The following is a 72,089-nucleotide window of genomic DNA, read 5'->3' as shown; positions in this document are numbered from 1 at the left end:
CAGAGTTTTAAGTTCAGTTTATTAATTTCAGCAAGGAAACCCTCTCTTCTTCTTTTAGCAGTATACACTGTAAACCCCAAAAACTTTGGCAAAACTTAAAAAAAAATACAGGCAATCGGTTACATAAAAAAATGTAAGTTAAGAAATTCAAAGTTAAAGTAAGCAGAACTGGCAGATTTTTATTTTGTACTGTCCATTTTAATTGCTCTTAACTTGAAATATTTGCATAAGCTAGCTCATACATTTCACTTAAAATTAACATGTAATCTCAACGTAAATATTTTTTAGAAATGGAAACTTGCTAATTCAGTACATGCTAACTTGCTAATTGGTAACACGATGCTTTGAACGAGTAAGAAAATATAAAACATTTAACAGTATATCTGTTCTCAAACCGAGCTCATGCTCATGCATCACCCCCAAAAAAACGTACATAACAGAAACTCTTCTAAAAAAGCATAACATTAAACACTACTAATCTTCCACTTAACATTAATCTTGCACACAAAAAACCCCCAAAACATTAACACTTAATTTTAGCATTTACTCTCACATTCGAGTGTCATGGCAAAGCATGCTGGGAAATAGAAATACACAATTCGGTTAAATTTAAGTTTGTTTAAATGAGCAGAAACAAGTGAACAAAACTCAAAACAATGAAGCAATTCAGATAACTTAAAATGTGTAAGTTTTGTGAACTCAAAAGATAAAGTTCTACATACTCTTAAAAGTAAATTTTATTGAACTAATTTGTTTAATTTAGGTTTATAAAACCAATCAGTTATTTTGAGCATAAGGGTTTACAGTGCGGGTTCTTGAATTATATTGTAGGCTCTTCATATTCTTTAGCACAAGATGTTTAAGTGATAATGAAACGAAGGCCTATAGGGCAAGTTATTGTACCTACATAGCGTAAAGTTTGAACAAAAAAAAAAACTTTTTATGGACCTATTTGCTTTTTTAGGAGCCGATCATGAACACAAGGCTAATTTAGAGAAACTCTGCATTTAATTAGCACATGAAAGGCTAAGATCAGCACTTTTAGAGAAGTTTTACATATCTCCTTATCCAGGCCTGGCTTTTCATCTGAGATTCTGTTCTCTTTGTTTTATTTATTCATTAGCTGGAGCGGTTTTAAGGCCTGGCGTCTGGTCCTTAGGTTTTTGTACTGCTTAAAAGAAAGCTCTGTTTTTGAAGCAGCCTTTAGTACATTAGTACACACACGATCACACCACTCTCACATATAAACACAGCTCTGGTGTCTCATAGCAACCTGCTCTATTCGTAGAGAGATGTGTAAATGAGTTCCAGCAAACAGATACACACACTAGCAGCTGGCTAGACGACAGTTGACAACATGATTACACAGAAAGGAGGGAAGACACTGCCTAACCCCACAATTTGTCTTTTCTTTTCCCTTAATCTTTCTGTCTGTGGCTCTCATTCTATCCCTCTCTTTCACATTTGCACTTTTTATTTCGCTCTCTAGCTAACGGAACAGGCTCCAGTAGTCAGCTCTCTACGCCCATCTCTAAGCAGTCGCCCATCTCGACCCCGACTAGCCCCGGCAGCACTCGCAAACAGAAGGTAATGTTCTGTCAATTCCTGTATCTATAGGTTAACAACCTAAACTATCCTTTCGTATCTCTGTTACCATACTATTGTTCAAATATCTTTCAGTATGCATTATGTTAACTTGCTCAAAAAGTGAGCAAACATGTAATACTGTATTCCACAATGCAATGCATTCCACTTAAAGGGGTGGTGAAATGCCCTTTTCACAAGATGTAAAATAAATAAAAATAATAAAAATAATAAATAAAATAATGTGTGTGTGTGTGTGTGTGTGTGTGTGTGTGTGTGTGTGTGTGTGTGTGTGTGTGTGTGTGTGTGTGTGTGTGTGTGTGTGTGTGTGAAGTTTTAGCACAAAATACCCTACAGATATTTTTATATAGCATGTTAAAGTTGTCACTTTTTGAGGGTTTGCAAAAACGCACCGTTTTGTGCCTGGCCCTTTAAATGCAAATGAGCTGCTGCAGAGGGCGGGGTTTCAAGAGCTCCTGTGTGTTAGCAGCTGCGATTTTGCCTTTAATGTTAAAACGGAGTCAGACAAAGATGGAGAGACTCAAGAAGAAGTGACAACATGTAGAAGCAACAGGACGTCTCTGAATGGTTAGTTGATGAGTTTATGTTGCTGGTGGAGTTAACTATCTTCAATTAGCATATTCTGTCATGGTAATCTATAAATCGCTCGTATAGGAACTGTTGTGAGATGCACACAGAATGACTTTCTATTGCATGTGAAAAGATGGATGCTAAAGTTTGAGCTGACTCACAAATGTACTCTTATACAACAACTTTTCCTCTTCTCAACATGGACTGTGTTCCCGGGGGCGGGGCTTATGTACATTTTAGGGTTGGTGATGTCACTAACCCAGGAGGAATGTCGTGTAGTCCCTAGCAGCCGTTTGTTGTAGTCCTTTTCTTTAAAAGCAAATATCTTCCTTTGCTTTGAACTTTGAGCGTTGTAACTATGCAGATGTTGTTTATGCTCAAACAGCAACATTACACACTAGCTAAAGTTAGAAAAGTGAAATCATACTCAACCACCCCTTTAACTTCCAATTCAGTATCATGCAGAAAAGGTTTGTGGTGCTTTCATAATACTTTTTGAGCTATTTTGGACCGTAACAATCATAACACACAGCATCTGATTTGGATCTGTCCCATCTGACCAATATCCAATCTGACAAAAATGGTCCGTATTGGACAGTGTACAGTAGGCAGAAGTATGCATCCCAAACACAGCGATGAAAAGGTGTGGACAGAGTTATTTTTGCGGCTGAACTTTTTGTTCAAGTGAAGTTTCCCTTTCAGACGCAAAATGTATGGGAGGAGAGTATTTGGTAACACTTTATGTCGATAGTCCACTAGACATTCTACTAACTATAAGTAACTTTGCAATGTCAACTTATAATAACCCTAACCTGACAGTCTAATACTCTAGTTAGTTGGCAAGTACAGTAGTTGCAGGGTGAACGTCATCTCACCCAAGTACAACATTTTCCTGGATAAACATCTTTGTTGATCCTGGAACAACATTTCAATCAACCAATCAGATTTGAGATTAGATTCAAGTTTAGTTTATGTCCAGTTTAGGCTTACAACCAGGGTTAGATGCTTCTACATCAGTGTTATTCACATCATTCATATCATATCCCTCTGATTTTAGGGATAACTTATGGGTAGGGTTAGGTTTAGGGATAGGAATAGGACTAAAGTTTTGGACAGGAATGTAGTTCCAGGATCAACATAATATCTTGACCCAGGAACATGTCTTACGTGGCAAAATCACGGTGACCACAGTGGCAAATTAATGAGAGTTAGTTGATCTGTATTGAAAAGTTACTTATAGTTAGTAGAATGTCTAAAGTGGACTATTGGAATAAAGCGTAACACAGTATTTAAATAAATACTGAAACATGAGGATGTATTTACTGGTAATTTAAGGCACAAAAAAGAATGAACCCATTTTGCGATCGACGGGAACTGCAGAGAACGGTGAGAACGTGACGGAGGGGAGAGAATTTTCTCCACTCGTGTTCATTTATCTGGAATGCCAGAGGAAAATATTATGCAAATGTAACTTTGCCAACTTTTTCCTGCGCCTGTGATGTTATTACCCGTACCTGATTCTCATCGGCTCGGCTGGTTTGCGACCCTACGCTAATTTGTGTTCTTTAATTTGTGCATTATCTGGGCAATTGGGATTGCGGTCTCATGCTAATTTGCTCTGTTCAGTAAATCTGGCTTTTAGTTATGATATAAACACCATGACTTACCCTATACCCTCTTTTCACCTCTAGGATCTATACTTGCCTCTGTCTCTGGAAGATGAAGATTCACAGGGGGAGTCCATGTAGACCCTTTCCGCTCCGTTTGCCGATCAACACGCCAGTAACAGAGGCATCTCCGGTGCTGTCTGTCTTGGAAACACCAACATCACCGCCCTAGTTGCCAGGGTGAATGCACGCATCACCTTTGCTGCCCCTTGGCCGTCAGGCTTTAGACCTCGAGGCTTTGCAGCGATGGTCAGTGCACTATTTGCTGCTTGAGAATTTGTTGCATCCATTTTCTGTGTTTTGATAATAGATTTGTAGTGAGTGATGAAAATGTTAAGTATATGCGGGGCATATGCAGCAGTTTTCACTTGTATTATAACAACAAACACCCAAATTTGTACATGTGGTCTGCTGTGGGAATTCATTTTATATATATGAGAAATTTGAGAAACTGAAGTGTTAACACACAGCAGGTCGGTTTAGCTCTTTAAACATCCAACCATCATTTTTTAAACCAATAGTTTTGACTTTTTCATACTGACTTTTTTAAAAGCTTGGTCTTATGAATTTCAAGCAGCAAATAGTCATTTTTACAAGGGTGTAATAGTCTGACTTGAACAAGAAAAAAAAGACAAAAAAAAAGGTAAAAGAAAAAGAAAAAAAATGGTTGCACCATTAATAATTTTTATTAATCTTTTTGTAACCCTCTCTCTCTCTCTCTCTCTCTCTGTGCAATGGTTTAGTGTGTTTTAAGGCCCATGAAGTTGAAATAGAGCCCACAGAAAAGACTCTATTCATATCACTGTAAATAATGTGTACAGCCTACTCTAAGACACCAACTTCAATGTTTTTGCATTGTTGCGATGACTTTAAAACATAGATATAATGTTAAATGTCAATAGCTCTGAAGGTACTCATTGAAAATTGAGAGGTGGGCCAAAAGCCATAAAACAAGGTCTATTTGCTTTCAAAAAAAAATGATCACATTAAGTTTTAAAAAGGTAAAAGTTTAGGTAATGACAGCAGCAGATTTCTGTTGGCTTAAAGGTATAGAAAATTAAAACCAGTAGGACTTGTGAAAAGATTGTCCATTCAAGTTTTCTAAAGCGCCATGATTGCTCTGTGTGAGGAACAGACCATTGAAGTCTTTATTCACTGAAACTGCAGCTCTTCAATGTCATTCACAAGAAAATGCTGATGCAAGATTTCATGCCATTGTTTGTCATTTGTATCCAACAAGTTTGAAAACACTGAATATGCGGGGAAGGTTTTCAGTGAATAATGATTCTTTTGTAAGTCATATGAACCATTTTATGGTGCTTATTTGAAGCTCCAAATAGCCTTGTGGTATGAAAAAGAGAAGCATGAACATTCTTCCAAATTAATACTTTGTCCAAGATGAAATGTCATACAGGTTTAGAGCGACAAAAATGAGCATTTCCATTTTTGGATTACTATTCCTTTTGAAATTGAGTTTGAACGTGTCTTTTAAGGTACAGTGTCCTTTTTTTAGAAAGCCAAAGTTATGTTGAAAAGAGGGAAGCTGAAAAAAAAATACTTTCTCTGAAGATGAACAGAATATCACAAATGAACATTTACATATTAAACCAAATACTTACGATATGACGATGGAATTCAGTGTAAGATAGCAAATTGCATTAATTTCTCAATCACCACATCAAAGCGATCTCTGCAAGTGATATCTGTTGATCAACTCTTTGACAGACAAAAATAAATAAAAAAAATAGCACAACAAAACTGCACAAATCAGACAAACCCTTTGATGATTCTTTTTAAAATATATAATTTCCATTTATATTTATTTCCAAGTGTCTCAAGATGATTTTTCACCTTCCATGGTGCCTTTTATACATCATCCTCTATGAAAAAAAGCAACAAAAAAACACGATAAACACTCATCTGTCAGTTGTTTACTGTATCTTTATGAAATGTTTGATATGAAGTGGGGCTCAAACACTAACTATAACTACATCCTCTGTAATCTGTTACTGTAGTAGTTTATCAGGGTAATTCTTCAGACATGGTGCAGATGCGCTCTTTTCTCCTATAGTGCTGTAAACACAGTTGCTTGTGTACTGATATTTTTGGGCTTGGGGACAAAAAAAAACTCAGACTTCCTCTCTGACTATCATGTACTTCCTGCTGTATCATCGTGACTTGTTTTGGTGATGTCATTCTGTGTATTAAACTTCTCTCTTTACTATTAAAATGAGACGCTCTTCTGCTCCTGTTTTGACTGCAGTAATGCTCATGAATGTCTTTGTTGTTGTTTTGTTATTGGCTGTTAGTATTTTTTTTTTGTTCAGTGAATTCTAAGCACATGACCTACATTCATGGCCTCATTTTTTCGCTTGTCCTTGCCTAATTAAAGGGGTCATGAACTGAGAAAACCTTTTTTCCCTGATCTTTTGTCATTGGACTATAAATACATACTATAAGTTTCAGAACTGAAAATGTCCTTGTCAGTCCGTAAACAGCTCTTATTGAAACAAAGCTGCCAAAAGAGATGAACAATAGTACAAGACAGCTTGCACAGTCAGACACAGATATAACACATATTTCTTCAACATTGCCTCTTACTGAAGTGAAATGGACAGACTGAGAGACACTGGCTTTTTATGTTCAAGAATGTGAATATCTCAGTAGAGCATTCGACACAGGCTGTGCAAAAAGACTTTTAAGGAAAGACTAAGGGCTCTATATAACAATACAGTTCACTTGTATCAGCTATGAATAGAAAAAAACAATACGAACAACATGGCAGAAAACAGTTCTGCCTTCTAAATAAAGGAGCCATTTGCCAATTGGTCGTCTCACTGCAGCTGCCGTCAGAAGCTCCGGTTACCATAGAAACAGTCAGGTCCTGTCCACAGTGGCTGGACCAACTTACCCATATTTCCTGCTTTTCAACAAATGAAATTCAAGAACTGACTTTTCCCTTGTTGACTAATCATGTCAAGTCAAGTAAAGAATATTTGTATAGCGCTTTTCACAATACAGATTGTATCAAAGCAGCTTCACAGTATTAAATTAAAATAATAATAAAACGTCCATGTTTGGTAATGCTGATCAATAGTATTATACATTGATTAATTAAATTGAATATCCCCAACTGAGCAAGCCAAAGGCAACAGTGGCAAGGAAACGAAAAACTCCATCAGGTGACCTAATGGTGACCTAAAACTCCATCAGGTGACCTAATGGTGACCTAAAACTCCATCAGGTGACCTAATGGTGACCTAAAAAAAAAAAAAAAAAAAAAAATATGTGTATTACTTGTGTGTTAGCTTGCTAATCTAATTATACAATTCACGATAATCTGCTTTAATGTAAAAATCTTCAAACGGAAATAGCATCAAGATTCACGGAGAGTGAAACATTTTTTTATTTACTGAATAATTTTAAGGCAACATGAACTGAACACTTTTTAGAGTGCAACAATGGGTTCATTGCAAACTAGAATTCACACAGTGAAATTGTATGCATATTTGACGTCTCAAGGGGGAGCCCACAAAAAAAAGTTTTTGTCAGTTTGAGTCCATAAAACTGCATTTAAAATAAAAATATTAAGTGTGTCAGAATGACTAGGTGTTCAACAGGGAATGTTATTTCTGAATGTTCTGTGGATCTTCATTACATTTTCTCTTGGTTATGTGACCGTTAAAGGTAGGGTAGGCAATTGTGAACAATGTAAAGAGACTAGCAATAGCAAGCTAGCTTTGAAAACTTAAGATCCCACCCTCCCTTCATAAAGTCTCAAAAGCTACGCCTCCTTACCTAATGTCTTAAAGCACATAACATTACAATAATAATGAACATAAACAACTTACAGAGCTCTGACTTGTACAGTACCACCTGACCTGACTGCAGCAGGTTCATTTTGCAGTTGATTGTTGTTGACATAGAACGCCATCTCGTAATTACGGTTACAACATGGCATAAGCTTGTTGTTGTGGATCAGAAGTAACTGTAAAAGCGGCTGCTGTTTGTTTATGGCGCTCGGTGTCTGTCTGTCTACAACTCTGCATGGCCTCATGGAACGCGCTGGTGATGTGTGAGGTCTGCGTGTGAGGGGTGCGTGGATGGAAATACATGCTGACAGGCAGGACATCCTATGCATTCCACAGAAGATGGGTATATGTACATGTTTCAATATTTTGACCAGTTCTATTATTGATTGCTATCAGGATGTGAAGAGAGTTTTAACCAGTATAATGCAAAGTGTTGCCTACCCTACCTTTAAGGGAACGTTCCGTTTTACAAACATTATGGGAATGCTACTGTATGTTCTCTGAACATTCTGAAACTAACAAATGTCAGACGAACATCCAACTAAAATATATATATTTTTTAAAGTTCCATAAACAATGTAGATAATGTTTCTGTAAAGTTTTGACATTATTAAAGACCAGATAACTTTGAAAAAACGTTCTATTAATGTTACTGGGAGAACGTGTGTTCATAACTGTAAGAGAACCTTGCCAAAACGTTTGGGCATTTCTATGAATATTCAGTGTTAGCTGGATTCATTGGTCAAGAACTTTCAACAATAGGGTGGAAGGCATGGATGCCTCTTATTATGCAAGCTTCTGTGAAAAGGGAAGCATTATTTATTCGAATAGCTGTTCTAGCAGAATCTCTTCATGACATCTTTGTGTAGCTCATTTCATTTGATGAAAAAGAACATTTAAAGTACCTAGACTAACATAACACAGCATTTACAGTAACAGTGTTGTGTTGTGCTGACATCTAGTGGCACAGATGCAGCATGATGCAAATGTTTTTTTAGTTACCATATAGGGCAAACACTATATAAATACATACATTTCTATTTTTAGTGATAACTATTACCAGATTTTTAATTGGAAAAATGTTAATTGAATTTATTAAACATATAGGTAACTTAATAAAACATACATTTATGTAATCAGTATCTGTAAAATAAGTAAATCAGACCATTCAAACCAAATAAATGGTGGATGACCTCCTTGAGTGTGCTAATGTTTGATGAGGACTGTTGCTCAATATCTACAAAATCCCTACATTTTGGTATTGGATGAAATACTTGCAGGAGTTTCACCTTGGGAGAATGTCATTGTCATGTTGAACAATTGCCCAACAATGCAGATGTTTTGTCTCCAAATTTTGTATTAAATGTGTGAATTCATGACACCATTGCTAAAGCACATCTCCCTTACATCTTCAGTACTCATATCCCCATGTAAGAACTTTCACATCATTTTACTGTGGGGAACAGACACTTACTGTATGAGATTAAACAGTCACTCTTTTCATAGCTTTTGGCAGCTCTGAGACATTTGTTTGCCATTTTCTTGGTCTTTTCTTAGGATAAATCACTCATCACAAAATATTTTTTTCACAAATTATTCCCAGGACCTTGTCCACTGTTACATTACTTTTGCTACTATATGGTCACCCTTAAAACATGGATTTGGTCATCCTCTTGTACCATTGTCCTATATATTGCAAAGAAATCTCCTTAACCTGTCTAGTCTAGTCTCCTGACCAGTGTTGGGGAAAGTTACTTTAAAAAGTAATGCATCACAATACTACGTTACTCCCTAAATGAAGTAACTATATAAGTTAGCACTTGCATTTTGTTGTCCTATTGTTAGATTAACTGCTTCTATTGTTCTCATTTGTAAGTTGCTTTGGCTAAAAGCGACAACTAAGTACCACATATTTACATTTATTCATTTTAAATGAATAAATGTAAATATGTGGTACTTAGTTATTTTTTAATGGAAAGTAATGTGTTATGTTATTGCGTTGCTTTTTCTCATCTGGACTGGGCTTGCTTGTTTTATAATAACAAATGGTGATTGTAAAGGCCCTTTCACACCAAAATTGAAATGAATCAGCCTTAGTCTGAAGGAAATGCAAATTCACACCTGTACAGTAGAGGGCGCCGCTCAAACAAACCATTCTGGATTGCAAAAGAATAGGAATAGGATTAAAAGTAATCGGATTACAACTCGCGTACTTGTACCCCGATCCAGTATCAGTGATTACAATGGGCTCATTGTCTTTTGTCGCTCTTGTCCAGTGTAGACATGACACAGAGTAATAAGGCATCTTTGTATATATCAATGGTTGTAAGGTTAGCTATAGTAACAGGACCGGTTTGAGTATCTGTAAATTTGGAGCTGCTGGCGAATAACAACAAACTCTTGTTTATACATACTTCTGTACTTTATGTAATCTTTTTGTTCTTCCTTGTCTTTGTTTGTCATCTTCGCTTTATATTGCTTCACTTCAGCTATGATAATTAGACATCCACTCTTGCATTGTTTGTTTGTGCGTTTGAAGGCAGATCAATGAAAGGAGATCTGTTTGTTTGGGTTGATTTCAATTATCAACAGTTTCTCAGAAATCGCTTACTGCACCTTTAATATTGTTTAAAAGCATCCCAGGTACAGCTTGTGTTGTTGGTTCAGGAACATATTGTATGTGATATTGACAAAGGGAGACACATTTGAAGTTAAAATTTGTTACACTTTTTTTTTCAATTCTTGAAGGCCTTTGTTTTCTCACACATAATACATGTCATTTTATAGTTGATGGCTTTACTGTTCTTCTAAAATGTAGAATATATAGAAGAATGAGTATGCGTGTCCAGACTTTAAACTGTTTTTCTCAACTCCAGTCCATGTTTTAGATGTTGCCCACAAGGCTATGGTTATAACACATGGCTTGGCTTTAACAGTATGTAATGTACAAACTCAATAAAATTCCTTAGTAGTTCACCTAAAAAAAAATAAAAATAAAAAAAAAAGATCTTAAATAGAATAAAACATTTAGGTAAAACAAGAAAACGTAGCGTAGCTCAGAAAGTTAGGATTTAAATTCGAAAAGTTGCATTGTAACTTTTGAACCATTAGTATTTGGCTAAAAGGTCCAAGGGAACAGGGCTATTTTAGAGAATCACTGCAAGTTACAACTCTGTTTCAAGTTAAATGACTGGCAGACATTAATATATGAAGTATAACAGAGCAACAGCCGAATGATAGGCTACACTGGAACTGTAGAAGGTATTGTGCTTTGGATTGGCGTATATTTGACTAAAAACCAGCATTCTGTTCAAGATTTTTCCTTTTTTTTATTATTATATATATAATTTTTTTTATATTTCAGTCCAGTTTCCGAAACTGTAGCTTTTTTGTTTTACACTCAAGACACAGCCATGCACAATTTAGAATTCAAAAAGTATATTGCTTCAACCACAATTTAAAATAGCTTATCCAAAACAATAGTTCCCCCCTCTCTCATACGCCTCGCGTCCAGCCTTGTTTCAAAAGAGCAGGGGAGGGGCTTGCTGAGATGAGTCCAGCAGTTCTCAAATGTCAGAATTAGAATAATAATTTAAAAAGAAAACATTTGTGTTTGTAAGCACGTACAGTCTTGTTTCTTTCTCATATTAGACACCAATAGAGGGATTTTGTCACAGCACGTGTACAGGGTTCACACATTCAGAAGAAAAGGGGAATTTACAAGAGACGAGAGGAATCCTGGAGTGAGTCGCTTTCCACATTCGTGGTGCTTTTCATCCTTTTACGTTTTCATGTGCTCCTAGTTCACATCAGGTCCGAGCCCTGATCGAATATGAAGGGTCTTTTAATAGCGAAGTCCACAATCTAGAAATAAATTTGCATTGTGTTTGAGAGTGTGTTTCTCCTTGTACATCTGCTCCAGTACATAGGTGAAGGCTGCAGTGTGAGTGTTTATGATGGTCGTATTAGCCTGGTTAATGGGGCTGTAGTCTCCGGGACAGGCACAAGATGCTGCTATCTGTGGGATTTGCACAACCATGTCCATCATCGGTTTGATCTGCTGTATTTCTTGGAACCAGGGTGCACAATATTTACAAATACATATCAAAGAGCAGCCTGTCGTAAGGTTTTCAATAATAAAAAAAAATGAATAAAACACAACAATGTACATTAAATATCATCCTCAAAATACCTTTTGTAATGCTAACTTATCAAAGGTTATCAGAGCTGAAGGAAAGTAATTCAGTAATGTCATGCATGAAACTGGTTCCTACGATAAAACGACACTTCCATTGACCTGCTTTGATACTCACTGTAGGTGGGGTTGTGACATCCATTGCGACACACTGAAGCAGTAGCACTATAGATGTTGCTACCCATGCCTTTAGATGTCTATGGTTGTCGCTAACTACTGTCCTACATCTACTCTAGTACCCTTCAGTCTATGGTAGGGTAGTCTAGGTGTAGTATCCTGAATTTTCACAGTGATTTGAAAGACAGACTAAAAGCAGGCTGAGGTTATCCTATCTACGCACAAACATAGCACAACTCTCACACAAACACTCATTTGTAAAGAAAGATACCAAGTTGACATGACCTATCAGACACCTACATCCTCTACAAGGGCGTACACTTAAGACTTCTACTCATGTACTGTATTGAATCCATATTCTTAAACCAAGGGAGAATTAAGATAACCTCAGCAAAAATCAAACATTTTTGACTTGTGACCATAGTTGAAAAAGGCATAAGAAATAGCACCCCTATTGATGTTTGTTGCAAACCAGAAAGTCTTAAAAACGAAAGAGCGCCAAAAGTTGGGAAGGGGGTTGGATTTACAGACTGTTCTCTTATGCCCTGTTTAGGGTATTAAGATGCGTTTTGGTCGATCGGATCACAAGCAGAAGAGGGAGACATTCCAGTTTACACCTGGTGTTTTAATCAGCCTCTTTTGTCCACTTTCAACCACTTCGGTCCTGATTTCTTCGAGGGGAGGATCTATGGGCTGGTAAATATGTTTTTTTTCAGATCTTGCAATCTAATGGCCAAAATAAGTTAGCACAATTTACATTTGAACGCACTGAAGACGACAGAAAAACATATGCTGAGCATCAGCTTCCGTCTCTGTTCTGACCGCCGTAAGATCACGCTGAATGCTGTGAGTGTGTGTTAGAAATCAGGAATGATGTGAGAACATTGTGCTTGGTACGTTTTAGTCTTCAAACCAAACTTGGGTCTCCAGCCGACAAAGCTTAAATGTCTGGCTAGTGTGCTTTCCATAATGTTTACACATTAGATCAGTTGGCGGAGAGTAGACGGTCTTTTGTGGCTGTTGGAATGCATTCGACCGCATGAGCGTTTACACTACGAAAGGAATCCGGTCAATGCGTTCTCGACTATCTCTGGAAGGGGTCGAAAGTGGACAAGCTCAAAACATTTTAGACCCTATTTACACCCGTACTTGCCGTCGTCCACTTGTGAGCCGATCAACCAAAGCACATCTTAATACCAGAGGTAAACAGGGCCTTAGGGACCATTCACACAAGATGCGATCTAGTGTTCACAATGGAATGGAGAAGAACTGTTTGCAACCCACAGTCTTGGGCAGAACATTCTCTACGCAAGTATGCAAACACTGATGAGAATGCTTGGCCAACACATTGCGAATGCACGCTCCCAGTGCATACATACCACGTGTATGCTGAATGTGGAATACATACAATACATTATTGTGTTACTGTTGCTTTTATAAACCCAAGTTTTCTAGGCAGTAAAGTTATCTATAAATATCCTTCATCAAACTGCATGTTATTATTCTAAGTACCTGGCTACATAAGATGCAATTTGCCCAGCAAGATTCTCTTCAAATTACACTCCTTGTGGAAATGAGAATGCAATGTGTTTTCGCATTATATTATGAATTGCATTCTGACACTGGAATTGGGCTTGCGTGGCTTGAAGTGTCCGCGTAATTGCGTAGAGCTTTGAGCCTTAAAAACATGGCACTCAAGTTGCAAGACAAAACGGCAAAGGCAAAGACTGACGCCAACGTGTGCCGCATGGCCAACAATGAAAAAACAATAACGAGTCTTATGTGAATGGCCCTTCATCATGCAAATATTTTCAGCCAATCACTGCTCTCTGAAAGATTGTACAGAATGTTTTCTAATAATGTGTGATGAGCAGATGTCAAAACACCAGCATGGATTTCATACTCCATAATGCCCAAGAAGTAGCACATTAAGCCTGCTCTACATTTGGCTCCTCATGGCTTGGTTTTCAGCATTTTTCATTTTCTCTTAAAATGCATAGTATAGACCTATATGTTGTGTTATTCATGCCTAACTGCTGGGTTCTATGGCAGAAATATTGCACAAGAAAATGCAGTCTGTGAATCCATTCTGAGAGAGTGACAAAGAGAGAGAGAGAGAGAGTGATAGAGAGAGAGAGAGAGATATGTGCTTTCTAGCAAAGTCAGGATGCACTTTGCCTTCAAATTATTTTTATCGGTGTTCAATCCAGTAGCAAAGTGGTTTACATATCAAATCTTTGAGTAAATATTTTGAAACATTTCAAGAACATGTCCAGGTTACATTTAACCCCAAAATCACAAGAAATATGAAATTATATTTTGCTTAAAGATAATGAAGCCTGTTTTAGGAACCATTAAGATTTATTGAATTAAGTTATTTTTATTACAATTAAAGATGAAGTGCGCATTTAAAAAAAAAAAAAAAAAAAAAAATTATCTTAGTATTTATAATTCTTATTACTATAATGAAAAAATATTCTCATTAATTTTAAGATATTTTTGTTGTTGAAATTAATCATGTGATCATGCTTTTAATTTATGATATAAATTAATTAAAATGTAAAATTTTATGCAGTAATAAAACATTTTATTACAGTAATAAAAAATAAAAACATTTGGGGGGAAAAAACTATTACTTTTTTTTTTTTTTTTTACTTTGTTCAAATGTCTTAATACAAAAATCTTAGCATTAATAGGCATAATTTCATTTATGCAGAATAGATATAAATTTTCCCCCCTTTTATTTTGGGATGAAATGTGACCTGGACAGGTTTTTTGTGAGATCAATCTTTGTTCTTATATGTCTCTTGCTCTCAAGCTCTCTCTCTCTCTCTCTCTCTCTCTCTCTCTAGCATACTGCCGTACACTCTCTTATTTTGCGGACACACAGTGTAGAAGGAAATGATTGCTGTGAATAACTGTGGTAGACAGTCATGCGGATGTCTTGAGGAGATCCCGAGATTTGGAGGTACACTTCTTCAGGCACAGGAAAAACTCTGTAAAGCCCAAAGAAGGTTGCTTGTAATCCAAGACAGTACAGAATAGATTAAATAAGAGATCGGATGATTTTAAAGGTCTACTGTAATCCATATCATCTTTCATTTCAGAGAGAAGGAACACAGGAGTTGTTTTTCAGTTTGTCTCCTTTCCAGATGTGTAGAGGTGAACACACACTGATGGACTGGTGCAGCAGTTCCATACATCACAACGTGTGTGTGTGTGTGTGTGTGTGTGTGGGGGGGGGGGGGGCAGGCAGCAGGGGCCAATCCCAACATGTGCAAGCATGTGCTTGTGTTATTGTTTGTGTCCAGATTCAGATATTGTGTAATTGTGCTATGACACATAAACACACTGTACCTGCACTCTGTGCGTATGAATGTGTGTGTATGTATGTATGTGTGTGTGTGTGTGTCGGTGGGTGAGTAGGGTGAAGATCCTAGCGGCTGCTATTCTTGATGGCTTCCTTGGCAGCTACAATCAGCGGACTCAAACTGGAGAGGGGTTTGGCAAGCTTCAGGAATGAGTGCTGTAAAGAGAAAGAATACATTTAGGAAACTTCACTTTTTGTATCCATTTTGGTCTATATATATTCCTTTAAAACCTTGGAATTACAGTAGTCAACATTGGAAGTGGATCGAAAAAGTCAAGAACGGGTATTTTTCAACATTCATGTATAACTTTGATGAAAGGTTTTGATCCGCTTTAAATGTTGACTACCGTGTTTACATTTCTAAGAGAGTATTGCAGATGTATTAAATACATTTGCAAGTGTCTACTGTCGAAGCAGCAGCATGCCCTTCTGAGGGTTTAGCCTTAACCCAAGACTCTGAAAATGGTTAAAAACCAAATTCCGATGCAATGACATTGCTAATTCCCATAACTACACCAAAATGAGCTAATCATTGAGTAAGTTCAAAACCCGCACACACTGTAGCCTCAACGGGGCCAGAGTGACATCCACACACTTCACGGAGCCAAGGCCAGTCCGAACGGAAGAGCCAAAAATGGATAAGCTTTGTCCCCAAAGCAAACCTGAGGAACTGCCTGTGTCTCTGGATGATATAAATATGAAAATATGCATACTTCAGACTGATCCTATGCAGTTTCGGGAATTTCTTCGCAGTATTCTTGTTTTTTGCTCGCAGGTTTCTCTATAGAGCTCCTCCTACAGCTTCGGAATAGATATTTGACAACAAGATATATTTGACAGATATTTGGCTAGTAGATCAACGACATCAAAGCAGACGGGACATTTTTTAAAACGTCTTCTTCATTCGGGTTCGAACCGCGTGAGGGAGCGCAATAATGACAGAATTTTTGCCGTAAAGCAATTCGTTACATCGCGAGACCTGATATCACGCGACACATCCTGACGCTGCGGCCGCCGGCTCAGAGTTGCAAGGGTGTTCCGCTCACAGGCTATAGGGGGGTGTGAAACAACCACCATTCAACCCGAAAAGAGTAATATAACCATTCCAATGACTCTGAAGCTGTTCAGTTAAGGTAAAAAACCTGCATAGTTCACCTTTAACAAACAAATCTTGGGTTCGAACTTGATACATCCCAATTGTTAGCTAGCAGCGCCAAGTCAGTAGCTCATCTGAGCTCTTTAACTGCCTCATCAGCTAAACCTGAACCCTCATCCATCTCCTTCAAAATATAAGCTTGATAAGCCACCGTAGTATGTAAAGCCGCACATGCCTGACTGGATGCCATATAGGATTTGCTGATCAGAGCAGATGTGACTCTACACGGATTTTCCAGCAGCAAAGGCCAGGATATCCGAGTGGGAGCTGAGGCTGGCCAGAGATCAGTCGTCCACCAGCATCTCCACATACCACTGTTTCGCCAGTCTAAAGCAGCTAGATTAGTAGCCAAAACACGGCAAACACTCATCCAGCTTAGATTGAGCCTGAGGCTGATTCATCCCAATCCAGACATTTTATCTATTGCATCTTTTAAGGATGTCTGAGAGTTGAATTAAAAAAAGACCACATCTGTATATGTGCTTTGTTATTGTATACTTATTATAAGTGTTACCAAAGTATTCATTTAATAGTGACTTTTCAGTTAATAGTGCATTTGTTGGAATCAGTGGAAAGCAACACTAAACAGCCACTGCTAAAATTCACCAGTCTTATATTAGGACTTTGGCTGACGATGTTGGTGTTTTCTGCTTGTCAGTTGAAATTTTAGTGTAAACAATGGAGTTAGAGGAACAACTATTTCTATACAGGTGCTAATATAGAGCAGTATGAGGTAAACTGTGTACAAATGTAGTTAGAAAACTATATTACTTAATACAGATGTCTGAAGCATAGTTTGTTACCTGCAGCAATTCTTTTGCTGACCCTCTCCGGTCTACATCCATCTCCAGACAGCGGTTCAGGAAGTCTCGAAACACTGAGGATAGCCGCTCAGGATTTTGTAGCTCTGGAGTTCCGTTGGTTGCAATTAAATACAGGGCCTACCACAAGGGAAAAAACATTAATGTAGTGGAACCATTATAGAAAAGTCTAAATATCCAATCCAAGTTACAATACAGCAAAAGAGGAAATGTTCAGACATTAATGTTATTTCTCCCAATTTTCTATTATGCTTTTTCAAATATTACCATTCATGCCATGTGTAATAAATATACTACATAATGCCAGCCTATGGCCTTTATTGGCTGCCCGTGAACAACGTCTACTTATTACTTTGGCCCGCCTTTAAACACTGTAGTTGTAGCTAAGAAGCAACATGTTGTAGTAACATGTCATGCTGTGGACATGTTGAGAAGATGCGGTTTTCTGCAGTGTAAATCCACACTAGATATTGATACGATGAAACTGACACAATTGTTTCTGTTCTCATCACTGTGTATACAGTGATGATAAAATTCAGATATGGTAATGGACGTTTCGTTTCCGACACATACTCTAAGCGGTAGACCAATCACAACAGACTGGTCGATCTGACCAATCAGAGCAGAGGAAGCTCTGAGAAAGGAGAGGTTTAGAGAGACTGAATCCTCGATCGAAGCGTTTCAGACACTGTGAGAAAAGAGGAGATGCTGCAATGTATATTATGAGAAAATGTAAGTGTTTTTTACCTTGGATGCATGTAAACCTATTGTAGGAGACCTTTAAAACTAAATTAGGGACTTTTAAAATAGCATAATAGGGGCACTTTAAATGTTTTACTCATTTGTGTTACCAGCTCAGATGCTTTACACTTAGACCAACCTCAACACAGTTAACTACTGTACTTCAGATTGTTTTAGGAAATTCCTGCGTTTTGGATTAGTTGCCATTTTTTTTAAGAAGAACATTTATAATGTGTCTTTTATAAAGCTCTGTGTAAAGCTTACCCTGAGTGGGTTCTCATTCAGGTATGGCGGTTCTCCCTCCACCATTTCAATAGCCATGATGCCCAGGGACCAGATGTCCACTTTAGGGCCATAGGCCTTCCGGGTCACCACCTCTGGGGCCATCCAGTAGGGTGTACCCACCATAGTGCTACGCTTGTTCTGCTCAGGTGTGATCTGAGCACAAAACCCGAAATCCGCTTTAGAAAGAAAGAGAGAAGGGGGTTAAGATGTTGGTCCTGATGCACAACAGGAAATTACATTAACATTTCTGAAGAATTTGTGTGTTCACACTTGGCATGTTTTGTTAGATTAAAACGAAACCCAAGTGCGATTGCTCTGTTAGTGCGATTCATTTGAATAAGTGTGAACATTGCCATCCGAACCCTGGTGAGCACCAAACAATTGGACCGATAAGTCTTGGTTCGTTTCCAAATGAACTCTGGTGTGATTTGAATGAAATATGAACGCAACACAAATTATAAAAAGGACAGAATGCTAAAGCATACCTGTTATTTCTCGTCACAGTCGCGATGTTGCCCATTAGCGTTCAGAACCCCGTCTCCTCACAGCAGATCTTCATTTGAGTGTGTGATGGAGGGATTCCTGACGCTGTTTTGACTCCATTACACGTTTTATAATCTCTTCACGAGTTCTCAGCTCATACGTAGGCTAAGCAGATACAACGAGCGCATTTAGCACATATCGCTATACCTTTATATTCGGTGTTAAAACGTCAAAGTGAATGCTAAGCGAACCAGGACTAAATGTGCGTTTTTTTGGTCCGGATCAAGTGTGAACACACCTAAAAAAAGTTTTTGTGCGTAACTTACTGAGTTTCACAGAACCATCCATGCCCAGCAGAATGTTGTCACTCTTGATATCTCTATGAATCACCTGATTAGAATGGAGGAAGTCCAGAGCCTGTAGACACTGTGAAGACAAATACAGAGAAAGATCAGACCTTCATAGTAATTCAGAGACTAGGTGTGTAAATACGCAGTGTAATTTGAGTGTATACATTACCTCTCTGCACACTGCAGCAATCTGTCCCTCATCCATGCAGGTTTCGGTTACCACATCAGTTAGTGAACCCCCTGCCAAATACTCCATCACCACCCACAACTCATCTCCTACTAGATAACTGAGACAGAAAGATGAAAACCATTTATATTACAGGCACCAACCTGACCACTGAATGAGAAGTAAGATGATAGTAACACGGTACCTGCATTTAAGGTTTAGTACATCTTTATAGGTAGTTTTCAGTATTTCAGGTTGGACAAAAAGTTACAAGTTTTTAATGGCATTTATAATTATTCATATAGCAGATGCTTTTATCCAAAAAGACAAAAATGTGAATACTACAAGCAGAAACATTAAATCCAAGGGAGAAAACTATTCATAACAAATATTTAGATTTTTTTTTTTTAAATGACATTAACATTATGGCTATCGATAGAATAAAATAACCGATATTAATCAAGTTTTTGCCATTGTTGAGATTAACTTCACATTTTGCTTCTAAATACATATGTTTTGTCATTTGTAGTCCATTTTGTTATATTCATTAATTTTCTATTTTCAAGAAAGAAAAGAAAACAATATGTAAAAAAAAAAAAATACATAAATAATAGCAAATTGCTAATAATTTCATAGTAATAAAAACAACTACCCAAACTGTCACAATGTATTTGAGAATGCTTCCATGAACAATTTACACAGACATGTTCTGTTAATGAATAAAGGCAAAGTCTTTAAAACAATAGTCTAAAAAAATTGTTTTTGTAAATAATTGCATTAATTGAACTCTGTTAAATGTTAACACAATAATCAGTTAATATATATATATATATATATACACTTGTTGAAGGTTGTACCTGTCCAGGTAGTTGACTATATTGGGGTTTTTGTTTTCCCTCATCACGAGAATCTCGTTAATAATGAGCTCTTTCTTTGGCTGCTGTTGCAGATTCATCTGTTTAATGGCCACCTGAACAAAGTAAAAGGGAGAGAGGTCAGCAAAGAGCAGGAGGCAAAGTGGAGGCTTTCTTCAGATCGAAACGTAATCTGGTTTACCTCTTGTCCTGTGGCAATGTCAATAGCTGTGTATACTGTCCCAGATGCCCTTAAAACACACAGTGGAGAAGCAGGTTAAAACTTTTCTATACTGTAGTGACTTAGCATGGACTCATCCATTATTCAGTGCACAATAGAGCTCTGGATTTCTTAATGCCCTTAGAGATCACCTCTCAAGAAATATGTACATGTATCTGGGTGGGTAGTTGACATGTCCTGCTGTGCGCTATGCTAAACAACACTTTTCTAATTCAGCTTTAATGACCTTACATGGCTTGGAAGACTACATTTGTGCTTTTACAAATGCATGTCACACTCACGACACAGGACCATTTAAAATGAACTAATAAAGGCAATAAATAAAGACAAATTGGTGATGATGGATGAGCAGTCTTAACCTAAAATATACATTTGACATATTAACGGACATGTTGTCAATCATATCCATAAAAACAACTTAAATGGAAAAAAATGTTTTTATATATACATAATATAATATTCAAGGCTTATTTTGATTATTAACTCATTGGCAGTGAAATAAAACGGTAGAGGTAATATTATTGCGAGTGATGGTATTAGCAGTTGCTGTGTGGAGATTAAAACAAATCCAACACAAATTACAGGGATATAAAATATCTAACCTTTGACCTCTACAACCACAATCATAGTAGTATTCTGGGGTATTTACACAAGGCTGAAAAAAACGTGATGCATGAAGATTAACATAATCTTGCCAGTGTCATCAGTGTATAATTCCCCACTATCTAATACACACATATAAGAGTAAAACGTACATGTGTAAGCTTGAAGAAGCTGCTGCTCTACTTGATATACGAGGCTGTTTATCTCCTTTGTCACACATCTTTTCTCTCTTTCTAGGGCACCAGGCCACAGATTATTATCAGGGTGCATAAATAATAGAGCAAGGGTGCAACTGGATCAGGTGCATTCAGGGTAAGGCCACATTGAAACACCCTTGGACTGATCCTGGAGCAGTATTTGCTGCTCAGAATACAGGGACTACCAGCAACTGACAAGAATATGTACATGTCTGAAATCATTTCTGAGGACTATAGGGTAAAATAAAAAATATAAACCAATTTATGTGTTTAATTGAATTGAATTAATTTACTATGCAATAACTTAGAAAATAATGTATAATAAAAAATAAACAGAAAAAAAAAATCTACACAAGTTCAGTACAAGTTAAAGTAAAAAAAAAAGAGAAAATAAATGTTTAAAAAAACATTTTTAAAAAAACTGCCCACTCAAATAAACTCACCCTCATGCACAGATGAATGATTTTAGAACATCTGGAAACAGTATGGGCTACTTTTTTGGACATTTTTTTGGTAAAAACATCTGAAAACAGCGTTGCTTTGAGAGGAGGTCAGCAGATAACCTCAAAACACACTCCCTGTCTGAATTAATTTTTCATTCGCTCACTTTATTCGTGACTTCTTAAACCTGACATCCATCCCTCCTATCCTTTCTTCTCTGTTGAACCAGTCTTGATCTTCTCATATATGTCTTTGAAATATGAAATGAGAGGTGTGGTGTGTGACTTTGGGTGGGTATGTGTGCATAGATGATGACGGTGTATAAACATACCCTTGTCCTATTTTCTCAAAACGTGTATATTTCTTCTTGGGATCACCAACACTCACAATGCTTCCTGGAAGAAAGAGGAGAACATTGTAAGACTATATGCACACAGAAGCAAATGCATGCAAACAAAGCTTTTGGACAGGTAACTGCTGAAGAGAGATGCATGATGAGTTTGGTTAACAATATAAATCATTGTTAATGATGGTCAGTGACAGACATAGATCTGTTTGAGTGTGTCTGTTGGGAGCACTGTTGGCAGAGAAAGAACAGTAATCTCTGTCTGTTATAAAAACTATAATCTCTGTTTTAGTGCTTAGTGCTGTCAGAAATCTGGATCACATGTGTAGAGTCAAATGGAAAAAGAGACAATGATTCACAGAGTGCACACAAAAGAGACCAGATCTGCATTCCTAATCAAAAATTCGAAAGAAATGTGCGTAAGATACGTATAGGAATTTTTTCCGAATTTGGAACCGACTCCAAAGGATCGTAATGGAATCGAATAAGATTTATCTAAAAAATAAAAAAATGACCATCTTGAGTATACAGACATTCTTTTCGGATCCAGTAAGGTTTCAAATTGTAAATTAATTTCCTAAAGAATCCTGTACACATTCCTTTAGGATTCTTAATAGGGTGTTATTTAAAAAGTATTGCAATTGGAGAAAAACCTTTTAAAAATGGGAACCTTTAAAGCAACTTGACAATTATGTATTAAGTATTGTGGCTGAAATAATATAACAACACAGTTCTGTCATTCATGAATTTTGTCTCCATTCCATATACCACATCCATGAACTGACAATGACGTATCAGTTCACTGAAATATTATTACTAATACTATTTGGATTGTGTAGATGTAACTTTTTAAAGGCTAAAGTTACGGTTACACTATTTCGATGGTCCACTTTAGAGATTCTACTAACTATGAGTAACTTTGCAACTACATGTCAACTAAAACTCATTCAAGTATAAGTAGACTATAGTATACTGTTAGGGTTCGGGTTAGTAGAATGAGTTGGCATGTAGTTGTAAAGTTACTTATAGTTAGTGAAATGCCTAAAGTGGACCATTGCAATAAAGCTGGTGCTCTTAAACCAAACATTGCTATAGTATCAGTTAAAATAAATAACATTCTACCACCACATGCACAGCTAAAATCAACCCTCTTGACCACATACTGAGTTTTTCCAGTATTTCCTCATCTGTCATCTTAGATTTCTTCCTCTGTCGGTCAGTGTGACGGTACAGCGTGCTAGACGTGTTCTCCGGCTGGACTTGTGACTCTGGAGGGGTCGTGACCTCTTTGACCGAAGCAGGAGGTGCAACTGGCTCAATAACAGAGCGCGTGAAGATCTACAACAAAATACAGTGATAGAGTAAATGCAAAGAAATACATATGAGAAAGAAAAAGACAGGGATGAAAGGAGATATAATACATTTCTTAATTGTTTCTTATAGACACAAAGATCAAATAGAGACATTAAGGGTGTGTTCACACTTGTAGTTTCTCTTGGTTCTTTTGGGCCAGAGTGCCAAAAAAAGAAAAATAATACAATTAGTTCTGGTTTGCTGAGTGTTCACACTCTTATTTTTAAAGTCACTGTGAACCGGAAGTAGCGACCGAATTTACTTCAGTATTGTGACGTATTTTCCAAGTGAAGCGTAATATTGAATGAGAAAAACAGAGGACGTGGCCAATGGGAATTGAGTGGATCTAGAAAAGTGAGCGTTCCATTCAGCTCGCTGTCAAAGCTCACAGTAGAATGACTGGAGGGGATGTTCTACCATTCTACCACCATTTTTAGCTCATAAAATGTGTTAAGGATTCAAAGGAGCACCAGGAATTCCTCCGTTACACACACACACACACACGACGCTGTTCTGACAGTTACACTGAACTGTAAAGGGCAAAGTAGCTCCTATAATGAGAAGAACCAGGTATCCTTGAGCATTCTGTTCATCTGTTTAGCTGTCTTTAGTGTGGTTTAAATATGAATGTAACACACACCAGAGTTCCTTTAGAAGCGGACCAGGACCCCATGAAAATGTTGGTCTCGGTCCATTTGTTTGGCGCACACCAGATGGCAGTGTTCACACTTATTCAAATGAACCACACTAACAGAGCAATCGCACTAGAGTTCGTCTTAATTGAACCAAACGTGCCAAATGTGAACACAGCCTAAGTCTCCCACTTCTCAGATTTTTCTCCTAAAAAAGCACCCTAGTAGTCTGACATCTCACTCTAGAGTTTTGTACATTTAACACGTTTTTTGTTCATAATGTATATATCTAATCTACAAAATAAACATGCTGTACTAACAGATTTGGTGTGCTCAGGCCGTGGAGCGATGATGGGTGGCACCTCATCCTCCTCCTCCTCTTCTTCTTCCTCTTCATCCTCCTCTTCCTCATCTTCTTCTTCAGACACCGGAGGTGCAATAGGAGGTTCAGAAGTTGTCTTAGCCCCTGGCTGCGCTCCCACACAGACACACACATGAGTAGAGTGCAAACAGGGTTGAGCACTTCATCCACAATCAATAAATATCACAAATTCATCCATGTACTGCTCATTTGTAGCCTTCATAAGTAGCACATTTAAACAAGAGCGCAATGTTCTACATATATAATTAAAGCTGTCATGGTTAGGCCTGTAATACTTTGTTTCAGTCATTTCAACCTCTAGAGGGCGACATCATAAACACAGTAGACCCGAGTAAACCGAGGCTATTCCAGTTCATGGCTATGTCTGGAACGGAATACAAGTTTATACTAGTAAATACTGTGCAGTTTACGGTATATTTTAAACATAGAAAATTAAACCGAGATTACAACAAAATAACTGTTTCAAACAATAGTTTTCTACATTGTTGCAACATTTCAATTTGTCCAGTTATAGTTATATTTTTAAATGCATTTTAGGTTAATTTGTCAAAACTGCTGCAACTACTTCTGGTTCATTCATCACACATTAAAACAATACTGTAATTGCTGTGCTATGTCCGATTGGTATGTGTATCTGGATCAGGGTTCTACAGTTCAAGTAGTTCATAAATACGCCATAGACACTTTACAAAGTCAGCTGAGACTAAGAGCACTGAAATTATTAAAGGCATTATCATAATGGAATGGATACTCGCAGGACCAGTGAAAACCCAAAGATTTACTATTATTTACTATCAAACGTAGCAAAATCTAACCCATTTAGTACAAACATACATATCGACAACACAAGTAAGGGGTTTGGGATCAACGTCTTTAAAAGCCAGCTGCGATGTTGTGATGATTCAATTATGAAAGGATTTTTAAAAGAAGCTTTGGATTGAGAAAATAACTACACTCTTAAAAATAAAGGTTCCCAAAGGGGGTATTCGTAGCAATACAATAGAAGAACCATTTTGGGTTCCCTAAAGAACTTTTCAGTAAACGGGTCTTAAAAGAACCATTTTTTCTTAGCAAGAAGAACATTTGAAAAATCTAAAGAATGTTTTCCACTAAAAAAAAACTTTGTGCAATGGAAAAGTACAATGGATGTTAAAGGTTCTTCATGGAACCATCAATGCCAATTAAGAACCTTTATTTTTAAGTGTACAATCTGAACCTTCAATTCAGAGCACTTGTTTTGTCAAAATGCATGGAAATTAAAACAGCTGAAAATGAAAACATAGCATACTACCTCCTAAAGAGGAAGCATTAAACAAACCCATATGCTCTACAAGGTGAATCTGAATTAAAACAGCAGCCTTACTTGTGTAAAGGTCACACTTACAGGATTAAGCATCACATGCATTTTCATATTTGTCTCTGCCAATTAGAAACTGGAATTTGGGCCATAAAAAAAAAAAAAAAAAAAAAAAATTCTAAACCTGAAATATAAGGAAGAGATTCCAGAAGCGTCCAGCACCTGTTGGTATGAGATGGATGGCGAAAGATAAAAGACACACATACACACACTTGCATGCACGTGACGCTGTAGTTGTATGTTTTCATGGTTAACTGCACTAGGGAGTATTTAATAAGGCAAGCAGCAATTGTTTTATAGCTAGCAAGCTAATCTAAATAGAGCACTAGAGTATAAATCTGAGAAATTAAATATTAGAGGGGAAAAAATAAGAACGATATCAAATTGACCTAAATTAACATTAAGGTCCCTAAATGTATTTCTCTTTAAAACCCCAAGAAATAAAATAGGAGAATAGGATAAATATATTTTAAAAAGGAACTTCAAGAAACTCCTGCTTGCCAAGCAATAGCAAGTAGCAGTCATGCCTTTATAGCAACCCTCTGGCCTAGACAGAAACGTGAATTTCACGTAATACATTACATCGAATTTCAATTAATACATGAAATAAATGATCTCCTGAAAACAGGAAAGACAAATTCAATTGTCGAACAATTTCATGGGGTCTTTGTTAATATGTTGGTGTATTATGGACTAGTTTTGTTGTGCATCCAACCTAAACTTAACCTCGTTTTAGATGAGAAATAAAACATTGTGTTAAAGATATTACTGAGATTAGCTCAGCAAGCCTTGAGTTCCCAGTGAGATCTAGACATTTATAAAACTTTGTCATCTCACTGCAGTGAGTAAAGTACAGACTACAAAAACTAGCTTGTGGAAAACCACAAATTTGGGCAGTTGGGTCACTGCTAGTTCGTGTACAGTAATGTGTTTAGGTATCAAATGCCCAAATATTGTGTCTCTGACTCATGGCTGCACAGTAGAGGCATTAGCTTTGCCAAATGATGCAGCTTCCTTAGTGCCGTACAGTATAAAGGTGAAGTGTTACCTTGTCAAAAAACGCGCTGCAGGTTCTAAGGCTGACAGGTGGCCCGGAAGACAGGAGGCGGTTCTGAATGATGATAAGGTTGAGAACGGGAGGATATTTTACTTGACACAAAAAAACCCCACAAAGTATTCAAACACTACAAATGGATTCCAGGCAACAGAGGATAGGAGGGGAAGTGTGACATGAGGGAGGAAGGCAAAGGAGAAAGGTGGCTTGGAGGTGAGATTCTGAAAATAATGAGCGAGGAGGAAAATACAACTTAGAAAAGGGGTGAGCATCTTCATTATTGCGGTCTAAACATGGACATTCATTTGCCACCACTTTACAGTTCATACCAAACAATCAAGCTGTCAAAGTTTGTATACAAAGATCAGAGCAATTGTCCCAGCAAAACCGGATTTTCTGCCAGGAAAAAATGTCAGATAAAAAGCTTTTCAGTGCGAGATAGACACACATTAATCTGGGGAATAATTCTTTTGGACATCTTAAGGGTCCCTGACACTTCAATAATCAATGCTTTGATGAATCGTGCATCACAACACACACCTCCGCATGTAGTCTATAACTACTTAGAAAACATTCTGATGAAAAGCTGTCACCACTGCATTTTTTAACATCTGAAATGGACTTATATGACATCAAGCAACCAAAGTGCACATAAATATTCACACGAACAAAACCTCTCAGTTCTAGCATTGCTAACTTGACATCACTGCCTATTTCTTCATCAAACAAAAATGCAGTCAACTAAACATAAAAAAATGACACTGCTTACTTTAAATTGTCTGTTGTCATTAGCTGGGGGAAATGTAAAGGACGTACGTTTTTCTTATCCGAAGATTGCAAACAAAGTGTATAAAGGTTAAGAATTTCACTTCACCCTCTCCATTTAAAATGAAATCGCTTCTTGTCCTTTCATGAACCGAGCGTGATTACTCGCGTACTGATTTGTGAAAGTCATTTGTTGTTTTTATGGTTGTACGATGAGCAGATTTTTAATTGTCTAACATTTCTGCAATTTAAAACTATTCCTAATTTGAATGCTTAACCTTAATTGAGTTATTTACTGATGAACTGTGGGTTATTTAACTCTTACATGTTCTTCTATTAGATAGAAATGACCAATTGTATACAATGAAGAACAGAAAGAAATGAAGCGATGAAATCAAATTATTTTTGTAGAATGGTATCGAAGGCATTTTAACATTTGAAATTAGTTTGTGAACTAACTGTGAAAAATATGAACTATTTATCATTAGATCATCATTTCTTTAGTAGACAAATAAAATAGTATTTGCTTGTAATAAATATTTTTATGTGTTTGTAATGACTAGTTTTTCGGTGGTAATGTAAACAGCAAAAAGTGTTCTAAATGTAATCGGTCTACCCTAATTTGGATTCAGCTTCATGATGGATTATATTCTGTTCTGCGAGCTGCTCACGTGATTTCCCATGATTTAAATGGAGTAAAATAAGTTTATCCATTTTTGATTCTCTTCCCAAATCGTCACTCACATCTCAGCCTCTCTCTTTTTCCCAGGGGATTTATTGGTGTAAACATTTATTTTCCTCCTTTTGTTAACTTTGAAAACATATATTCACATTTGAATGTGGTTAAGTAGAAAAACGCTCATATTTTTACATCAAAATTGTTTTTAAAATTAAGTAAATGATGTATATTAGAAATGAGTGGTCTGTGTGTTCGTACAGAAATGTTTTATCTTGTGGGTTTCAACTTTCATCTCTCCTCAAATTCAACTTGGCGGTACACAGTTTGTACTTTTGTATGTCAATTTTATTCATGTAATGCTTTTCCCACGTGCTGGTTTCACTTTAAATTAGTTTGGGCTTGGTATTTTTAATAAATGTTTTTTTTATAATGAATGACACTAATTTGTTTATATAATGTTTATCCATTCTTGTTCTGTAAACCATTCAATTTGTAGGATTTTCTTTTTTTTCTGGCAAGAGTGGAATTAAAATACATGTTAAAATTGAAAACATTTCATTTTTTTTCCCAGTATTTTAAATGATTTCTGAATGTAATAAAATGCAACTTATCAGTGTTTTTTCTTACAGTATTTTAATGCAGTTTTGACCTGGTGTGACTTGTTTTTGTTTTTTTCTGGAAAGTACTGTACTTTCTATCAAATTACTCGCTCTCTTTCTCGCTCTCATTTTCGGCCGCTCCTGCTAGGAGTCGCCACAGCGGATTACCTATAATATAATATCCTGATCTTACCTATAAATATAATATCATAATACTGCATTCAGCTTTAATGCTGTAACAATAAGATTTTCCCTATAACGGTGAAGACACTATCAAAATACATAATTATATTCCTATTAAGTTTCTTTGTTTTCAATTCATGTAAATATTTACATAAATGTATGTTTTAAAAAATATTCAATAAATAATTGAGTGGTATTGTCTGCTGGACTTGAAACGTGTTCAATAACGTTTGTGGAAACTATGCCCTTAAGCCTATTTAATGCTCTTTAAGAAAGTTATTCATGTAGTTAAATCAACCCACGCTCAGGAAAAATGTGTGCCTGTGGCAAGATTTTGCAAATATGTAATGTTGCTTCTTGCACATTTCATGGCAGTTTTAAAGTCAAATATCCAATGAGTGACGCTAAAAATCTTGTTTAATTGCACCAACTTTTTATTATGTTGGTCAATTACTTTACAAATAATGCACTAGATAAAGGTGTTTTGAGGTGATAAAATATGATTGTACAAGGAACCATGCAAAAATCAGGGGCCGTTTGCATGACACCATTTTACACTAAAGACGGAAAACCCTTTATACGTTTTGGCCGTTAATTTACAGGACAGCGGTGTAAAATAAAAATTGAAAAAGGTTTCAGAGTGCAAGTTTTTGAAACCAATACCATTATAGTCTCCCTGTAAACAGCTAAAAAAGCAAATTTGTAAAAAACAGCGACGTCATGCGCATGCGTATAACAGTATATAGACGTGTAGCGTTTCTTTACAAAGTGACATCGCCAACTACTGGCCTGGCAGCAATATACAGGGTTTTTAATCATTTTCACGGATCCGTGTGAACGGGGATCGTTTTGACAATGTTGTCGTCTGTACGTGAAAAACACAAAAGAAAAACGTTTCTGGTTTTAGTATATTGTTGTTGTTTAAACATACCCTTAGTGTTCATTCGTTGATAGTCTGCCCTTGTGTAATCATAATTTGTTTAAAAGAAATAAAAGTCGTTTACCGTCCCTAGTGTTCATTTGTTATTTTTATTTTTTTTCAAAAATATAGGTAGAGGCATCAGTCAAGTATGTGATTGATGCAATCCTATAAAAGCGCTGATGGAGCGAAACGTTCTGAGCGTGATCTACTGACAACGTGCAAATTAAAGAACACACACGCAGCCGGATCATTTCCATAATGACCAACGCAAACTACCAAGAGCAGCGCAAATTAGCATCTGGTTTAAGACATGCTTTTTTTTGGGTGTTCAAAAATAGTGAATTGATGAGCGCAAACCTTAATAAATCACCTTGCATGATTAATTTAAAAACTCTCCTCCCATACATTTTGCGTCTGAAAGGGAAACTCCTACAAATGCATATGCAAAAATGTCAGCCGCAAAAATAACCGTGTCCACACCTTTTCAGCACTAACTTTTCACAGCGTGTCTTTAGCAAATCCTGACAGTAGTTTTTTAACGCCAAAAGAGGGTTTGCGCTGGAGCAAGCTGTTAGTAAATCTGGACCTTCATCTTTTACTAAGGAATGGCTCAAAAAATACATAATGTTACTGTACATAACTACAAAGAAAATGTGCAATTCAGCTAGTCCATGTTATTAACGGTTATGTTTGTGAGGGGCAGACATGGCATTACTGGATGCTTGAATCATGAATCTTTTAATTCATGAAGATGAATTAGTAAATTGAAATAAAATGTCAAACTGGGAAACAAAATAACAAAAAGAGCAACAACAACAAACAAACAATAAAACACTCACCAGTGTATTGGCTGCAATGTAACCATGAGCAGATTTATCTGGAAGCAAAAAAAGTCCATTAGTCAGAGTTTTACTCAAGCAACCTAATTTAAAATATAATTATATAAATGTAGTAAATATCAAATCCCAATTGCAGTCTGTGTAATACTAATTCTAAAGGTACTTGTTTTGGGATAGTCCGGCCACTCTTAAGAAACCGAGCCATTTGTGCTATTTATACTAAAATGTCATAAGTTTGGTATTCATATAATTCAAATATTCATACTTTGTTACTCCAAGAAGTTTTAGGGTTACTGCACCACATCATTTTATTTCAATTTAATGGTGTTTGTTGTACCAAGAATAATTCATGTATTTTTAATCAATCTGAATTTCATATAATGTCTATTAAAAAAATGTGTCCTAATTAAAAAATAATACTTAATCCTGCCAATTACATGCAAATCAGATTATAGAGACATTACTAAACATCACAAAACAGGCACAATTTCATTAGAATAACCCATTTATGCAGGGGCATTACAATACATTTTTCAAGGTAAGGCCCGGGGATTTCATTGGGGTGGAAAAAGAAGAAGAAATCCCAGCCTACTTAAAATCTACAGAAAATGAGAATATCTAACCATGACCATGTATAGCCTTTATGTATATACTTTAAAACAAAGTATTGTAAGGCACACGCATTTACTAGTGCTTCACTTCGATACCACACCGACTTAGACCCTATAAGCATATTTTTCCAATAAAGTGGCTAATATTAAGGACTAAAAATTAATTGACATCTAAAAAGGAGAAGTCAGTTTTTATTGCGATCAGAAAGCTTTGTGCAACAGGGGTAGCCAGAGGGGTTGTCAAGCTTCGCTACAGGGCCACCGTATTTGCATGTTTATTTGAGTGTGTGCGCGTGCCTCACCTCCTGACGTGAAGCTCATGTATTTCTGGTTGTTGACAGTCTCTTTGGAGTCGTAGAACTTGAGAACATCTATGACAGCCTGAGGGTTTTTCTTCTGTTCCAGCTTCGTAATATTAGAGGTTTGCAATAACCGAGCCCATTGCTCTGGAATACCCTGTTTATGTGTACATGTGTGCATTGGAAATAGAAAGAAAAAAAAGAACATAAGTAAATCATACATACTTTGCATGTGCCAAACACAAAGGAAAAAAGTAAGAACCGTGAACCAAACTTTATGACACTATTAGCAATTACTAAACCAGGGTTCCTCAAATAGAAAAAATAAATAAATAAATTGTGAACCTATTGAACTAAAGTTGCAGAAATGGCTATGCAGAACTCTATACTGTGATTACAATAGTTGCATGTATGATAAATACATGAATTTGCAACAATACTTTAAAATCTATGGCACTGGTGACAGACATGAAGTTGATTACATCTTAATGGGCCATTCACACAGGACGCATGAAAAGCTTTCCGCCCTTTTTTATTTATTTGAATTAGATTTGACCTAAAATATTTTACATATAGCATTTGCCAGTTGTATTTTTAATGATTTTCAATCAAAGGTTAAAAAGTGTGTGAAGTTAGACAAATATATAGAGGGGTCAAATTTATTTCAGCACATTCTGTCACTAAACAATATTAGCGTTATGGCATTGTTCTAAAAATCCTCCATATAGTTTCAGATTTTCATAAGTAATGCTATTATTTATAACAAACACACATGCCATATCCACACATACTACACACATGCAAAATGTCATAAAAGGACACCATTGGCATGAACCATACATCACAGAAAACAATGACTCTCAAATGAAAAACCTAAAACCCCAGAGACTGGGTGAACTCACAGTGAACTCCCCCGTTACTGCGTCAAAGCCTACATGGATAGTGTGCTCGAAATCAGAGGGCAGGGATATCTCTGGACGCTCTTTCTCTTTCTTCTTATTGGCTGTTGAATAGAAAAACAAACCCTTTTAAACCTTTCAGATCAGCTCATCAAAACAGTACCATGTCAGTGTCCTGGCAGTGGGACGTTTGGCGCACTTTTATTATTGCCCTTTTTTCCATATCACATATTTTCGTAATCAAGATAATATGAGGTATCATTCGAAAATTAAACAATCAAAATTCATCCTGTGAAAAACCTTTTGAAATTGAACATCGTGTTACCATGGAAATGGTGCTTTAAAACCTTTTAGCGGGCTAACATTTTTATGATCTTAACTTCAGATTTGGAAGGCAACTTGGTTAAACATATTGCTTTGATCAAAATGATTCTGTAAAATATATATTTTGTATAAAAAAAGTTTTTTGTAGTTCAGTACATTTGAATTACAGTAACTGAAACTTCTATAACTTTTTACACTTTCATTACAGTAAACTGAAACTTCTATAACTTTTTACACTTTCATTGAAGTTTAGCCAAAAATTGTAAATTATTAGGTCAGCACAGAATATGCGGCCACAGTACACTGCAAGAAACTGTAGATTTTCTTCTATAGAAGTTCTACCCATCCCTTATATGTTTTTATTAAATATTTTGGCTAATTTAATGACGCTTTAAGCATTTTACCATATTTAGATACATTTGGCATATTTTCCCCCACAAAAAAAAAGTGAAAACGAAAGTTTACAATTGTGCACATACTTTTGTCTCCCCCGGGAAAGATGGACCTGAGACGGGCTTTCTTGTTCTTCTCTTCTGGAGCCATTGGAAGTGGTTTGGAACTGTGTACTGAGGAAGGGTCACGGGAACTACTGTTCATTCTCAAGGGGGGGGCAGGTGGTTTTTCTTCAATATCGACACTATCGGACATCTTTAGTTGCACTCCCTATGGCCTGCAAATACAGAAAGAAAGTTTTTGTAAAGTCCATTTTTCAGATATAAGATCATTGAAAAAAATGGTACACTTCACAAGGTTCTAAACATTAAAGTTAATCCCTTAAAACTCATTCAAGTTTATCCTTTAAAACTCATTATTCATGCCCTAAAACAGCTTGAATGTAACTCTACACCCTTGCTTCATTTAGTATACACAGATCCATATGCAAATTACCCCACCTCCACTCACTCATACAGGGTCATCTACAAGTCTATGTATCAGAAAGAATAGTAATCTCTACAAAACCGGACACATAACAGCAATTCATTTGATTAACTTTTGCTTGACTGGGTTATCAAATAGCTAATAATGTGTTGCTAATGTTACAAAAACCATGTCCTTGTTCGCCATCTCAGAGTCAGACAGCTGCCTTCTAAAAATCAGTCGCTTTAGAAAAGCTTTGAACAACTAATATACATCATATAGATAATTAACCCACTATATTGCTAAATGTACCCGATTTTCAAATCAACAGAAAAATTTACCAGGATAAGCTGGCTTCTCTTGAGACTCCCCTGCTTCAGAGCATAGTTGGAGCCCGCCTGCATATTGACAGAATAGGTTACAAAATTTGATTTGCCGATTTCAAACAGTATTTTTGAGACTGTCTTTGGTTCACTGCAGTTTTAAGGAGAAAATACTCAGCAATGGTGTTGACTCGTGAATTTGCACATGGTTTTTCTTAAAGCATTTTTAAAACACCACATAGACATATAAACAACATTAAAAAAACATTAAATTATTATTTTATATTATACATGCCTGTATACTGCATTGTGTAATGTATAATGTTGTATGCATGCCTTATAATCAAACCATTAATTAATGAAACCCAATATATAGCATGTCTCATATCACAATAATCCTCTCTTATATTTTTTATTGTTGATTTATATACTTTCCTCAACTTAAATTATACTCAGTTTGCCAGCCAACTCTGATTATGCAAATAAGCTTTATTTCAGGATTTTCAATGTATATATTTTTTCCTACACAAAATGGCACTTTAGGATTGTCTGGTCCACCTTCAAGTGGTGTGACCTCTGTAAAAGAGCCTTCCAACACAGAGTGAGACAACCAGAAAACCACTCTATCATCAAGTCTGAATAATATTTCCAACGTTTGTAAACATCAAAGGCAGTGGAAGAATCAAAGGCACATTTCACTACTACCTCCCTCACTCAGGAATCTCCAACTCCAGGAAAAATCCTTAAAACTTTCATTACACTGCATCTGGACGCTGATTCAACAGCTAAAGGCAATACTACACTTAAACCTTTGCTGAACAAAGGTTTTTAAGATAAGCTACTGACTTTTTACTGAGGTATTGATTGACTGACTCTTGCATTTCCATATTTCCATAGCTTTATTTCCAGCATTTTTTCTAAGCGTCATTCATTCACTCTTCTGTTTACTTGTGCATGCGTGTGATATTGCATGTGTTTATATTTAGATTAGTCATTGTGCTTTCTGTAGGATAGTTAACTATTTTAAACTAAATAAACTTGTGTGTACATTCACACACAAGGTTGTTGAGTGTTCACTGCTTACAAAATTAATGTCCCTTAAGTTATCCAATCTTGCTACATGCTCTGAATAGTACTGTAAACAGTAAGAAATGCATGTTTTTTTCTGGCCAGGGAAATAACATGTCTTAGATGATGATTACACTGAATATTTGCTGGGCGATGTAAGTTTTGCGATACATTTTACAGCTGATGCAAATATTTACAATTGATCATGATTCTTAATTAATTATTTATATCTCCAATTTTGCTACACTATGAACAGAAAAAAAGCATGTGATGTATCTGAGATTTATATTATTTGTTTAAAAAAAACAGGGATAATTTTATTTCTCAATTCATGACCCCTTTAATATTTGGATTTAGAAGGGCGCTCGAGTGCCACTTTTGTGACTGCTGTGCACACACACAATGCAATTTTTTTATGCACTATAATACAGGGCTCCAGAGCGAACTACTACCTGACAGCCCATGCAGCATTAGGTCACCAAAGAGTGAAATCAAATGAGGAACACACCAGGGCGGCATTTGGGACAGGGCCAGAAGATGCTTATGATGCATTCTTATAGTTTTGAGGAATTTTGAAAGAGCCTGAGTTTATACTCTTCAGTAAATAAAGATACTAATGGCTTATAGTTGTTTATGCATTAAAACTAGTCACACAGAACATACTATAGAAAAATAAAATCACCTGTGAAGAAGAAACTTTGAAAATCTCTTTGTGCATCTCTACTCCAACACTCCCAGAACAAAACAAAAAAAGATACAAAATATGTCACTGGGGTGGAACCCTTTTAAAAAGGTACCATTTAGGTTAAAAAAAGGACAGGTACCGGCAAAGTGACAGGCTTTTTTTCCCTGAAAGTGATTAAATTAAGAATTAGATAATGTTAATCAAACACTGACCAGTCATTCCCAACATTCACTGGAAGGAAAACACTCACACAAACAAACACATGCGGTTTCATCTTTTCAAAGTAATCAATTGTAATTAGCCTGTGACCCTGTGGATGTCATAGATTTTTGCCATTATGAAAGCATACATCAGAAATGACGTCCATAAGCCTGTGCAGTGTATGTACAGTACACATTCTAGTAACAAACTTTGTTGGTTTGTTTTTCCAATTTCCCTATTTCCCTATTTCCAATTTCCCCATTCCACATTCAAATATGTACAAACCCTGGGCAAAGCCTACAACCTTGTGCCACAATATCGGCATTTGGAAAAAATAGAGATAAACAATTTATTTCATCATATAGCAAGCAAGCAAAGACCACAACTGTTCTGTGTATATGCAAATTTCTATCTGCCACAGCCAACTGCAAAATCAAACAAAAGAAAGAGTTCGCCACAATTTTTTCATCTTTTGTCTGGGACAGCCCAAAATCGTACAATGTGTACTGGGCATTAAAGGGTGATTGCGGTTCTTCCCACTTCATGATGCCGATAGGGGCTTATGCACCGGATAGTTCTAGGAACTTAGTTCTAGGAACTAGCCATCAGAATGGTTCCCTGGGAACTAATGGTTCCCCTAGGAACGTTTTCCTGCATTCGCACCGCCAGTAGGAACTCTGAAGTGAAGTAAGCCGCACTCGTTGTTGTGACTTTTATTTTGACGGCGTAGTGGACCTTTATTTTGATGCCGCTGAGAAACGCCAGAGCCTTAAAACACAGTGCTCGCATTCTCTGTGTGCATTAGTTTACGATCGGTAACAGTCCTGTCTAATACGTTATTGAATAGAACTGTTATACATAGAAAGACAGTATGCAAATGTATTAGCGTATGCCGTGTGGTTGATGTCCGGCTAGCTGAGCAGAATAATCATGTTTCTCTTGGTCCCCTCAAAACAAAAGTTGCATTGGATTGTCTTCTCAGCGTAGAGAGGCCCATCTATCACTTTTCCATGTTCGTAGAGTTAGTTTGTGGAGTAAATATATAGGTTATAGGCTATTCTGTGTGTTTGCACAGCCTTTTTAAAAAATGGCGGGTGCTGGTGTTTCATGTGCGTTCGGCTAATCCGCGTACACTAGCGTCATGGATAGTTCCTATAGTGCTGGTTTAGACCCTACTCTGAAGCTAAATTAGTTCCTCCAAAAGGAGTTCCTAGAACGGAAATCGATACTAGTTCCTGCGGTGCGAACGCGCCAACATCCGGATACTTCTGCCAATAGTTCTAGTAACTATGAAAAGGTTCCTCCGGTGTGAAAGCCCCTAAAGCCATGTTAACATCTTTTCAGACTGAACGATCCCTAGTTGATAGCTCTTCAAGATTATGGGTAGTGCTCTTCACTAAGGTGCATGGTATATCAAACCACCATGTATTTCATTTGATAGCACTGAAGCATGTTACCATAAACGTACTTGTATTTGTTTTATAAGGGTAGTGATGTTTTGAACTAATAGCAGCAGCTTTACAGCCAGTAGCATACATGGTGTTAACTTGATATACTAAAATTGACCACAAGCATAAACAAAATACAACATGTGAGAAGTTATTCTGCTGAAGTCATTATGCTGCTCCGTTATAAAGCAGAAAACAGAAGCATAAAATGAATGAAGAATGAAACTTGCTAGCAAAATGTGTTGTACTATATAGATTGCTCACCAAGTCAAGTGACATCAACATGCCTGTTTTTTGATAGTCACAGACCATCAGAATCCAATATATCCAATTTTATATAGTAATAATAATAATAGTACTTTGTAGTGGAAGTCATTTTAAAATTTTAATCTGTGGTCCATTCACCTGAGAGAAATGTTGAATTTTGTAATATTTAGGAAGGCTGGATCATAAAATGACAAACTGGATTTAAATTCCACAATAATGTCAAAAAGAAATTAATAAGAGCACATGAATCGTCCACCAGGCCACATCACTGCCTTTTATTTTGTTGAAAAAGCAATAAGGGGCTCAATGCAATACACAGATATCCTATCCATTCGTACCTACTGACCTTCGATAGTTATTGATTGATTTGACAGTGTATTGATTGATTGACTGATTTGAATTTAACAAATGACAATAGAGCATGAGAAACTCTTCAACAGCAATGAGTTCATTCATGCATGGAGTTGGTTTGTGTGTATTTTCCTCTGCTGTGCAGTAAGGTGTGGTGCTCACTCTTTAACTGTCGTTTTTCTGGCCAAACCGGAGGTCTCACACACAGAATGACAATTCCCTGTGAGAGCCATAAATCACACCCAGCACACACAAATATAAACCCAAACGTACATTAAACAGTTTCTCACCACTCTTTTTACTGTCATCATCATCATCTGTCATTTTACAACACACAAAGATTGTATTAAAGTGTTAAGTGCATATTGGATTATGCCATCTCAAACTATGCTGATTTATTTAACTCCGCCTTCAGGAATTGTCCACTAGTGGCAAACAAAACAAAACCAAAGATAGTGATTAAAAAAAAAGAAACATCCCTTATTGACAACCCCCACCTCTCACTATCTCTCTCGCTCTCCTGGTTTCGGTTTTAAAGTTTTGGCATGATAAATATTTTTACATTAATATTGCCAAAGCATTTTTAGCATTGCTGCATTCAAGTAAAACAGTGCCACATTGAAAATATAGCGCAAAAGCACACAAATTTAAACAAATATAAAATATAGGACATTAAATAAAAAGTAATATTAATAATATAACGAGAAAGAGCAATAATAACTTGTTCAGAAGTCTGATCACTGTCTTCCGTCCCTCATTTTATTCAATAATACGGCCAGAAAGTAGAGTGTTTGCAAGCAACCCCATGACTTTATCCACAACAGGGCATGCTTTGAGAACCTTTTTGCTTTTAGAAATGTTTACCACACAATACAAATAAAGCAGAAAATATGTATTAATATGTGACTTTTTTTTTTAAGTAAAATCATTAAATGCAATCCTCCCACTGAAAAAAAAAAAAAGTCCCTGGAACAGAAATCAAAATTCATGTAGCATGCCTCATCTGGTGGAGCTCAGATAAAACAGAAGGTTTCACTTTATTTACAGTACATGTACTTACCTAAGAAAGTACAGGGTAATATAAGGTACATACATAGGTTAAGGTTGGGTTTAGGGTGGGTTCAGGGTTATTATCCAGTTATTGCAATTACTATAATAAGTAAATCTGTACATGCAGAACAGGAATGTAAAATAAAGTGCTACCAAACAGAGACTAACGGCCCACTCACACCAAGGACGATAACTAGAATGTTAAAGATATAGGCTTTCCAAAAGAATAGCACACCACAACGCCACAGAGAAACTATATCGCTGGAATCAATTTCAGAATTACTTTTTTCCAGCTGATGAAGAATAAATACAAAAAAACTGTTTTGAAAGTTGTGAATTGTGAAAATTATGTGATCTCTTAGCTTTAAACCATACGTGCCATCTAAAAAAAACTGTAAATCTATCCCTCACAGCCTCGTTTTCATCCATGTGAAAATCAATATGGTGCCTAACTAAGGTATATGGTATCATCCTTAGCTGACTAAGCTGAGCTGAACACAATTATGTAACAATTGTTGATGATTATACATTTCTCAACAACAACATTAACTTTAGTCTTGTCAAAAAACAAAACTTCACTTTTTTCAATGACGGGCATCTCTCAAACTATTCATGACAGCCAGTTAAACAAAAACTGAATATGACAGCATTATATTGTCCGTTACTTTGGAAAACATGCCTAGTAGGAGCTTATGAGACATTACATGGCAGCAGGAGACATATGAAGGAATAAGACAGTCGCTGCAGAAGTCATTAAAATTAAACTGGACACGGAGGAAACCATTCATCTTTGATCAGATGGTTGCATACTATAGTAGTATTTCTGGAGTGTGTGTATCATCCAAATTTGGTACCTTGAGCAAACATCTAGATTTTCCACAATGTGCAATAGACAAGGAGAACACACTGTGTGAGAGACTGTATCCCACAATTCAATGCCCATCGAACAGCATATTGCTAAGCTAACAATGTGATAACACCAAACTATCAGTCTTCTATTTGATGTGTAGATTTGCTGACTATGTACAACATTTTAAAAGCACTTCTGAGGTTTTGTTTCAGTTAAGCATCTGTATGTAGGCAATGGGCAGCAGTGCAGCTCATAGATTTTTAAACCGCTAATGTGCATATAATTGAAGTTTTTTTTATGGTTTATTACATTTCTTTTCAGATCACTGTGGTCTCCGTATTGCTCATTTTCCTCAATAGTATATTACAGAGAGGAAAGACTAATGCATCAAGGGAGAGATGAGAGATGCACAGAATCTCTCTCATATTCTCTCTTTGCTGGTCTGTGCTCAGCTTTAAATAGGTCAGAGTTTTAATGCTACAGTCGGGGATAAGGAATCACTACAGCGGCCATATTTAACCCTCCCAACAGAAAAGACTGTCGCTGCTACATATGAACTACACACAGATTTGGGCCGCTAGCTCAGAGAGAGAGAGAGAGATAGAGATCAGCCCCTCTAATGCTGATAACATCTCAAAAACTTCCAACAACAGATGCAGTAATAGATGGGATGTTGGAGAAGCTCTAATCAAATGTCTTTTGGTCAATTGTTTTGACGTGGCTTGAAATCGCCTCACTGATTGGGGGAACACCAACTAGCATTCTACCAAAAAAAATATACTTGTATGATCTTGTGGTCATCAACTATAAATCACTGTTACAGTAGTTCAATGCCACCATCACCACCTATGGCCCTGTTTACACCTGGTTTTGAGATGCGTTTTGGTCGACGGATCACAAGTAGACGAGGGAGACACATAAGTTTACACACCTGGGGCCCTATTTTAACGATCTGAAACGCAAGTGTCAAAGCGCAAAGCGCAAGTAACTTTGTGGGCGGGTCTTAGGCGCTGTTGCTATTTTCCCGGCGGGATAAATGACTCTAATCTAAAAGGGGTTGGTCTGAAGTAGCTTCATTATTCATAGGTGTGGTTTGGGCGTAACGTGAACTAAACCAATCAGAGCGTCCTCTCACATTCCAACGCATTCTCATCCTTGGGCGTCATATACTGACGCTTTTGACAAATCGTCTACATCCAACGCACATGGCACCCTTTAGCGTCAATATGACACGCACAGAGCTTTGTTCGGTTATGGCTGGGTTTAGGTCTGTGGTAGGGTTAGGGTTAGACCGCTAGGAGGCGCCTTCTGGCCCATATCTGCGTCTCATATTGACGCTAAAGGGTGCCATGTGCGTTGGATGTAGACGATTTGTCAAAAGCGTCAGTATATGACGCCTTGGGATGAGATCGGGCTGCACATTCCCTTTAAGAGCAGGCGCGCTTGTTCCAATGCGGATTGCTATTATAACGGCGGATTTGCCAGCGCACGCCTGTAGCGGTTCACAGCCGAGGAGACTGACGTTCTCGTCAGGGCCGTAAAACACAGAGAAGTGACATTGGGGATGATGGGAGAAACCCACCCAAATTAGCTTCGGTTAAACAGGCGTATAATTTGGGTAAATGTCTAATCTAGATTTTTTTTTTTTATCTAGATAGATTTTTTTCACATCTTCACGGACAATGATTTCCCTCGTGTGTTAATATTTTTCCTTGTAATAATGTATGATTTGCAAAAATGAAAACTGCTGCGTCTGTTTATATTAGAAAATCAAAGTGTATGCGCGTTAACACGCTACATTACGGCCAAGCACGCGCCCTTAAAATACCATATCACTAACGTGCAACGTGCCAGTGACTTTAGACTGGGTTTTTCCTGGTCAGTGGCGGAATTGCTTTCTAAAACTGGAAAATAGCACCAGGGAAATTTTGCGCCGGAACACGCCTCCTCTTTTCACCGAACAGCCCCCACGATCGCAAGTTCATTCCCTAATTTACCGACGTGCGTCTGTAGAGGGAAAAATCCGCTGTGCGCGGGTGCAAAAATAGGAATGATACATGCGTCGGTGTACAAAGTCAATTGCGCTGGGTGCAAGATAGGGCCCCTGGTGTTTTAATCCTTCACAACAAAACGAAACAAATACACACCTCCATTAACTAGAGTGGGCTCAGGCTCTTTATCCGTGGTGGACAACATCAACGTGGGGTATGAGGACTCCAGACACGGAGAATGGCTTTTAACCATTTATAATTTAACCATTATAATAATTTGCTCCACACCAGTATAAAGATTTGATTTCAAAAACAAGCACTGAACTAATATATTCCAATATAGTTAGCCCTTCATCGGCGAGGGCTATAAACTTAGCTGCGAGATCCATATCATACGGTCTGGTGTTCTGTCAGGAGGAAGACAAGGTGAGACGAAGCAGATATATAATGCAGAGTCTTCTTCATTAAACAAAACAAAAGAGCATAACCCAACAACAAAGCATAATCCAAACAAGTGCAGGCAATGTAACAGCGTGTTAGAGCACAGACAAAACCAGACAATGAACTAAAGAGACTGTAAACACTTGTGAAGTGAACTAATAAACTACATTAGGAACAAGTGTGATAATCAATGATACAATTCCCACCATGGGAATGAAAGAAAACAGGAGTCAAACACAGGAAATGACGATAAACTAAACTGAAAACACAACCGATTGTCACAATTGAACAGACATTAAAAGATGTTATAATTATGTGTTATAAAACCCTTTTACTTATGTACAACTTTAGAAACATTCGCATTTTTATGAATCATTTAAATTTATCAGATTCATAGGCTGATTATTATTTATAGTAAATGAGTTTAAATATGTTATATCATTATGTAAATCAGAAATGTGACAGCACACAATGTGAAAACAAATGTTACACAGTATAATAATTAAATTGATCCATACAAAAAGACCAAATTACTTTTTTTATTAAACTGGAATTTCTTTAACTAAAAAGGTATTTTTAATGTTTATTCATTATTTACTGATCATTCATTCATAATCATCATGTTAAAAGTTACCTTTGCAAAAGGGATTATTTAAAAGGCTGTCTGTACGTTCATATGGGACATTTTAATTTACATTTTAATTGTGCACTGTCTGCCAGAGCGTACAAGTATATTTAATATACAGATATACCAGATGACACTGAACATACAGCCGGCAGCATCCCACCAGACAGATGACAGCCCTTTATGACGCCTCAAAAGTCATTACCCTTTCTCTGAAGGTCAGTGAGAAAATGAGGAACCACCTATGGTTCTCTCTTTTCCTCTCGCGCTTATTTGAGAATAGGGAACGAATTCATCTTCTCCTCTTTCCCCTCATTTTAAATATAAAGAAAGCAACAAAGGTACCCTTTGTAATGCATTGCTCATAAGACATGCCACAGATTTGGAAAACATATAAACACACAAAGATTCACTTGGTGAATTCCAATCCATTTTATAACCACTTTGTCTACGACTAACAGCATTGCTTCACACAGTTTGTTGTCATTGTCAACTGATAAAACTAGATTTTATATCAAACTAGATTTTAAGGTTTCTGTCTTGAAACCTTTCCATACCAGAATGAAAACCTAGGTAAGGTGAAACCTAAAGCAATGCTGACAAATTAGTAACATCCTGTAAATGTCAGAGAGAAAATGATATTTATAAATTTGAAATTTCTTTGTGAATTCCAGTTATTCGTAAAATCACTTGTGTCTAGATCTATTGACTAGCAACATAGATTACGAGCAACACCAATTACAAGCTACAGGCAAAACAAGTGAAAAATGCCAATTTTGGTCGAATTTGAGGTTCACGCAAAAATGACTTCATTAAGCCCTCGTCTAGTGATCCAAATGCTCCAAATAGTATTGAACATCTAAAAAGATCTTTCTTTGCACGTTTTCTGCTCGCTTCTCGACAACTGGCGCCTCCCCTCAGCAAAAGTTTGGTATCGTTTTAAAGCGCAGCATTCCAACTCTCGATGGCACGAGTCTGAACCAATGAAATGTGATTTTCAAACTCATGCTGATGTAAACAAAATTCTCTTACGTGCTGACTGACAGAACTGAAGCGTCCGCACAAATACACCTCTCAGACAGCGCGCAATCCCGATATAAACATACACAGAATTAAAATATCTGTTTTGGGGAGTATTCACGTAAACATTATCTGTTATGTCTTAGCTGAATGTTTGGTTAACTGTAGGAGAAAAAAAATTTGGTTTAATCAAACAACTGTATTATGTTCACGTTACGCCCAAACCACACCTATGAAATATATCTATTTAAATCTATTTCCTATAGATATTTGTTTTGACTTGGTGCGTGCCAAATGTGGTGGTATAACCAGGGATTTTAAGGTATGGTTGTTCTGTGATTTTGTTTTGGAACCTTCAGAAAACTTGATGATTTTTCTCAAAATTTACTTTGCTGACTATCGACTTGTCTGATTTCAACAAATATCATTTTTAAGTTGTTTTAAATTTAAGTTTGCTCATTGCATTTTGCCAGCACGGGTCACATATCTAGAAAGTGCTTTGACTAAAAAAGACAAAATTGTAATCTTAATCAAAACAAGGAACAATTCTTAGAAATCTTTTCCAGGATGATATGACAAACAACATTGTTAGCACTAAACAGTCAATAAATAATATTGCAGAGATCCCACTATAGAACTATGGAACCCCTTGAAATGGATCCATACCAAATAAATATATAATATATAATATATATATATATATATATATATATATATATATATATATCCTTAAGTCCGTAGACAGTTATTTCAGTGATTAAAACTAAAATGTAAGCTACTGTGCATCCCACCCAGAATTAAGATTAAACAAATACTGAGTTGCTGTTAGGATAAGGCTTGTCAAGTACAACCATTGGCTACTAGGTTGAGTTAAGCTGCTTTTTTCACCACATCTTTACCAAAATCTCCTCTTTGGTAAATCTGACATGCGGTAACTTGGCAGTAGCCACAGACAGAATTTATCTAATAGTACATTTGGTTTTATTATTATGGTTTCACAATATTAAAAACAACTGTAGTAACTGTTGTTGGTAAATTTTCATCATATATTTTAAGGGACCAGTAAGTTCCATCCTCTGTAATTTTGGTTATAATGTGACAGATTTCTTAAGTAAAACAAATGATAAAAAGGAAAAATCTGAATATAGTAGATTTTATAGAACCTTTTCTTCTAAGAGTGTATGCAAAACATTTAAAACAGGATACATATATAGGGCAAAATATTAGCAGAAAAATCAAAGTTGGCCAAATGTGTTTAGGCAGACAGTATTGATGGCTGAGGGTCAGTGTGTGTCTGACTCCCTGCAGAGATGGATGCAATACTAACACACACTATGCCAGTAAATAGGTTTGCAAAAGCTAAATCAGCCTTAGGCTAATGAAAACCTTCCACAATAGGTTTCATCTACTACACACATTCTCTCACCCTGATGGACAAAAATGAATATGCAAATAAAAACAAAAATTGGCACACATATGACCTCACATAGTAACAGATGGAACCTGCTCTTTCATTAACCCCATACTAACACTGGCTAGGCTAATATTACTCATCTCATCTCACTAACTAACCAACATACTTCACAGTCCTGCACACTCACATAACTCATCATTTTCAGTTTAATTTAAGCATTTGCAGGACAAAATATAATAACAGCTATATGATTTTACTTTTCAAATGCTGGTTACATACAGATTTCTTTGTTTATTTCATCTTTGTTACAGAACCAGACTTTCTATATAAAATATAAAAACACATCATAGAAATGAATTACTATGCTTAAAACTAGATCATCTAAACATGAGAGAAAAATACACAAATCATTATTTTTATTAAGTGAGTGTACTTGTGTGAGTGAAGTGAAGACAGAGCATGCTTGATATGACATGTGACATGTCTCATGTGTCTTCCATTCGCTGTGAAGACAACAAACAGCACACACACACTGAAACAGAGAGAGGCTTCACTCATATAACCTACTTAATTTGCTTTCTCAGTGAAACACACACACACACACACAGTCACACACACACACACACACGAATAAATCAATAGAAGAGAAAGCCCTAGTACACTCTCTGAGAAGCAGACAGGTAGAGAATGCGAGTCTGTAAGTGCCTGTCTCTCCCTCGGTTTCTCTCTGCAGGCGGTTACCAGATGGCACTCAATCCTCTATGCTAATCCAGTATAGCAACTGGGGCCCTCCTAGCACCTCACAAAGGCACACAGACAGACACGCGCGTAAAATGCGACAATTTGACCAGTGAAATGAGGGGGGAGGATTTCTTTGTGTTTGCATGCACGTGTGTGTGTGCGGTTGTGTGCATCATATTTCCTCAGGCTCTGACACCATGTTAAGTCTATTCAGTACCTTGCGTTTTCTGTAAAGTGAAAGTTAAGGGAGTACATATAAAATGATCTGCAACAGACTAAGCAATAGCAACAAAACTAATCAAATTAATGCTAACGCAATTTTCAAGTCGTGGACTGTGAAAACGAAGGTATTCAAAACCGATGACGCATTTTTAGTCATGTGACTCGTATTGTACCAATTTGCCAGCTTTATACCGGTATTGTGCTATTCACCTTTACACTGTTGCTAAAGATACGTTTCTTTGTACAGTCTTCATGTCACAGTCCTGCAAAGATGACAGAAAATGTACTCGCAATTGCTGTCCTGTAGCAAAACATGAGGGCAGTTGTGTTTTACTCAAACATAAAATGGTGGCTGGGTGCAACAAGGAAATAAAACAATAAATAATCAAATAAAATGATCCTGCTAGAAGAATAGCATGAGAACTTTATGTCTTTATGTCTGTTCCGTCTGTATAATACGTCATAGTAAGCGTTATTAGTTTTTTTGCATGCACAACAAGGTTAATTTTTACAATGTTTCAGTGTGGATGTGAAACTTTTGGAAAATGCTAGTGTGGACAGTAAGCGTTTAGAAACACAAATGTATCTGGATTAATGTAGACGTAGTAGGGGTGTGCGATATTACGATTTTTGATCGTGGACGATTAAAATGTCTTCACGATCTGCTTTTGAAGAAATATCGTAGGATCGTCCATTTTATCAGTTTGCATTTCTGGCGCCTCCGTCTCAACATACTGTACAGCGCGACGTATATCCACATGAAATGCAGAGGAACGGGACACTGTAGTTCATAAAAATGTATTATTTGCATGTGCTTTAAAGCCTTGCCGGTTAAACATGTCATTCGCTGCTGATGCGCTGTTCTAACTGAGCGCAAACACCCGACGCGCGCACATGCACTAAAAGCCTGTCTAACAGCGCCCGTTACTGAACTAAGTAATCTTTCGAGTCTTATTGCGCTAATACTGTCAAATACACACAAGGTTTACATAAACAAAGTTGGTTATGTCTAAAGTGAAAGAACAACAGAAAAAATGAAGAAAAAATCTGCTTGTCAAATGCATGTGGACTCGTTGCGCGCAGATCTTAAAGTGACAGTAGCCCTAATAGTAAACATGCTGCCACTTGTCCTTAAAGGGACAGTTACCCAAAAATAAAAATTCTGTCATTATTTACTCACTCTCTAATGTTGTTCCAAACCTGTATTAATTTATTTCTTGTGCTGAACACAAAAGAAGATATTTTGAGGAGTGTGGCTAACCGGGCGGTTGCTGGTCCCCATTGACTATACCATAGTATAGGAAAAAACTATTATGGAAGTCACTGGGGTACATCAACTGTTTGGTTACCCACATTCCTCCAAATAACTTTTATTTTTAACAGAAGAGGGAGACTTATTCGGGTTTAAAGCGGCTTGAGAGAATTTAAATTTTTGGGAGAACTATCCCTGTTAATAAAACAACAAAATACAAAGAGCATCTCACTCACTCTTGACTGAGAACTTTAATAGTAGCTTTAATAGGAATCAATGTAAAATTTATACAGTGAAGTCGATGTTGTGTTTTATTTTCATATTTGTTAATTTAATTACTTTCTTCAATGCTGTTAAATAAACCTACAGCTGAAAAAATAAAACACTGTTTATTTAATTTGTATATTAAGTTGTGTATGTGTATCTTTGTTCTTAATTTTTAATAACAAAGACAATGACAAATATTTTTTATCTTCGCCACTTTGGCCTAAATGTCTGCCATTCTTTTTTTATTGTATATTTTGTTACCTAAGGCTTTGTTTTTAAAATAGGGACATTAGTTTGGCTGTGATGCTCAGTCAATTGCAAAATAGTAAAACCAACATGAAAAGGAATCGTGATAAAATCGTGAATCGTGATTTTCCTGAAAAAAATCGTGATATGATATTTTTGCCATATCGCCCACCCCTAAGACGTAGCCTGAGACAAGTCATTTTGAGAGCTTTGTTTCTATAAAAGCTGTTTTTGGACTAACAGGGAAATTTAATTCTAAAACTTACAGGATATTTTTATAGTACAATGACCTCTTATGTCAACAGATCAAGGAAAATTGTATTTCTTAATTCATGAGTTTGAGCATTTAAAGAGGCAGATAACAAAACTGCAGCTTGAGCAATATTATCCACTGGTGTAAGAAAAGATTATAAATCCACATGAGTCCAATTTACAAATGCTATGAATAATGAATAGCATATAAGTTGGGGAAACCACTTTAAAACTGTACCAGATACAAATTAATCAAGCTACTCTTATTCAGATTTGTGTTCTAGCAGACTAGCACAGACGTCAGAGTTGTATTTTACTTGCAATAACACTACCAAACTGATACACTAAAATGTCTCAGATAACCCATTGTTTCCTATAAGAGAGAGCCAGTGTACACTTAGGCAGGCATATTTAATTAGCATCTCAAATCGCTCAGCTATAAAGCTGCAAGCATTGCACAACAGTAACAAAAATAGCAATGTAGCGTTATGTCATGCAACACCACTAAACTACTTGCTGTAAAAGCTACTTTATTATAAAAGTATCTAAAAAAAACTGCAAGGTAAGTTAGTTGCAACTTGGTTAGCCAATCCTCAGACACTCAGCACAAAGTTAAGGCAAATCATTAAGACTGCTTTACATTACACACTTTCACAAAATTACAATGCTTCTTAAATACTATTCGGAGAACCGGTACATTTAAACAAATACAAATGACTGAAAGCAAACACTGTATAACAGGAAGTACCCAAGCCTGAGGCCAAGTCCAAAGATAGGGTTGCCTTTATCTGGCTACAAATTCAAATTTGAATCAAGTTTTTTTTCTTCACAACTTGTTGCACTTGAACTTTCAAATAATTGTCAAAATGCTCTTCTTGGAGAATATTCAACGCAGTCTGTAATGTCTTAAGTGAAAGTAAAAAGTGTCAGTATATTAGATCAGTGCACTTGGTATTAAAGTGGCAGCAGCCTAATGTATGACATTGTAGTCTCACGTAGCCAGACTGACGGCAGAAGGTCTGGACTCCATCACAGCTTTCATTGGCCAAGGACCGCCCAGAGGCCGTCTGTCTGACATGACAAGCAACCAATCACAGTTTGTTTTGTTCAGCATCATGTTTAGGGGTGTGAAAATGTAAAGTCGATGTGCCTACGCTACCAGACTAGCATCTAATAAGTTATTAGTTCAAGAATGTTACAAGTTTACTGCAACAATGGAGCTGTGAACTTTTGAAAATCCAGTATTTAGTTGATTCTGATGAACTACATTGTAACAGATAAATTTGACTGTTTTTTTTCCATGAGGGGTTTTGGGGCTTATTATACACAGAGGAGCTAACAAGATAACAAGGAAACAAGACACACCTGGGGATACAATAAAGGGAAACCAATAGGGATGGCCCGATACCGATACCAGTATCGGGTATCGGCCCGATACTGAGCTCATGTACTTGTACTCGTACTCGTAAAAACGCCCCGATACCAACAACCGATACCAAGCAGCGTGTACAGTTTGTGTCCAGACAAAGAAGCACTGACAACAGAAAGTATAATGGGGATACAAAGCTGTCTATGAAGTAAATGTATCATATTAGTGAAATATTAAACAAAATATAGTAACGCCTATATAGCTGTGGTGCGCGAGCTGATAAGAGAAAAACGCGCAGTGGATCGAGCTGGTCGAGCGCATCAGACGTCAGTGGAAAGTTTGTAGTTCAGTCGGATATCAATGGCAAAGAAAGTAAAACGAGGCGTGTAGCTTATTATTAACATTAACTGACCAGAGAGAGAGAGAGAGAGAGAGAGAGAGAGAGAGAGAGAGAGAGAGAGAGAGAGAGAGAGAGAGAGAGAGAGCGCACTTCTGTTGAATGCTCTGGATTGCTGATCGTTCACTCGGCACGTATATTTGGATTAAAACTAAATCGTATATGTAAGTAAAACATGAACTGTTACCTTCTTTATGTTTAACGACATTATTACAGGACATTTGCAGGTCAAGAAGTTACATGAACTTCAAACATCCAAAGCGCGCGCCCCGAAAACCATCGCCTCAGACAGCGCGCGAACACTGAGTGGAATTATTTCACTATTGCGCTTGTACGGATGAATTCACACAAAACTATGTAAAAACGCCCGTCTTGGCGAGTATCCTAGTAAACAAAGTATATTATATGTCAAGTGAACGTAGACAGTATAATTCAAATGGGGTCCGTGCGTTCGGTCTTAAAGGGGCAGCAGTTGAATTAATCTGCTGCTGTGTTTTAATGTTAACCAGACAAAGGATTAACTCTTGACTAAATAGGCTACCTTTTTTTGTAACTTCACAAAAAGATCCATCTATATTTAATTTATACAGTAATGAATATGCAGTGCATTAAATATATTTGATGAACAAATTAAGTTTACATTTAATAAACAAATATGATTTGACATTCTTTTGGTTTCTCTACCAGTACATTTAAAAATGACAAATGCATGAATTAAATTAATTGAAAATAAAAATACAAGTATCGGTTACCGTATCGGCGAGTACCAAAAATGAAAGTATCGGTATCGGACTCGGCCTGGAAAAAGTGGTATCGGGCCATCCCTAGAAACCAATGAACAAAAAAAATAACTACAAGGGACTACAACCAGTCACAGAAAACTAAGGAAAGAAACAAAAGTCGTTAAACACAAAACGGGGAAAATGAGACCGGTATCATAACGTAACAGATGTGTTGAGCCAAGTTGAGGCTAAACTCTGCAGGACAATGGTCCTCAAGGACCGAGTTTGAACACCGGCCTGGACTAGTGTCTGTGAATATTAAACCACAAAAAGAATGCAATTTCAATATGAAGTCTGAATATGAGCGGTGCTGTTTCGTCTACTAGTCCACACATATTCAAGTAAGCATGACGCTTGTGATGTTTTCAGCATCTACCGTCTCACATGAGGACACTCCACATGAACTTCATCTCCAGAGCTGCTCTAAGATTTCACTTCACAAGCATTCACCATTTGATTTGATAATATTGATTTGATTTGAAATACTTGAAGGTCTGCACTACAACCCGCCAAAGTAAAAGTTTGGTTTAATTTGAAGAAATTAGAACGGATATACATTACTGTAGAATGTATTTACAAAGTATTAATAACAATTTATTAAAACATTTTTAGGAATATCACAGTTTTTTGTAAATGTTTTAATGTCTAAACCGCTGCTGCTGCCAACAAATGAAATTATTAATTGTTTAAATTTAATTTGATGACATTTTAAAAGATTCATTAAATAGTTTAATAGTTGTATGTATGTATTGCTGCAGCGTCTGTGATCTGGAGACGCTGATCCAGACCAAATGGTGTGTGTGTGTGTGTGTGCCCTGTGATGGACTGACCATCTGTCCAGGGTGTCCCCCTTCTGTGGCTCCAGCATCCCCGCAACCCTGTAGAGGATAAGCGGTTTGGAAAATGGATGGATGGATGGTTGTTAATTTAACCCAGTGTAATGGGTTGATTTACGCTAGTTTACATGAATACTGGGTTCTTTTTTTAGTTTACCTCATACATGGGTTAATATTTCCAGATGAACTTAAATCCTTTAAAATGTTGTACTACACAACCTTTGCTTTGGATTAATACAGTTCTAACTGGCATATTTTATACATTTAGGCCTACACAAAATAAACTACATTTAGTAGTTTACTACTACACTTCTTTAACAAACATTTTATAAATAGCCTAAGCATTCAACAGTTAAAAGTAACATTTTATTTCAAGTGTAATCAACGATTCGCTGTTATTCTTTTTCCACAAAAATGGTGCTGTGCAAGCGATTTGCCGAAATCTGAGCCCGACTCCTTATAACCTGCCCAAGCGAACATGCAGTACAGAGTTCTGAGAACATATTTTAACATCCAAAGTAATTAGATTCAGTATTATAACAAATAAAATCAGTTTATTTTATACAAGGAAAAAGGTGTTTACATCACAACTGACATGTTCAGCTGACTGATATCTCGTCCCTATAACTTGTGTTACGTAAAATAAGATTTACAACACAGTAAATACTTTTAGATTAAATAAAAAGTATACAAACCTTATTGTCACGTGCAGCTGTACAAAGTGTGCGAAGACAGAGGAGAATTCAGAATAACAATTTTTAATAAATCCACGCAGAGCAAACACAGGAGAAAAGGGAAAATACAACCACTTCCATTAACGAGACAGGACAAAGAGCTGAAGCAAACGGAGTATACAAGAACAAACGAGGAACTAATGAGCTAATAAATGAACAACAGGTGAACTGAATGAAACTGACACAGAATAGTAACTAGGTCAAGACAGGAACAAAAAACACAATGAAAACAAAGCATAATCCAGAGTCCAGACACTTATATTTCACAGATGAATGTTTGGGCTGTGATGAGAACTGCTCTTTCCGGCTCTTTCCCATAAAGCCTGCGCTCTGTAACTCAACAGCTGAGGTGTAGTAAGGCCGCTGCTGGGTTGTTAAGTCGGAGGGTGGGGGAGGGGTGTATTGTTTCTGTCAGTGAGATAGACCCAGCCGTTAACCCAACAGCTGGGTAACACAAAAACTACCTAATACTGGGGGAACAAACTGCCCAAAAATTTACCCAACAGACTCAACCCAGCGTTTGTGTAGAAAATAAATAAGATAGTGTGTATTGTATTTGTTCTATTGTTTGTTTTTTGCATCTTTGTTATTTATGATAAGACCGATTTCAAATATATATAATATGTGTGTGTGTGTGTATATATTTTGTTATAAAATAAAATTAGGCCTTTTTATATTATTAAATATATCGCCCACCCCTACGCCTTTTTTTAATGGAGCCAAGCAGAAGTGAGACTCTTTACATACACATGTATGCACATATGCATATGACAAGACAAACAACATGCTTTTTATTCACAACATAACAGATGACCCCATCCCACCAATTCTCACAGACAGCGGATTTATATATGCTAACGCAAACATTCACAAGCTGCTGAAACACTTAGCCTGTAGTACCCCAAAAGAAACTCCTATTCGGAAAATCCCCCAACACACATATTCACATTTGACACACACAAACACACACACACTTTAGCCCCATCACTCACTCTGCACATTCTAAATATTTGCCTCCGGTATCCACAGCCCAATCTATCCACAAAATCCCCAGTCCAATAAACCTTGACCTTTGCTACATTACTAGAGACACATACACACTCCATACGGCTACAAAGAAATATGAAGAGCAAGAGCTCCACTAAAGTTTAAACCTTAAATCACAGAAGAAGAAAAATGTACTTTAAAACATACAGCATCACAAATAAACACTATGCACAATAAAGCAAAAGCCATATAGTTCAGTATCTGATTATTGAAAAAACTAATTGAAAAAGCATTTCAAAAAATTTCATACCACCTAAGATTGTGGTTTGCATCAGGTTTACATTTAACTTTAAATGGCTGTAGTATGAACTGGTGGTGCATATGAGCTAGTTAGTGTGTGTGTGTGTGTGTGTGTGTGTGTGTGTGTGTGTGTGTGTGTGTGTGTGTGTGTGTGTGTGTGTGTGTGTGTGTGTGTGTGTGTGTGTCTGTGTGTGTGTGTGTGTGTCTGTGTGTGTCTGTGTGTGTCTGTGTGTGTCTGTCATGTGATGGACAGCCATCCAGGGTGTTTTCCTGCCCTTGGCCTGAGATGCTGGGTTAGGCTCCAGCAACACCGCGTCCTGATGTCTGAAAAATGTTTACACATTTTAAAATCTATGCTGTGAAAACAACAGCTATCTCATCAGGACCCTGCTGTGGGTTTTTAATCAGTTGAGGGGCCTATGAATGAGTGATGCAGTGCTCTAACAGTCAAGGATAGCTTATGGCTTGGGCTAATAGGGCCAGATCGCCAGCGCCTCTGACTGCCAGGCTTACAATATTGGAAAAAGTAAAAGGGATATCAACAGTAAAAAGAAAAACTGCTTAAATGTGTGCCAGTAATTGTCAGCAAAAAGTGAAATATTTTAACATTTATTTATGCATTTATATTTCAAGTTTATTTGTATCAGCACCTTGACAAGTTGCAATTCAAAACAAAATAAATTAGCAATTATGAGAAAATAAATGACTTTTTTCAGGCATAATCATGTATATAAAAAATAAAAATAGTCACAACTGAGAAATATAAAACCACAATTAACAAATATGGATACAATATTATCCATATTTGCCACTGGAAATAAAACTGCAGATGCTATTCTCAATTTAGGAAGAGGATGTCAAATAAACAGCAATTGAATGTCTATAAACAGCAATTGAATCAGAGATGATGGTTTAGGTTCTGTTAACGTCAACCTCATCTAAAGATACACACAGTGCTCCCAGCTTCTTGTTATTATGGTTGTGCTAACCAACCTGGCTTCGTTTGCTCATTATATACTTTCTACTTCAGTTAAAAAAAAAAAAAACGTAGACTGAGGTTGTTCAACAGATGAATACATATAACAGGAAACACATATGAACCAACAAACAAATGAAGTGTTACGAGAGGGAAACCCCCCCACACAATCCAAAGCATTACATTCTCTCTGGAGCTCTTCCTCTTCCTTGAAGAGGTGTACTGTCTATTGCTGTGTGGTGTAAATTAGATCTAGGGATGCACAATATATTCAATTATTAATTAGCAGTCAATAGAAATATGCATTTAATCAAGTTTGATGTTAGCAGATAAAACTACCTCACAATTTAATCAGCAGTCATTTATGGCAGACCATCTAGCCTATGTTTTCTATTATACCATGTTTTGAAGCATAATCATACACTTTTTTGACATTGCCCTAAAACGTAACTAACATTTCTACAAAAATAATTTTAACTTTAAAATTTAACCACTATATGTTATACTACTGTTTTGATGTGTGGTTTTACAAAATTCTACATTTTAGTGTGAAAAAAAAACAAAAAAACATACAGGTTATCTGCCATCATATGGTTCACCCTAAACCAAAATTAATTTTTGGTTATCAGTATTGGCCAAATTTCCTACGCCAGCGCATCCCTAATTACCGCATAATTAGTGTAGCTGTCAGGTCTTTGTGTACAAGCCCCAACACATGATCACACACTCTACCACTCACACACATAACACCCCTATCCCACAGGACACATATGCTAATGAATGAAATCCCCCACAATGCCATACTCCACCCAGTAAAGATATACACAGATCATTGGTCCTTGCTCTTTCTTTCTGATATCTCCAAATCTAAAAATACATCTATAAGGAGAGGGGCATAGGCTGTATACTGAGTCCTAAAATGTGTATCTGTGAGTGTGTGGCCTGGAAAACCCTATATTAAGGGGACAAACTATTCCTACAAAGATGGCGATATCTCAAATCGTTGTCCTTGTGGGGACATTTTTTGGTACCCATGAGGAAACCCGCTTATAAATCATACTAAGATGTTTTCTGAATACTGAAAAAAAAAATGAAAATGGAGAAAGTTTTGTAGGTTTAGGAGTAGGGTTAGTGTAAGGTGATAGAATATACAGTTTGTACAGTATACAAACCATTATGTCTATAGAATAGAAAAAAAAAACATAAAAACACAATGTGTGTGTGTGTGTGTGTGTGTGTGTGTGTGTGTGTGTGTGTGTGTGTGTGTGTGTGTGTGTGTGTGTGTGTGTGTGTGTGTGTTCTTGTGCGTCTGCGCAGGCTTGGCAGAGGTAAAAAAAAAAATCGATCATCCTGAAGCGTTCTATATAAAAGACCCAAATACAGACATGTGTGCAGTCTAACAAAAGGTCATATACGACCACCAATGACATCAGTCTGTCTACTGAACCATCTATCCACCCTTTTTCTGCATCTATACAGCTGTAGCACCAATGAAACAAGGAACAAGATTCATCATTTGGAATTGATACATCCACATAGAAACAAATGCAGCTTTGAATTTCAGTGGCAAAAATAGCAGTGCTTTTTGTTTCCACATTTGCCGCTATTCTATGATTAAACACACACACACACACACACACACACACAATGTTCATTTGTGGCATCAACAAAGATGCATCTGCCATTGGAATGGGGCAGGGGCAGCTGACAGCAGCAACAGACCCCAGGATACAACTGGATCTCCTCGACACAATGTATTAACACAGCTTCTCTCTATTTCCTCCGTCATCTTTCTTTTCATCTCCTCCTTAGAAAGGCCGTATGCTAAGAGCCGAGCAAAAGCTCTCCCTCCCTCCTTCACTCCCTCCCTTTCTCTTTCTCTCTCTCTCTCTCTCTCTCTCCCTCATCCGTATTCGAGTCATCGCAGACAGAAAAAGAGCCCTTGAGAAGCAACTCACCTGAAACATGTCTTGACATTCCCTGGCTGTATCCGTGGAAGCCTCCTTCTGTTTTCCATGTACATTCTCCACAGCATATTTTCCTGAAACCTAGTATACGCACAGGCTCTCCATTCTGTGGTCAGACCGGTTCCTGACCCCCAAACCTGGACTCACTGGCTTTAGTCGGCAGCCTGCCTGCTTCGCTGCCTGCCTACTGTTCCCTAGCCCGTGATGTCACAAAGCCCTCGCAGCCTCATTGGCTAAGGGGCTGCATGTTAATAAAGGCAGCTGCTAGGAGAGAGGGAGAGAGGGGGAGGGCGGCAGCCAGAAAGACTGGATCTGCTGTTTCACAGACGAGTGGAAGCAAGGTAGGGATTTAAAAAAAAAAAAAAAAAAAAAAAAAAAAATCCACATTTAGTTTCAGAGTAAAACCTTCAGTATTAATAATAATAATAAAAAATGCACACCCAGTTTTATTCAGAGTAAAAACATCAGTATTAACATCAGTATTAATAAAAAAAAACATCAGTATTAATAAAAATAAAAAATGCACACCCAGTTTCATTCAGAGTAAAAACATCAGTAATTCCAATTTTTTTTTTTTTAAATCCATTCAGAGTTTAAAAAAAAAAACATTGGTATTTATCACATTAAAAAAACAAACACACTCAGTTTCATTCATTCAGAGTAAAAACATCAGTATTAATAAATAAAAATAAAAATAAATCCACACTCAGTTTCATTCAGAGTAAAAATATTACCTGCCTTACCTTCTGGCTTGCTTAGTTGGGGACATTTAATATTCAACAATATTATAGATCTGCCTTAAAGGTGGACGATGATGAAATAGTTTTTTGTATTATTTTCATGTTATCACTGTGAAGCTGCTTTGATACAATCTGTATTGTAAAAAGCGCTATATAAATAAAGATGACTTGACTTGACATTAGTAGGCCTATTAATAACATCATGGTTTTACCACATTATTACAACATTTAATTTTAAGTAAATGTTTGTCTGCCTCGTTTTTATACTATAATGTATTTTGGAGCACCAAATACCTTAAGAATAAGTATGTGGTACCATTCTATCAAAAAAAACAGGTATTTCATCTAATAACAACACTGTAGCAAAGTGTATGTTTTTGTCGATGTGTAAAACATTCAAAAATAACTTCTGAGAGATTTCTAAAATATTTAGAGAAAATCGCAAGCTGGCTAAAGATACAATAAATATTAATAAAATAAATACCCAATGAAATTTTAACCTCCTTTTTCAGGCTAATTAATAGACAATTGAAGAGTTGTTGACTTGAGTGCACACCAAGGCAAGTCACCTCTTCACCCCAGCCTGCCCATGATTAATCTGCGGGCAGTTACACCAAACAAAGACCTGCTGCAACTTGCCCTAATTTGTCTATGATGTCATCTTTTTCCCTCTTGCTCACCTCTGATTGGCGGATGGCTGCAGCAGCTGCTGTCTTGAGGCGGAGTCTTATCTTAGCTGCTTGGAATCAGAATCACACTGGTTGTCCTGACAACCTCATGGTCCTGGGGGAAAACAGGGATGATATGTGATGCTGATCTGTGAAGTAGGGGATGAGAGATGACGGACACTGACGAGCATTTAAAAAAAATCTATCTGTTGTCTTCTGTCTGAGGTGTGGTAAGATGGGGGAGGATGCCATATCCTCCCCCCCCCCCCCCCCCCTTAAGAACAATATGCATGCAGAATGAGCCAATATGTTTAGTAAGGACATTTTTGTTAGATAAAATTATTTAAAGAGGCCATCTTACGATAATTTTACACTTTGTTTATCTCTGCTGACTACAATTTTACATAATGGATAGAAATTACTTTTGATATCATTCCTATTAATATTTATATAATTTAAAATTGTCATTAATGTTAAATACCAAAAATCAACTATTTTATTTAAAATACTTTTGGCAGTGTAATTAAATAATTGAATAGCTGGTGACAGACAAAGCAGAATCCTAGTTTTAAAAAAAAATATCTCAAAGATACATTCATTCTATGCTAAATTAATTTAGCAAGATAGCAATTTACATACAGTAGCAACACTGAATTTAAATTGAATGTTTTCACTCAATTAGTCTATAGGTTTCAATGAAAAGTCTGAAATGTACATCTAATTTGTGGAATTATTAATTAATTACCCCATGAATTACATTATGTATTAAATAAATAAATAAACACTAGTGACAACGTGTCGTGCAACTAACTTTAGTTTAAGAAAACTTTAGGAACAGTTAAGCTCTGCATGTAAATTTTCACCAGAGTGAGAAATATGTATTTTTACATGTTGTAAATATAATATGAAAAATACATTCTAAGTTTTTTAATTAAGAATTACACTTTATGAATAAATAATGAATTGAAGAGTATTATTGTTATTATGAATATTTTTATAATTATTTCAAATGTTTAAAATGGTCATTCACATTGCATTTTTTAAAATGTTATAATGTTATCTGACGTCCAATATTAGCAAATTTGTTTGTTTGTTTTTTACACCAAAAAACATCCTAATTTAGAAGTAGGCCTAAAGTGCTGTTTTTGACCCTCATTTTGAAACACTCAGTTTTCATATGTGCTGCATTCAAGTAAACGGCCACTGCTATGATTAAGTAACAGTTTTGCATATTAAAATAATTTTCAATGTCCCCGCCATGTGTGCACTCTAAAAAATGCTGGGTTGTTTCAACCCAATTTTGGGTCAAATATGGACAAACCCCAAACGTTGGGTTAAAAATGTAATTAAAAAATGTAACCCAACGGCTGGGTTTGTCCATATTTGACTCAAAATTGGGTTGGAATTGTTTTGAAAACTTCCAATGTTGAAATATGGCAACCAGTGAAATTCATTCATTCATGTTTAAGCCATGAGTCTGATCCTGAATCAAACGAAAACAAACATTTAAGTACCAAGTAAATACTCCAGTGTGTGACAGCGTGGTAATTTATCATCTTTATTTATTTGTATTCATATGGCCAGTTTCACAGAGAAGGCTTAATGTTTGAGCTTTTTTAACTGAAAGCAACTTGCACTGACATACAGTATCTTAAAATATGTCAGCGCCATTGTTTTGTCTCAAGATGCACACCAGTAATGTTTTTCTCTAAACTAAAGGCATGTGTATAAATGCTACCTAAATGTCCTAATTGAACTAAGGCCTTATCCTGGCTTAAACTAAGCCTTGTTTGTGAAACAAGGTTCTAATGTATTTGTGAGGTACTTATTACATAATATTAGTGTTTAAACAATGACACCACAGAACAGTGTTTATCTCTTTAAATAGTTGAAACATTTGCCAACTGTGGAACATTTATGCATATTACCATAGGCTGAGGGTGGACCAACTCCGGGGTAAGGCTAGGATATGGCCCAACTCCAGGGTAAGGCTAAGGATATGCACCTCCCCTTTAAAAAACCTATAGATTTCCATTAAATAATTTGAAGTTACTGTACGTGTCACAACAATCTACACATCCCTGAACGCTCTCAATAAATTATTTGTTATTTGTCTGTTATTAAAACGGCTTCGTTCATGTGGCAAGCAGGGCCGGGCCGAGATCCATGGGAATGGAGCGAGGCCGGAGTCCATACCAGCCTAGAGTTTCTCACGGAGGAGCTCTGGGAGGATAAAAGGAGGAACGATGACAGTGAAGGATGAGAGAGAACAAGGCATGGTGTATTGTTGTGTTTTGTTACGAGGCGTTGCTGGAGGAGAGGGCCGGCTGGAGAAGAGGGCCGTCCACCTGTGGTATCCAGTGCCACCGCCAGGCATTGCGAAGAAGTTCTCCTGGCTGGTTGAGGACCGAGCGGCAGTGCATTTTGGGAATTGGAGAGGTTTTTTTCTTTTGCTCTCTCCCCTCTCCCGTCTCTGCCTCTACTCATCCTTCCATCTTCTTTTCCAGCCGCCGTGACAGCGGGCGGGGGGAGTAGAGCACAGTCTCGAGGGAACCCCCCGGCCTGTGTGGGGCGATGGGGGTATATAGCAAGCTTGACAGGGGGCGAGAGCCAATGAAACGGAGTTTCTCACAGAAGAGCTCTAGGTGGATAAAAGAAGGAGTGATGACAGTGAAGGACGAGAGAGGATGGAGGACCAGGCCTTGGACATTTATGTTGTGTTTTAGTTATTTTATATGTGGCATCCGTGAGGGGCTGCAGCTTTACTTTCATTTTGTGTTTGTTTATTTTGATATTTAAGTTTAATTGAATGTTTGCTGGTTCCCTCCTCCTTCATCCCTGAGCTTTAAATATACACAGACCATCTTATTTTTGAGAATAGATATAGATTACCTGTCAATGCAGCCATCGTCCATAGTGACAAAACATGACATAGTCATAAAGTTTATGAGGAGTGCGAGAAGTCTGAACCCCCCTTGCAGCTCTACTACTGTATACCTATTTGGGATTTGACCTTAATATTCAGTGACATTAGCCCTGTCTTATACGTCACAGGGCAGGGAATGCCTGAGCGGGCTGTGAGCTCATTAGAGGCATGGCATCCTCTTGGGGATGAGCCAGCGGAAAGTCTATTTGAAGACATTTGTCTGGCAGCTGGCTGGTCATCGACAAATATCTTCGCCAGATTTTATCATTTGGATATCCTTTGTTTGCACCATTTGTATTGTCTGTGCAAACACAGAGGAGTTTAACTGAATTGGAAGCAAAGCCTTCCCCTTGTTACAACTTACTGATGTTGAGTGGTATCAACTAGGTCGTATGGGGGTGGCGGTTCTGATGGTGCTTGATGTCCGTGTGCAAGTGACGTGCATGTGCTTCAATAAAAGCAGCACATTAATATGGTGATTAATAATTAATAATAACAATTAGAATGGTGATTAACCTTGGAACTATCTATGCATTAAGCGGTTTTATTGCACACCTTCCAGCCAATCAGAATTTAGTATTTAGACAGACCATGGAATATATATATATATATATATATATTTTTTACTTTAAACTTGGAAGGTAACAAATTAGGTAACACTTTATAATAACTGCACTCTATTAATCATTAGCTATAGTAAACAGTTAATTCATCATTTATAAAGCATTCATTTAATAGACATTAATAAGCAGTTTACAAATACAGCTATAAATGCTTTAAACTTGATTTGCAAGCATATTTATAATGTGTTTAATAATTGTATTTTCATACTTTATTCATTATTAATTTATCATTTCTAAATGAAGTATTGCATTATTTACAAACCAGTTAATGTTGTCAGTGGTTCATAAGATCACTTAAAAAGTGTAAGTAAATTATTAATAAACTGTTTAAATGTGCATTCATACATCTTAAATATTCATATGTTCTGTATCACTGTTGTGTTTGTTTCCTTTTTCTGTTTAGAAGAGAACTGAGCCTTTAAATCTCCTTTGTAAAGCTTTAAGAGGCATGAATAGTCCTCACTTTAGATGAGCTCACAAAATAGTTAACTGACCACTACTAAATGCTTACTCGAATTAACCCTGAATTACAGTAGAAATATATGTTAATAACTATTACTATACTGTATGTCTAAATAAGTAGATGTATAAATGTACATTTCAATAGTTTATTAATAATTTACTTACACTTTCTAAGTGATCTTATGAACCACTGACAACTCCTAAATAACTGGTTTGTAAATAATGCTATACTTAATTTAGAAATGATAAATTGACAATTAATAAAGTATGAAAATACAATTATTAAACACATTATAAATATGCTTACAAATCAAGATTAAAGCATTTATAGCTGTATTTATAAACTGCTTATTAATGTCTATATTAAATGAATGCTTTATAAATTATGAATTAACTGTTTACTATGCTTAACTAATAATTAATAGCATGCCATTATTATAAAGTGTTACCAAGAATAGTATATGTATAATAACTTGTACTGTTAGTTGAAAGAGTGAACATCCATAAAAGTAACTATTTCCAGTAGTCATTGTTCTGTCTTGATGTCTCAGTAATTAGCAATTTTACACATTTTCATATGAAATGTCATATCCCAGCTCAAACGCAATATACAACAAAATAATCACATATTACATGATTTTACTCCACGATGTGGAGACAAAGACGACAAATTCCAGCCCATCAGAATCGAGTATTTTGACAGAACATATATAAATAAAATATTTATATATTGGCCACACAGGCATCCAGTGGTCTTACATAGGATTTTCTTTATTTCTATTCACCAGATGGCACTAATCTGCCTTCATATTATATTCTAAACACCTTTGCTCTGCTTTTTTAAATGAATGTGCCCTTGTAATCTTCAGTCAAAACAACAATGTGTACACATTATCATTCTCTAATGATGTGTGCACTGGCACGATAATCTTTCCCTCCCGATCTCAAACAAGCCTGTTGCTAGCTAGTTTACCTTTCCAATAACGGTACCAAAAGAACGAGACTGTAACCATAAACATTATTAGTCCTAACTTTACCTTTCTTATTTTGAGTTGTTGTTGAGCATTTTCCCAAGAAGTCTCTGGTGCGAAGGTAGTACAGAAGATACACTGTTTTTTGTATCCGTGTATCCGGCTCCGTTCTCAACTCCTCCCATGACTGCAAGTGGCAAGGCCAGATCTGTAAGGCCAGTCGAGGACGCATCTCTCGGGATACTCCCAGTATACCCATCTTATTTTGATTTCCAACCCAACATCACATACGGTATGTATAAATTCAAGCAAATGGGATTGTAATCGCTGGCTGCACTTTGGAAGGTCAGTGGTAAAAGTGGTCGAAGTTAAAATTATTTGAACTATGACCATTGTGTTGATCTGCATGCAATGCACCGCCATAGGCAACACTAGTTAATTTCCTCACAGTTCCATGCATTGGTAAACATGAATACAAAACATGTGAAAGGACCTTTAAAGGGCCAGTTATTATAAATAGACATTGATATGGACAAAATTGAGCATTTACAGAGAACCACCCAGATAGAGTCCCCCACATTCTTCAAATGAATCTCTTACTTACTGACGCTCCATGATTTACAGTGAAGAGCAGACAGCATTGACCTTTAGAATAATGACTGTAGTTTACACCAAAGCCCAAAGGACCATGATTGATCATTCTTATAACAGTCCTACAGTATATAACACTTTCATTTAAATCTTTCTAAGATAAGGCATTAAATATATTAGATTTTCTAAAAAGATCAACAAAAATTCCTAAACACACAAATACACACATACCACATAATTGTCACGGATTGGCCAGGTTCTTCCACCACTATCACCCAGCGATCACAGTCACCTGAGTTTTAACAAGACACACCTGCACCCCATCAATCACCACTGCTTCATAAGCACACCTCACGTACCTCTCATTGTCCAGGCTCGTTAATTCGAAGCGGACTCATAGTGCTTCTCTCTGCGAGTTTCACTACTAAACTTACCTGTGTTTACTTACCAGTTCTCTACGACGATTCCAGTCTACCCCTGTCCGTCCAGATCTCATCTCGAGTGGTGTGCTAGCCGTAAGCCTGTCTGTCCCATCCAGTGGTGCGTGAGTGTGAGCTGTCAGCCGGTCATCCTCTTCATACGAAGATCATATTCATTCTGAAGTCTCATCCCGCCATTCCTGCAAAAGAAACTACGATTATTCATTCACGTATTGCACTCAAGAACTCTGCACCTCTGAACTCTGATACTCACCTTATACTGCACGTTAATCATCTTCACACTCTGCTGTTATAAATAAACAATACATCACTGCTTACCTGGTTGTCCGTCTGCTTCCGTAACAGTTAGCCCGGACCAAAAGACAGCGACAGCATGAGTGTTCCAGATCCCTTTCAAGAGCTGGTGGATTCATTGAAGAGGGTATTATTAACATCTTCTCCTGCCATCGCGACTTCCGCACCACCGGCGCCACCGCCGCCGGGCGCTTCTTCGGCCGCCGCGTCTTCCAGTCCCATGGCCCGACCAGCGCCCTACTCTGGCGGGGCGGAGGAGTGCAACGGATTTTTGCTTCAATGCTCTCTCATATTCACCATGCAGCCCACCTTATATCCCACTGACCAGTCTAAAATGGCATTCATTACATCTCTTCTCACCGGTCCAGCTCTCCAATGGGCTGAAACGATTTGGAAGCAAGCTGGTCCCGCCATTAGTTCTATTCAAGCCTTTGTTTCCCACTTCAAAGAAGTATTCGACCGAACAGATGGAGAGATATCTGCCGGTGAGCAACTCTATCATTTGTCTCAAGGAAAGATGTCTACTCATGAATATGCCCTTCGCTTTCGCACTCTAGCGGCAGCCAGTGGATGGAACGAGCGGTCTTTACTGACCACCTACCGGCTTGGTCTCACACCTCAACTCCGTCTACAGCTGGCCGCCTTGGATGATAATATGGGGCTCGAAAAGTTCATTCTACAATCCATCAGGTGCTCAGACCGTATACAGTCTTATCAGTCACATTCTAACTCTACTGCACTGCTTCGTCCATCTGAAACCGCCAGTCCTCCAGAACCAGAGCCCATGATAATAGAGTCTGGTAAACTTACCACTGCTGAGCGACAGAGGAGGCTGACCTGTGGTCTCTGCTTGTATTGTGGAGCCAGTGGGCATGTTCGGTTGAACTGTCCAACCCGTCCCATACGAACATCGGTGAGTGTATTCCATATTGATGAAGAAAAAATGCATCCACCTCTTGTGTCCAGTTAACCACCCAAACATCCTCTGTTTCAGTTTCCGCTCTCATCGACTCCGGGTCAGCAGGAAATTTCATCTCGGGGACCCTCTGTCGCCAGCTCCAGCTCCGTACCGAAGCCTCGTCCAATGTTTACCAGATCCAACCCATAACCAAGTTCATCACTGCACGTCCACGTATTCACCGGAAATGTGAACCCATTACACTTCAAGTCGGAGCACTACACCAAGAGGATATCCAGCTGCTGGTTCTGGAGGGGGCCAATGCGGATATTATACTGGGGCGGCCGTGGCTGGTGAAGCATGATCCCATCATCTCTTGGGGCTCCGGGGAAGTGATGAAGTGGGGCAAGGACTGCTCACCAAGATGTTTTCCAGTTCTTCCACGTTCTGAATCCTGTTCCAGTCTATGTCACATCAGTCGAAAGTCCACTCGAGAAACAGTCCACGAGGATTCCTGATATCTACTCATCTTTCCAAGACATCTTCTGCCCCAAGAGAGCTTCCCAGCTACCACCTCATCGGCCATGGGACTGCGCCATAGACCTGATTCATGATGCTCCTTTGCCCAGAGGTAAGATATACCCGTTGTCACTTCCTGAGACCAAGGCCATGGAGGAGTACATTCAAGAAGCTCTCGACCAAGGGTACATTCGGCATTCTACATCTCCCGCAGCATCCAGCTTCTTCTTTGTGGCCAAGAAGGATGGAGGGCTGCGGCCATGCATTGATTACCGGACCCTAAACCAAGGTACTGTCAAATTCAAATATCCCCTTCCTCTCGTCCCTGCGGCCCTCGAACAACTCCGTTCAGCGAACATCTTCACGAAGTTGGACCTCCGCAGCGCTTACAACCTGGTGAGAATACGAGAAGGGGATGAATGGAAGACCGCTTTTGTGACCCCTACTGGCCACTATGAATATCTGGTTATGCCCTATGGTCTGGTCAACGCCCCTTCCGTGTTTCAAAACTTAATTCATGAGGTCCTCCGGGAGTTCCTGCATCGCTTCGTGGTCGTCTATATAGATGACATCCTCATCTACTCCCGGAGTGAAGTCGAACATCGCCACCATGTTGCGGAGGTCCTTCACACACTCAGAGCTCATCATCTCTTCCTGAAGGCCGAGAAATGTTCTTTTCATCTCCCATCAGTTCAGTTCCTAGGATACCTCATTGACCGTCAGGGGGTCCGCATGGATGAGAGGAAGGTCACAGCTGTAACCACCTGGCCAGAACCCACCACAATCAAAGAACTCCAGAGATTCCTTGGTTTTGCCAACTTTTACAGACGTTTCATACGAGGTTACAGCATCATCACCACTCCACTCACCAACTTGCTCAAAGGTAAACCCAAAAGTCTCCTCTGGACTCCTGAAGCGGCCGCAGCCTTCCAATCCCTCAAATCTGCCTTCACACAAGCACCTCTCCTGACGCACCCAGATCCTGAGCTTCCTTTCGTCGTGGAGGTGGACGCCTCAACCTCCGGAGTTGGAGCCGTCCTTTCTCAACTTCATGGGACACCGGAATTATTTAATCCATGTGCCTACTTCTCTCGGAAGCTCAGCCTGGCGGAGAGGAATTACGACATTGGCAACCGTGAACTCCTGGCCATCAAGCTCGCCCTTGAGGATTGGCGACATTGGCTGGAGGGTGCCATCCACCCATTCCAAGTCATCACAGACCATAAAAATCTCCAGTACCTCCGTGATGCAAAACGTCTTTGTCCCCGTCAGGCCAGATGGTCATTATTCTTCTCGAGATTCCACTTCACCATTACCTACCGTCCTGGACCTAAGAATGTTCGTGCCGATGCTTTGTCCAGACTACATGACTCTCCAGAGACTCCCGAGTTATCCACCAACATTCTACCCGAAGATATCGTCATTAGTCCCATTGAATGGTCTGCTCCTTCAGCCGTCGCCACTCCTGATCCTCGCTCCCCGCCGGGCTGTCCACCTGATCGACAGTTCATCCCTAGGACACAACGGGTAGATCTCATTCACACCATTCATACATCTCTGGGCACTGGACATCCCGGGGCCAACAACACTCTCTCGCTGCTATCCGAGTGCTTCTGGTGGCCCGGTATGGCAAGGGATGTGAAAAGGTATGTTCAAGGCTGTAAGGAGTGTGCCATGTCCAAAAGTCCCAGACATCTTCCTGCAGGAAAGCTCCATCGCTTGCCAATTCCTAACCGCCCCTGGTCACACCTAGGAGTTGACTTCATGACCGATCTACCGTCATCGGATGGAAACACCTGCATCTTCGTCATCGTAGATCGATTCTCTAAGTTCTGCAGACTATTACCATTAAGAGGTCTTCCCACTGCCCTGGAAACCGCCGAACTTCTCTTCAATCTTGTCTTTCGATATTATGGGATCCCAGAAGACATTGTGTCAGATAGGGGACCCCAGTTCATTTCCAGAGTATGGAAATCGTTTTTCAAGCTCCTAGGTGTGACAGTCAGCCTCTCCTCTGGCTACCACCCTCAGACCAACGGCCAGACGGAGAGGAAGATCCAGGAAGTGGGGCGGTTCCTCAGGACCTTCTGCAACGGCCACCAGAACTCCTGGAACCAGTTTCTGGGCTGGGCTGAGTATGCCCAAAATTCACTGCGGCAACCCACGACAGGCCTCACACCATTCCAGTGTGTTCTCGGATTCCAACCTCCTCTATTTCCCTGGGATGGTGAACCATCTGAGGTCCCCGCAGTGGATTACTGGTTCCGGGAGAGCGAGAGAGTTTGGGACGAAGCTCACCATCATCTGCAGAGGGCAGTTCGCAGGTCCAAAACAGTCGCTGACCGGAGGAGGATTTCGGGTCCAGTCTACGTTCCAGGAGACAAGGTTTGGCTATCCACTCGCGATATTCGTCTGCGACTGCCCTCCAAAAAACTGAGTGAGGTGTGATCTTGCACCCAGTGCAATTGACTTTGTACACCGACCTATGTATCATTCCTTTTTTGCACCCGACGCACAGCGGCCTTTTCCCTCCACGGACGCACGTCTGTAAATTAAGGAATTAACTTGCGCTCCCAGGAGCGGTTCAGCGAAAAGTGGATGCGTGTTCCGGCGAAAACGTTCCCTGGTGCTATTTTGCAGTTTCAGAAAACAATTCCGCCACTGACCAGGAAAAACCTTGTCTAACGTCAGTGGCGCGTTATTCAGATGCTATTTTAAGGGCGCATGCTTGGCCATAATGCACAACGCGCATACACTTTGCTTCTCTCATCTACACAGACGCAGCAGTTCCCATTTTTGCAAACCATACATAATTACAAGGAAAAATATTACTACACGAGTCCATGAAGATGTGAGAAAAAAAAGGCATAAATCTAGCTTACACATTTACCCAAATTATTCAGGCTAATTGTAGTAATGACTGATCAAACCTGTTTGATCAATAGTGGCAAGACACATCGGCACACCTGACAAAGTGGGTTGTCCGTTAAGAACCAGGAAACAAAATTCTGAAAACTGCGAAATCACCTTTACCATCATGTAAGTTGCGTGCGTCTGGCAAATCCGCCATTATAATAACAATCCGCCATGGAACAAGCGCGCCTGCTCTTAAAGGGAATGTGAGATTTGTGAGACCCATTTTAGATTTGCATCAGGCGCAAGAGTCATTTATCCCGCCGGTATAATAGCAACAGTGCCCGAGATCCACCCACAAAGTTACTTGCATTTCTCGTTTGACACTTGCGTTTCAGATCGTTAAAATAGGGCCCTATGTGTTGTTTATTTGATATTACCATGTATTAAATGCAACTTTTTTTTGACATTGTGGGGCTATTGTGGGACTCAAATTATATTTGTTTTATATTATATTATTGTTTTGTTTGTTTGTTTGTTATTTTGACTTAATTATACAATCATTTGACTTAATTTGACAATAATAATTATTGTTTTTATGTTTATTGGACGATTGGAAGCACAATATAAACTTAATTTGATTTATTTTTTATTTATTTTTTAGTTTGTTCTTGTGGTGATTTTGTACCAAGATTATTGAGTACAGTTGTAAACATTTCCTCTATTTGTAACTGCTGCCTTTTGAGCTATCTAGGGAACATTTGTGGTCCCATGCTGGTAAAGATGCTGCACAAGTGTTGCGTCCTATTAATAAAATCTGCAATCAGAGATAATTAGCTGTGTATGTATAGACATTCATATGAGGGTGTGTCCATACACACAGTTACAGTAAAATGCATCTGTATACATGCACATTCATACATTTACATACATATGATAAGGTTTATAAAGCAGAGGCATTTAGTAAAACAAGAAATGGGGCATGATGTAGCCTACACACAGAAAAACATACTGATGTACATCAGCTCATACACTCACACGTTTGTTTGTTTTTTTTTTTTTTTTTTTTTTTTACAGCTCTATAGCACATTTGATGTCCTGAGCGTTTTTTGGGACGTAGGCCAGTGGGATCCACAAATCGGAGTACCGCCAAGGATTACTCCTTTCCTCTCTATCTCTCTTCCTCTCCCTGTACCTTGTTCACTCATTCTCTTCCACGGCCCCTTAGTTCTGTAATACAGTAATGAATCAGAGTTAGTTGTCATGGCAACCCCTCTGCTCCTGCTTTCGCCCACCTAGCAGCCACGTTAGCTAGAGATTTATGAGCTTGGTCAGCAAAGATATAAAGAGAGAAAGAGTATGATAGAGATTCATTATTTAATTTGTGAGATGCCATTGTCACACTCTCATACCACATGGACTCGTTATGTTTTGTCACCTGCCTTCGTCACTAATTTGTTGTCACGGACACTAATTACGTTCAGCTGTGCACTCATCAGTCACCATCATTAACACCTGTATATTTGTTCAGTTCTTTTTGAGTTTAGTGTCCGGTGTCGTCAATGTTAAGTGTGTGTTGCTATCTTTTTGGCTGTCTTTTGGACCTCTAAGCAAGCAACCACCTACCATGAGTGACAGCCATCTTTATGATCATCTATTTGGATTTTTTTATGTACTGTATTTTCCGGACTATAAGTCGCACTTTTTTTCATAGTTTTGCTGGTCCTGTGACTTATAGTCAGGTGCGACTTATATATCAAAATTAATTCATACTGATTGAGATGAACCAAGAGAAAACATTACCGTCTACAGCCGCGAGAGGGCGCTCTAGTTAGCTGTTGTTGTCTATTTATTGTGTAGGGTTTCCCGCAGAAAATGTGTTAGTTAAGGTGTAACGTAACTTTGTTTAACTTAACTTTGTGTTAGCCTACATGTCGCCATACACATCAGCATAAATGCTCCTGATAAATTATTTGTTATTAAAGCATTAACATTCACAATCCACTGTTAATTTAACATAAAAGCAAGCAGGCTGCGTGCATGGTTTGCCATGACTGAATGCGCGCTCCCTTAATAATTCCTATAAAGCTGACATCAGGTCATCGTGATCTCATACATCTCTGTTATTATCAATGAAGCTGACTGCATAATGAATCTTTCATAATATCTTTTATAATCAGAGGATTTGCCAGCATGCAGAATTCAGCACTGAACAAAAAGTCCGGTGAGGAGATTCTATCTTAAATGCTTCTGATTGGCCATTGCGTTCAAGAAATCAACACATAGCCTATGTCTGTGATTGGCTACATCGCTCAACACTGCAAACATGTTACAAATAGAAACTCTGGCCTGTAAATCGTTTCTATTTTGTTTTAGTTGTTCTTGTTGCTTTTCTGCAACAGATGAATAACAATTTATTCGTTTTTATATGTTTTATTCATAGATATTCATATTTAATCGTTTTCTCCCGCAGCCCGCACACACATAGTGAGTGCATTAGGCTACCGCCCGCGTTCGTACTCGGCCATCAAATCTAGTCCCGCTAAGCTCTAAACAGGACAGAGTAACACGGCGGATATCGCTCATATAGATTTTTTTGACGACGTAGTTAAGGCGGCAGGCCAGGGTTGCCACCCGTCCCTTAAAATACGGAATCGTCCCGTATTTACAAGTAAGATGATGCGTCCCGTATCAAATCAATAAGGGACGCGATTTGTCCCGTATTTTACATTAGGCCCACATATAGTTGAATAAAAACATAAGGATTTTGCAGTATGGATAATACTAATAGCAAATATAAAGAAATCAATTTCTTAGTAGAGAAGCTCATTGCGTGATTGCATTTTAGCGTCTTTGTTTTTATAGCGACTGAGTCTCGTGAACATGCGCTGTAAACCTGCACGTTTTTTAACCCCTCGTGCGCTGTTCGGGTCTTTTCGACCCCAAATGACGCTTGCTGAAATAAATAAAACATTATATTTGTCCAAATGATGTGAGACTTTGCACGGTTGACAACACTTTTTTCCATCTACAAAAAAAAAAAATCTGTTTTTTATGTTAGTGTGGGGGAAAAAAGTCACACTTGTGTTGTTTCAACAAAATGTCATTTTGAAACATAATAGTTTTTTTTATTTGGATTTATAGTTTTAGGAGGATTTATTATATTTTTTTTACTTTAGGCTATATAAATAAATATTTTTTAAACAAAAACAGTAAAAAAAAGAAGAAGTTAAATTCACTTTATAAAAGACCCACATTTCTAACGT

The 72,089-nt window shown here is 37.6% G+C and overlaps 2 protein-coding genes across 6 annotated transcripts in view; one reads left to right on the top strand and one right to left on the bottom strand.

Annotated features, from left to right (window-relative positions):
• Positions 1–6,243, top strand: part of LOC306995999 (neuronal migration protein doublecortin-like) — a 43,413-nt gene extending 37,170 nt beyond the window's left edge. Inside the window, 2 exon segments of the mRNA XM_079608081.1 lie at positions 1,490–1,587; positions 3,867–6,243. Of these exon segments, the coding sequence (XP_079464207.1) occupies positions 1,490–1,587; positions 3,867–3,923 (155 nt within the window). The 3' untranslated portion in view covers positions 3,924–6,243.
• An 8,376-nt stretch (positions 6,244–14,619) lies between these two features.
• LOC306995452 (serine/threonine-protein kinase PAK 3) lies at positions 14,620–57,066 on the bottom strand. 5 transcript variants are annotated; one of them, XM_079607063.1, is made up of 17 exons: positions 56,830–57,066; positions 34,118–34,174; positions 33,398–33,588; positions 32,598–32,698; positions 31,699–31,852; positions 30,786–30,823; positions 26,793–26,855; positions 24,326–24,475; positions 23,184–23,358; positions 22,006–22,069; positions 20,395–20,443; positions 20,196–20,308; positions 19,342–19,459; positions 19,149–19,248; positions 18,319–18,515; positions 17,296–17,433; positions 14,620–15,492 (listed from the first exon to the last, which is right to left on the bottom strand). In XM_079607063.1, the coding sequence occupies exons 3-17, from the start codon at positions 33,564–33,566 to the stop codon at positions 15,403–15,405; spliced, it is 1,719 nt and encodes a 572-aa protein (XP_079463189.1). In that variant the 5' UTR covers positions 33,567–33,588; positions 34,118–34,174; positions 56,830–57,066; the 3' UTR covers positions 14,620–15,402. The 5 variants fall into 5 exon arrangements, with proteins under 5 accessions (XP_079463189.1, XP_079463190.1, XP_079463188.1 ...); XM_079607064.1 differs by lacking the exon at positions 56,830–57,066 and adding an exon at positions 51,869–51,910; XM_079607062.1 differs by lacking the exon at positions 34,118–34,174.
• Between the last annotated feature and the right edge of the window lie 15,023 nt (positions 57,067–72,089).

The sequence above is a fragment of the Phoxinus phoxinus genome (genome assembly GCF_949152265.1).
Source record: "Phoxinus phoxinus genome assembly, chromosome: 3".
NCBI classification, from domain to species: domain Eukaryota; kingdom Metazoa; phylum Chordata; class Actinopteri; order Cypriniformes; family Leuciscidae; genus Phoxinus; species Phoxinus phoxinus.
This window is presented reverse-complemented; position numbering and strand designations above follow the sequence as displayed.

Bases quoted from the DNA above. Each gene is read 5' to 3' on its own strand.
- LOC306995452 (XM_079607063.1), bottom strand. From the start codon at position 33,566: ATGTCCGATAGTGTCGATATTGAAGAAAAACCACCTGCCCCCCCCTTG. The intron at 31,853-32,597 runs GTGAGTTCACCC...ACACATAAACAG, and splicing joins CAGTAACGGGGGAGTTCACT to GGTATTCCAGAGCAATGGGC. The intron at 23,359-24,325 runs GTTAGTACAGCA...ATTTTGTTGTAG, and splicing joins GGCCTGAGCACACCAAATCT to ATCTTCACGCGCTCTGTTAT.